The sequence below is a fragment of the Cervus elaphus genome, chromosome 25 (genome assembly GCF_910594005.1).
Source record: "Cervus elaphus chromosome 25, mCerEla1.1, whole genome shotgun sequence".
Classification (NCBI taxonomy): Eukaryota; Metazoa; Chordata; class Mammalia; order Artiodactyla; family Cervidae; genus Cervus; species Cervus elaphus.
The window spans coordinates 51,566,307-51,638,395 of record NC_057839.1 but is presented as its reverse complement, the minus strand read 5'-3'; the positions used below and the strand labels follow the sequence as shown (position 1 = coordinate 51,638,395).

Genomic DNA, 72,089 nt, shown 5'->3' with positions numbered 1-72,089 from the left:
TGTTAGAATATTCCTGACCCAGATTAGTTTTTATCCTTCATAAAAAACATAACACTTTTAAAACTAGTCACACTCAATATAGTATTACAAATAATTGATCAGTCAGGTGAAGTAGTAATGAAACTAATTTTCTGAAACTAATAATTCATAAATTTCTCAGAATATTTTGTCTTTTCAATTAACCAAAAGATGATTCTAAAAATATATTTCAAGTAATGGAAGAATTAGCAGGGAAAACTTCATCACACAAATAATGTAGAGACAATCATTCACTTGTAAGTATAAAGATTATGGATTCCTGAGTCAAGATACTTAATTTAGAAACTTAGCTCATATCTTCCAATATATGACTGATTTTATACAAATTAATTATCTTCTTTGTATTCAAGTTTCCATATTAATAAAATGGAGAAAATAATAATGCTACATCATGTAGATGGTGACTGGTGCTTGATTAGAATTCAATAATTGTATATATTATTAATATTTAAAACATAACATTTTCTTGTATGAAAACATTTTTACTTTATTCTTTATAATAATTTTGTTCTCTTTCAATTTGCTTGGACTACCATAACAAAGTATCAGAAACTAGGTGGCTTAAAAAATAAAACTTTATTTCTCAGAGTTCTGGAGACTGGAAAATCCAAGATCTAGGTGCCAGTATGGTTGTTTCTAGTACAAGCTCTCTTTTTGACTTATTGATCCTCTGCCTTCTCTGTGTTCTTACATTGCAGGGAATTAGAGCTAGTGATCTGGTGCTCACTCCTCTTACATGGACACCAGTTCTGTTGAATTAGATCTACAACCGCAAGACCTCAACTAAATTTAACCATGTCATAAGGCTTTCTCTTTGGCATAGTCAATAAAGCAGAAATAGATGTTTTTCTGGAACTCTTGCTTTTTCAATGATCCAGCGGATATTGGCAATTTGATCTCTGGTTCCTCTGCCTTTTCTAAAACCAGTTTGAACATCTGGAAGTTCACGGTTCACGTATTGCTGAAGTCTGGCTTGGAGAATTTTGAGCATTGCTTTACTAGCGTGTGAGATGAGTGCAATTCTGCGGTAGTTTGAGCATTCTTTGGGATTGCCTTTCTTTGGGATTGGAATGAAAACTGACCTTTTCCAGTCCTGTGGCCACTGCTGAGTTTTCCAAATTTGCTGGCATATTGAGTGCAGCACTTTCACAGCATCATCTTTCAGGATTTGAAATAGCTCAACTGGAATTCCGTCACCTCCACTAGCTTTGTTCGTAGTTATGCTTCCTGAGGCCCACTTGACTTCACATTCCAGGATGTTTGGCTTTAGGTGAGTGATCACACCATCATGATTATCTGGGTCATGATGATCTTTTTTGTACAGTTCTTCTGTGTATTCTTCCCACCTCTTCTTAATATCTTCTGTCTCTGTTAGGTCCATACCATTTCTGTCCTTTATCGAACGCAGGTTGTAGCCATGAACTTAAAAGATGCTTACTCTTTGGAAGGAAAGTTATGACCAGCCTAGACAGCATATTAAAAAGCAGAGACATTACTTTGCCAACAAAGGTTCATGTGGTCAAGGCTATGGTTTTTCCAGTGGTCACGTATGGATGTGAGAGTTGGACTATAAAGAAAGCTGAGCACCGAAGAATTGATGCTTTTGAACTGTGGTGTTGGAGAAGACTCTTGAGAGTCCCTTGGACTGCAAGGAGATCCAACCAGTCCATCCTAAAGGAGATCAGGCCTGGGTGTTCATTGGAAGGACTGATGCTGAAGCTGAAACTCCCAATTCTTTGGCCACCTCATGCAAAGAGTTGACTCATTGGAAAAGACCCTGAGGCTGGGAGGGTTTGGGGGCAGGAGGAGAAAGGGACAACAGAGGATGAGATGGCTGGATGGCATCACCGACTTGATGGACATAAGTTTGAGTAAACTCTGGGAGTTGGTGATGGACAGGGAGGCCTGGTGTGATGTGATTCATGGGGTCGCAAAGAGTCGGCCACGACTGAGCGACTGAACTGAGCTGAAATTAACTGAAGGCTTTATCTTTAAAGACTGTCCCATGGATGGTTAGGGCTCCAACAAATGAATTTGGGGCAGACACAATTTAGTCCATATCAAGTTTTCACTAAATTTTCCATTACTGATATTATTTTCTATTATAACTATAATATTTATTCATCAACTACTTTTGAACTAACATACTCTCAAAATTCTTTCCTGGGCAATTCCTGAATTCATATTTCTATAGAAGGTCTTACTTAATATTGCCTTTATTTATTTACTTTCACTTTTATTGGAGTACACTGGATTTACAATGGTGCATTAGTTTCAGGTGTACGGCAAAGTGAAACAGTTATGCACATGTATATATCCACTCTGTTTTAGATTCTTTTCCAATACAGGTTATTACAGAGTATGGAGTAGAGCTCCCTGTACTATACAGTAGGTTCTTGTTGATTATCTATTTCCTATATAGTGTGTGCATGCTAAGTCACCTTAGTTGTATCTGACTCTGTGCAACCCTATGGACTGTAGCCTGCCAGCCTCCTCTGTCCTTAAAATTCTCCAGGCAAAAATACTGGAGTGGGTGGCCGTGCTCTCCTGCAGGGATCTTCCTGACCCAGGGATCAAACCTGGGTCTCTTATGTCTCCTATATTAGCAGATGGGTTCTTTACCACTAATGCCACCTAGGAAGTGCCCCCCATCACCACTTTATATATGTATATTTACACACACACACACACATATATATATATATACATATATATATATATATACACACATACATATATACATATACACATGTGTTTATATATATATATATATAGTGTGTGTGTGTTTATATTTATATTATATATTGCCTTTTAAATGTCTTCATTCTTCTAAATTGAAAGTGAGCCAATCTCCTTTCTTTTTTTTAAATATAGTTTGGTTTGTGTACCTCACGATCTGTTAATTGACATTTTTGTAAGCTTATTTGTAACTCTGAATTCTTAAACATTTGTGAATTGTCAGTAATTCATTTCATTGTAATTTGAATTGGTTTTTACAAAGGTTATTTTCCCTGTCACTGTAGTACAGAAATAGAGGATAAATTTTGACAAAGGCTGATGCAAGTTGATAATTTGGTTTCCATGTAACTCTTCACCTAAAATCTGAAATTATATGATAGAAATAGTGCTATAACAGCTGACCTCTAATTATCTATGAATTAGCTAAATATATTATAATATGTCACTAATCTTATTTTCTTATACTCCATTTTTATGTGAATTTGATTATTTCTAAAATTTGATTACTTCTAAACACTGAAACTTTAGAAGTTTTAAACTTTAAATTTAAATTTTAAAATTGGAAGGACTGATGGTGAAGCTGAAATTCCAATACTTCGGCCACTTGATGTGAAGAACTGACTCATTGGAAAAGACCCTGAATCTGGGAAAGGTTGAAGACAGGAGGACAAGTGGATGATGGAGGATGAGATGGTCGGATGGCATCATCGACTCGATGGACATGAGTTTGAGCAAGCTCTGGGAGTTGGTGATAGACAGGAAAGCCTGGCATCCTGCAGTCCATGGGGTTGCAAAGAGCCAGATATGATTCAGTGACTGAACTGAAAGCTGAAATTGAATTAGCTCATTTTATCCACTTGCCCAGAACTTCTGGTCTCCTAGAAGCACACCTTCCTTCAAGTGTCCCTGGGCTTTAGTAAGTCATATACATTATGCTTAAATATAACAATTCCTCATCCAGTGATCTCTTTAGCTCCTTCTCCACCATCATACTCCATAGTACTGTTTTGTAAAGTAGAACTCTGACATCCTCAAGGGTACATAACAAAATCTAGTACGGTGCTTTAGAGATTGAGTAGGAAAATTCACATATGTCTGTTGGTAAGTTCTGTTACCTTGTTGCCTAAACAAGCACCCAAGGAGCCAGACACCAGGTACAGCTGACTGCCAGCAACTTCACTCTGCCCCACTGATTACAGTCTGATGCTCTTCCCAGCTCATTATTTTGGGCTTGAGGAAATTCATCTGAGTTATCTTAGAGGAGATCCCTTGTTCTCTACCAAGGTCTTTTCATAATCTTTCCTAGTTTTTTTCACGTGTGCCCAAGTACACCTGAAACCTGGAAGGTGGATTTCATTTCATAGAGACATAAGTATAGGGTATACAAACACAGTGTAACAAACATTTATTTGTACAAATGTTTGTAACAAACACAGTGGTTGAATTGTTCAGAGGTCAAGTTTATAACATGGGATCTTTTCTTGAGGGACTTATTGTATCCACCATTTACACGCAGTGCCTGCCGTTTATTACAATACCAAAAGGTAAATTCTGAAATTTTCTTTCATCCTTCACAAAATTGTATAACATATCCATGATATTTGTCTCATTTTAAAATGGGAAGCTTTTTTCTGTCAATATACGAGTCAGAAAAACAAAAGTGAAAATACTAGGATTAGCGGGACAAATGCCTTTCAAAGGAATGCCAGTAATAAAAATATGTTTTTTAACCTCAAAAGTGAAAAATTTACCTAATTACAAGGTGATTCACAAAAAGATAAAGTAATACCAGAAGATGAAGAACAAGGAGAAAGCAGATTGTCAGAAAAGCTTAAGAGGTGAAATGGGGTTACGGATATAAAGCCTTCATAATAAAAATATTAACTACCTTTTATTTACTGCCTAAAATGTACCAGGCACGCTGTCAGGCTGTGAATCCAGTATTTCCCGTGTTTATGAATAGACTTTGTTTATTATTATGAATAGACTTTGTTACTTTCCTTTTATTGATAAACTGGCTGAGGCAATGAAAAATCAGATGATGGCCCAAGGCTAGGCAGAACTCCACTCAGATGAATGATTCCTTTTGCCAATGCCAATTTCCTATCCATGCTCTGTGGTGCCATACATGTGAGAGTAGGAGATAGAGAAATTCATAATGCATCACATAGCAACCCAAATGGTACAAGAGGGATGAAGGGATGCAGAAACCATATTTGGGTGTTGAGTACAGTTCAGTTGCTCAGTCGTGTCTGACTCTTTGCGACCCCATGAACCGCAGCACGCCAGGTCTCCCTGTCGATCACCAACTCCTGGAGTCTACCCAAACTCATATCTATTGAGTCAGTGATGCCATCCAACCATCTCATCCTCTGTCATTCCCTTCTTCTCCTACCCTCAATCTTTCCCAGCATCAGGATCTTTTCAAATGAATCAGCTCTTCACATCAGGTGGCCAAAGCATTGGAGTTTCAGCTTCAGCATCAGTCCTTCCAATGAACACCCAGGACTGATCTCTTTAGGATGGACTGGTTGGATCTCCTTGCAGTCCAAGGGACTCTCAAGAGTCTCCTCCAACACCACAGTTCAAAAGCATCAATTCTTCTGCACTCAGTTTTCTTTATAGTCCAACTCTCACATCCATACATGACTACTGGAGAAACTATAGCCTTGACTAGATGGAAATTTGTTGACAAAATAATGTCTCTGCTTTTTAAAATGCTGTCTAGGTTGATCATAACTTTCCTTGCAAGGAGTAAGTGTCTTTTAATTTCATGGCTGCAATCACCATCTGCAGTGATTTTGGAGCTCCCAAAAAATAATGTCAGCCACTATTTCCACTGTTTCCCCATCTATTTGCATGAAGTGATGTGACTGGATGCCATGATCTTTGTTTTCTGAATGTTGAGCTTCAAGCCAACTTTTTCACTCTCTTCTTTCACTTTCATCAAGTGAAAGAGATTGAGTTTTTTAGTTCCTCTTCACTTTCTGCCACAATGGTGGTGTCATCTGCATATCTGAGGTTATTGATATTTCTCTTGGCAATCTTGATTCCAACTTGTATTTTTTCCAGCCCAGCATTTTTCATGATGTACTCTGCATATAAGTTAAATAAGCAGGGTGACAATATACAGCCCAACATACTCCTTTTCTTATTTGGAACCAGTCTGTTGTTCCATGTCCAGTTCTAACTGTTGCTTCCTGACCTGCATACAGGTTTCTCAAGAGGCAGATCAGGTGGTCTGGTATTCCCATCTCTTTGAGAATTTTCCACAGTTATTGTGATCCACACAGTCAAAAGTTTTGACATAGTCAATAAAGCAGAAATAGACGTTTTTCTGGAACTCTCTTGCTTTTTCGATGATCCAGCGGATGTTGGCAATCTGTTCTCTGGTTCCTCTGCCTTTTCTAAAAACATCTGAAATTTCACGGTTCACGTATTGCTGAAGTCTGGCTTGGAGAATTTTGAGCATTGCTTTACTAGCGTGTGAGATGAGTGCAATTGTGCGGTAATTTGAGCATTCTTTGGCATCGCCTTTCTTTGGATTTGGAATGAAAACTGACCTTTTCCAGTCCTGTGGCCACTGCTGAGTTTTCCAAATTTGCTGGCATATTGAGTGCAGCACTTTCACAGCATCATCTTTCAGGATTTGAAATAGCTCAACTGGAATTCCATCACATCCACTAACTTTGTTGGTAGGGATGCTTCCTGAGGCCCACTTGACTTCACATTCCAGGATGTCTGTCTCTAGGTGAATGATCACATCATTGTGATTATCTGGGTCATGAAGATCTTTTTTGTACAGTTCTTCAGTGTATTCTTGCCACTTCTTCTTAATATCTTCTGCTCCTGTTAGGTCCATATCATTTCTGCCTTTACTGAGCCCATCTTTGAATGAATCTTGACATCTCTAATTTTCTTGAAATTAGATTGAATTTCTTGAAATTTGGGTGTTACCACGATGATTACCATTTAGCTTTATAAAAAATAACGATAGCAAAAATAAGAAATTCCATATATCATTTAAGTAGCTTAGTGTTTTTCTGCATAATGTGATACTATCTTGCTGAAAGAAACAACTTTTTATAAGAAAGCTAGACTTGTCTGAAAAAAATTATAAAAATGAATGAAATGGTGTCATTTTTTCCCAACATGAATGGAGTTAGAGATTATCATAGTAAGTGCAGTAAGTCAGGTAAAGGCAAATGTCATATAATATCACTCATAAGTGCAAGTTAAAAAATGACGAAAATGAATTTACTTACAAAACAGAAACAGACTCACAGACAGAAAACAAAATTGTTACTAAAAGGGAAATGTGTGGAGAGGAATATATTAGGAATTTGGGAGTAACATATAAACACTCTTATATATAAAATAGATAACCATAAGGACCTAGGGTATAGCACAGGGAATTATATTCAAAATTTTGTAATAACCTATATGGGAAAAGAATCTGAAAGATGGTTGTATTTGGGCTTCCCTGGTGGTGCAGACGGTAGAGTCTGCATGCAATACAGAAGACCTAGGTTTGATCCCTGGGTCAGGAAGACCTCCTAGAGAAGGGAATGGCTACCCACTCCAGTATTCTTGCCTGGAGAATTTCATGAATAGTGGAGCCTAGCGGGCTCTTGTCCATGGGGTAACAAAGAGTCAGACACGACTGACAGATTAACACTTTCACTTTGTTGTTTACCTGAAGCTAACACACAATACTGCAAATCAACTATTCTTCAATGAAAAAATAAATTTAAAAAGCACAATATAACAATGCCAAAATATAACGTATATGCATCTCATGAATTGACGATAGTACAGGCTTGCTACAGTCACTTAGGAAACATTTGTTGGCGTGAGCTAGTGAAAGTAAAGAGGAATATACTAAAATCTAGATACCCACTCTGAGTCAACCTCAAAACTCACCAGAAACATGCACAAAAATGTCTAAAGCAGTGCTGTTTTGATATATAAGTGAATGTATACATACAGCACACACAGACCATATGTCCTTTATTTTCATTTAGCTTATTTTAGTGCACACATATGTATCTATATGACACAGATATAAGATAACATGTCTAAATCAAATTATAAAAGAGTGCTCTTAATATGACTCCAGTCATATGATGGTTAAGACCAGAGAAAATTAAATAGCCTATTGTTTAGTGATATGGTTACCTATCTGATACAGTTAAAAAGATTTGCTAAAAATGATTAGTAAAACATTCAGAATTGGTGATTACCACTGAGAGGAGATCAAAAAGCAGTCTTTGTGAGGAGGAGCACAATGCCCCTCAAAGGATTGGTTTATTTCCTAAGTTTGGTGCTGGGTCTATTCCTGCTCCTTTTATTATGTTTTAAGTTACATACAACATGTCTAGTCTTGAACGCATATTTTGTGATGGTGTTATATAAGCAATAAAGCAGTGCTTGGAAATATTAGCAATTTTTAGACCGAATACTTAGAGAATCGTCACAGTCCCTTTTAAAGTGGTAACGACTCCCCAGTTCCTTACTCCTTTAGGAATGTTCTGCACATAAAATCATATGTCCACTTTTGCGAGAGAATGATTAGAAAGATAACATAATTGCCACAGTCATTTAGAAGTTGGAGGAGAAGAAACACTCTGCTCATTAAGCACTGTACTATGTTTACCAGAGAGGTTGAAATCTGTTAACCTCTTTCATTTTGTGCCCTCCGTTCATGAGTGATAACAACCATGAGATGATCTGGGGTAATGAAGCATCACTCTGCACGCTGCCCATCATTGAGTCACTTTGCAAGTGAGTTATGAGGAAACTAGTTTTCTGATATTACCCTATCTGGATGACAGCCTTTCTACTCTGTGGTGAGAGTCTTTTATGGAAACACATGAGAAGAGACAACTGCTAATGTTTACACTACATGTGTATTGTTATTACTGCTATTGTGTTTGGACCTCCATATTTAATACCATAAAAGTCTTTCTATAGCAGATAATTCCTATTATAAGATGAGTTCCTCAAAATAGAAGGAGAGGGACTTAACCTGTTTGTATCATCAAGTGGTTCCATAGGCAAAATGTTTTTAGACAGTGATGAAGGATGACTTTGAAAGTCTCTCTCATTCTAAGCGAGAGACTAGCTCACTTCTTTCCTATCTTAAGTATTATATTCTCAGCCTTCTCTAACAAAACTCTGTTTATCATTACCAACTGTCTCTCTCCACTGAAACCCTACAATTTTATACCCTGCTCTGCTTATTTTTTCCCCTATTTAAAATTCCAGATGGCTCTGTGATACAAGGTTCCTTTTTGGGTCAAAGAAAATGTTCTAAAATTGATTGTGGTTATTGTGGATGCACAACTTTGTGAACTTACTAAAGTCCACTGAATTGTATGCTTGTAAATGGTACTTGAGCAAGCTCCAGGGATTGGTGATGGACAGGGAAGCCTGGCATGCTGCTGTCCATGGGGTCGTAAAGAGTTGGACACTACTGAGCGACTGAACTGAACTGAAATTGTACTGAAATTGGACGTGTTTCAATGGACACTTTTAAGTGAATTGTATGGTATGTTGATTATATCTTAAAATTGTTTTTAAAAAGATTATAAAGGAGAAAATTTCTCCAAAGTCTAAGTTCTGAGGATCGTAGAGGGTGTTCTCTGACACTGGTGCATTAGCGTCTTAGTCTATTTAGTATTCGATAACAAAAATGCCATTGACTAGATGGCTTAAGCAACAGTTATTTCTCACAGTTCTGAAGATTGAGAAGTCCAAGATCAAAGCACCGGCACATCTGGCACCTGATGAAGGACACTGTTCCAGGGTCCCCCCTTGTACCCTCACATGAAGGAAGGAATGAGTGGTAGGAAGCCCTCTAGTGTCTTTTCTTTATAAGACCACTAACCCCGACCCCTCCAAACTCATGACTTATTTACCTCATATAGGCTTCACTCCAAATGCTATCACATTAGGCATTGGGGTTTCAACCGATACATTTTGCTGGGATATAAGCATTTAGGTCCATAGCAATTAAATTCTAAAAACTAATAAACAAGAAGACAACAAGGATGAAGGTACAATGCAGTGCAAATATTGCAGGTGATTAAAATCTAGGCTCTGAATTTCTACTGGATACTTACAGGATGAAATTCAAATATATGAAAACAAGGAAATTGACAGAATAAAATATGATATACAGTCAAAGTAATGAACACAGGATGTAACCTATATTAATAGACAAGATAGTAATAATGTAACACTTCAGTGAGGACTTTGAGTGCATGAATAAATTCATCATGTAAACAATCTGCTGCACTGCATTTAAGGAATGATAATAATAATCATAACATAAAACAACAGAGCATAATAGTAATCAATGCCAGTCTTTTTCAGAGTTAAAATCCTACAGATGATATCTGCAATATAACCAGTGAGAAATTTAAATCTTCCTGATGATTACCTACAAATTTCTGTATGTGAGAATACTGAAACAGGTTATCTCCTGATAGAGGATGCTGAATGGCTGTATGCCCCCCCAAAAATAAGAGTAGAACCAAATAGTAGATGGAAATTTTGTAGGGAACACTCAACATGTTGCAATGTATTCACTTCCTGAAAACCCACAAATATTCAGAAAATAGGGCTTAATTGTAGATATTATAAAAAGTGCTGTATTTTAGTCAGATTGGTAGAATTTTCCCATATTCTATAAATAATAAATAGCATTTGCATAATCATCATCATTCTCTTTGCTAGAACGACACGTGCCTCTTTTCATCTCTGTACATATTCATTATTTGGGTCACCTTGACCAGGCCCATGGCTTTAAATAACTTCTAAATGTAGTCTCTACTTAATAGCATCAGCCTTGAGCTCTTCATTACGTTCAAGATTTGTATATGTTCACTAGCTTTTTAGCATCTTCACTTGGGTGAACAATAGGAATCTATCAACTGAGTTCTCAATTATATCCTCTTTCAAACAACCCTGCTTTTCTTTTCTTAGGCACCCCTAGTGAAATCATCATTTTCATTGTGACTTTGAATAAAAAGTAAAACCCAGAATTCACTGTTCATTTTTATTTTTCTCACAAACACCACAACAGTTCTATAAGCAGTACTATTAGCTTGACCTTTATAACATATTCTGAATTTCATCTCAGTTCCACTATTGACCCTTTTGTCATCCACTGTCTTCTCTCACTTGGGATATAGTAATACTTTCCTAACATACCCACGTGGGGTGTGTGTGTGTGTGTGTGTTAGTTGTGCCTGACTCTACAACCGCATGAACTGTAGCAAACCAGGCTCCTCTCTGCATGGGATTCTCCAGGCAAGAATACTAGAGTGAGTAGCCATTCCCTTCTCCAGGGGAATTTCCTGATCTAAGGGATCAAACCCAGTTGTCCTGGCAGGCAGACTCTATGATCTGAGCCACCTGGGAAGCCCCCAGCATACCTGCAAGGCAGCCCATTACCACCAATGTCCCCAAAGCAGCCAGAGTCAGAAAACTGTTTAAAATGATAATCAGAGTCTGTCAGAATGCTGTTTCTGATCTTACAGCAGCTTTCCATAACATCTTCTCGATAAAATCCACAGTTCATACCACGGTCCACATGTAACGGTGATCAGGTTAACTCTTACCTACCCAAGCTTTTGGGTTATTCTCACTGCACTCCATTCTGACCTTGCTTTTCTTTCAGCACACTGAATTTATTTTCACCATACTGCCATTATGTACTAAATACATGCATGTTGTTATTTTAGTCACTCAGGTATGTCCAACTCTTTTGTGACCCCATGGACTGTAGCCCACCAGGATCCAGTGTCCATGGGATTCTCCAGGCAAGAATACTGGAGTGGTTACCATTTCCTTCTTCAGGGGATCTTCCCAACCCAGGGAAAGAACGCACATCTGCTTGGCAGATGGATTCTTTACCACTGAGCCACGTGGAGAGGCCAAATACATATATACATGAATACGAAAATCTCTTCTGGATAATTTCATCCATTCTCATGATTTGAAATATCACCGATGTATTATTTCTAAACTTTTATTTCCATTGGATGCCTCTCTTTTAAACTCCAGATTACAATATTCAATTTCTTAATAAATATGAAATAATTTTTGCATTTTTACTAAGGAATTATATTAAAATTCTATACCATGGGTTATGTAATCATCATGATCTGTCATTTGCTTCTAACTATGCTTACTATCCCTACAGGAGGGCATGGCAATCCACTCCAGTATTCTTGCCTGGAAAATCCCATGGACAGAGAAGCCTGGCAGGCTACAGTCCGTGGGGTTGCAGAGTTGGACACAACTGAGGTGACTTAGCGCACGTGCTAACTAGTATCATCCCTTATTTCACAACTCCTTCCTTCAGCTACATAGAAATCCTTGATGATGCTTTGCATATGAGAACCAGAATCTTAAATAAGTCTAACAATAGGTGTGTCTCTTGTGCATGGCTTAATTCAACTTAATTACATTTATAGAAAATATTTGAATCACCAAAACACACGGGGGTGCTTTTGAAATTTCTCAGTGTCACTGTGAGGGAAGAGGAGAAATCAAGCATGTGCTAGTGTGGACCACCACCAGATTTCAACTGAAACAAGTCTAGTGTATTCTTGTTGTATATATTGGAGCTTAGCGTTAAGTCCTCTGCTGATATAAACATGTATATGTGTGTATATGTGAGCTTTTCTCATAATCCATAGCTCATCTATATTATGTGCTTTTTGTATTAAGGTATTTGTATTTAGAGACTTTTTTGAATTATAATAATTGTATTTTCTCAGTGTAATTTAGATATAAAAGTTGGATATTTCTATAACTTCTTGCTATTTGGAAATACTGAATTTAACTTGGATATTTATTTTTAAAAGTGTATTCAATGTAAGTCAACTTTTTGAAAAATGTGCAAAAATATTTGTGAATGGGCAATTCACAAAAGAAAATTTCCAAATGGCAAATAAGCATATGAAAATGTTTCCAGCATCACTGAATCATCAGGAAAGTGCATATCAAAAACACAAAAAGATATCGCTACATGACAAGAGTAGCTGATACTAAAATTAAAATAATAGTTAATATTAATATTAGGAAATAACTGGAACTCACATACATTGTTAATAGGAGTGTAAAGTGATTAAAAAAATCACTTAAAAAATGTTTGATGGTGTATATCTCAAAACTAACCTAAGCCTACCCAATGACCCAGTAATTCTATTCCTAGTATAAAATCAAGGAGAAATCAGTACATATGTGCTCAAACAGCACATATATAAAAAATTCATAGAATTTTTATTTACAATTGACTAAACTGAAAATGACCAAAATGTCCAATAACTTTAGACTTTAGTATGTATATTTTTTTATATAATTAAACAACTAATTACTACATACCAGAAAAACAAGCTAGTTTGGGCTATCATTTTCTTTTCCAGGGGATTTTCCTGACCCAGGGATTGAAGTCAGTTCCCTTGCATTGCAGAAAGATTCTTTACCATCTGAGCTATAGGGAAGTCCCCATTTCTAGATGGAACAGCATATTTGCTAATAAAACATTTCTAGATGAAATCATTAAGTAAAAGTGCCAAAGAGAAATGCCATTATTTCATTTACATGAATTAAAAAGAAAAAACCTGGAAAAAAAAAAACAGTCAGAATAATGATTATATTGGGTAGAGGTATGTGTGCAAAAATTGACTGGAAATCATCACGTGGTGTGCTTCAAAGTGTTAGCAACCCTATACAATAACCAAGAGACTGATTTCTTGAGTTTATGCCTATGTAGCAATCATCAAAATTTCCATGAGGATGTGTGTGCTTTATTGTATTTAGGGACACCTTAATAATAGTAAACATTCATGGACACACTCTTTTAAGACAGATAAATCATTGGTATCATTGATTCTTCCTGTGTCACACAATTTTACACTATTTACTACTGAAATCCTTGGGGCTTTCAGTTAATTACCAAAGGTACATAATTTTTTATTACTCTGTTATTCAAAGTATTATGATTTAGCTGGTTCATACTTTAAAACTAATTTGATATGGAAATATTTCTCTGGAAACAATTATTACCAACAGAAGAATTATATTTCTAAATATATCTCATAACACCTTATAACAAAATCTCCCAAAGTATAAGCTCAAATTTATTCAAGATAAAGCAAATTTAAAATGAGGAAGAAATAAAATAATAAATTGAGTATAGAGGGTAATCATATTTGATAAAAGAGCAAGAAACACAATGTCCAATATTCTCTTAACTTGTCCCACATGTACGATGATTTTTGGATCAACAAGAAAATGATACTGATTAAATAAAATTTTGAAGATCGTTTGTCAGTTACATATTAGAAAAACAGCGAAAGCTCATAAAGTCGCAGAAACTGAAAGAGTACCCGGTTTCTTTAAAGAACATAAAATCTCATGGTCTGAAAACAAAAAACACACAATGTTAATCTATCTTGACTGATTTAATTTCTATAATAAAGTTGTCAAGAAGGTAACTGGCTGAACATGAGAATGGGGAGGAAGGAAATGGAAATTTCAGATGAATAAAGAAGGTGTGATAGAGCTGTTCAGAGAGGAGATGACATGAAAATACTGGATAATCGCTGCGCACGTTATATGCACAGCTGAAATTTATAAAATTGCATTAGACATATAAAGAGACACAGTTTATAGGTAGTCATTCATTTACAGCTACATGGATACTTTAATACATAAGAGGACTAATTTATGATTAGTATTTGATGTGCCTGCCAAAAAAGCTAACCTTAACTTCAGCTGCCATAATCAGAAATAGTTATTCAGAATACAAAAAGCAAAAAAGCAACATATTTCACTCAGGTCGTTACCATTCTTGGGTTTCAGAACATGCACCCAAGTTAATACAATAGGTGCTCTAAGGATGGGAGCAATGGAGAAATCATTTTAGATTCAAAAGTAATAGAGTTAGGACGTGCTACTTTCCCATAAGTCCATATGTGAATACGCTTTCAAAGAATAAAGTATTCTGAGTTGAGAAGCACAATAGAGATCATTTAGTGAAAATTTCCACTCAAAACAGAGAACTGTGACTCAAGAAAAAATACTACTAGATTAGGAAAGATAATCTCAACTGGTCTGCAATTTATGCCTCAAGTAAGGAAATGAACCATCTCTTAAGTCTTCCTTGTAATCTGCCACAATGGGTTGTCTGTTATGCGTTCCAATAAACAAATAAATAGAAAAAAACTCCTGAATCACTGTATAACATCCCTAAATCTAGTGTTTTGTCGCTGTTGTTTATTCCATATTTAAAATTAGAATGACGTAAAATGCTTTAGGTACCTTGTAGATCTGTGGGAATATTGTTGATGGCAAAGTGAAAGTGAAAGTTGCTCAGTCCTGTCCAACTCTTTGCGACTCCATGAACTATACAGTCCATGGAATTCTCTAGTCCAAAATATTGGAGTGGGTAGCCTTTTGCTTCTCCAGGGGATCTTCCCAATCCAGGGATTGAACCCAGGTCTCCCTCATTGCAGGCAGCTTCTTTACCAGCTACACCACAAGGGAAGCCCAAAGGCTGATGGTAAAACATTTGTATAAATATTGTTTTGAATGATAAAATCACACTATTGCACTCTGCAATCTTTCACTTCACTGGTAGAAGATTTAGGCTCTTTCCCCTAAGATTGTAATAATATTTGGAGGCCATGTGAATGAATATTTTTTGTATCATAGCTGAGCAAATAAAATTTTATAGTTACTAAAAAGAATTGGAAACAGGAAATTTCCAGAATCTACTGTTTAGATTACAAATCCCTTTCTAATTTGCTTTCCATGAGTGTTTTTTCATATATTAAATCTAATTTTCTTTTCCTTTCTTTTTTAAGGTATAAAACTATATTATTTTGTCTCCATAATGAATTCTGAGGTCTGATAAGTTTCTTTACTACTCTTCAGACCTGAATCAGGCTTAAAAAAAGGTTAGACATGTAAACGACATAAGCACAATAATAATTGATATTCTAGATCTCTTTTATAGGAGACTCCTTAAGGAAGTATGTTCATATTTCATGATTGCTTGCTTACCTGTAGCTTAAGGAAGAGTAAGGGAACACTTGATGAATATAATTATTTATTACCATTGTCTTTAGATTTATGTCCCTGAGTCATGTTCTCTGAACCATTGAGATAGAGTAAAAATACCTTGTCTATAAACTTATTTTACATGTGTAATTTTAGTTTAGATTTTAATACAAAAATTTGCTGCATATTCTCTTGTGTAGTATGTGCATGGGAAGTTGATATACTATTGGTATCTGTTTAAATTCAATGGAATTTACAATTCTGACTAAAAGAGAGCAGGATAAGAAATCAGCTATAATAAAACAAGTGTTCTTATTCTGGAAGAAATAAAGCAATCCTCACCAATGTATCATTCTAGTTTATGCTTGTCTTGGAGGCAATGCAAAGGCAGCAAATAGGATAATCCCAGCTGGTCATAGTCTCTACCAAAGAAGACATCCTCCAATAGAAGAAAAAAATCATTATGTCTCAGGAGTTCTATTGAATCTTTATTGCTCAACCCCTTAATAAAACTCCTTTTTTGCTCTGTCAAGATCTGCTGAATGAGGCAGAGTCAAAGACAAACCAAAAAAAGTCTTGCAATGTAGCAAAAGTGAGAACTGCTTTTTTCCATAAATTAGGCACATTTCACTAGAAGAAACTCTCTTCCATGATACTATTATTTCCTCTGAGGCAAAGACTTATATTTTTCAGAGTTCAATAGTTCAAGTATTTCTATTAATAAACTCTTCAATTTGAGTAATAGGTGAATTTATCAAGCTTCTTTAATACTCAGTGGGGTAATTTTCACATTAGGTCCTGAAGTTTTCATCAGTGGGAATGAAAATGGGATGGTGGATTTAAATAAATATACAAATCTGTATTTCATTGTGAAATAGATTTTTTTCCATATGCTGAATGGAACATACCTCAGTGACATTTTAATTGTATAATAATTAATTGCTCACCATAATCTAACCTAGTGTAAATGTAAAAAAGCAAAAAAATGAAAACAAATGGGTTCATAATTTTATTTTTTCATGCTTCCAAAGAAAAGATAATGGATTAAACTTGATTTATTTCTCCAACACATTGAAAAAGATGGGGATCTTTGGGACGAATTTTATAATCACTGCCATTAGAACTGGATAAACAAAGCAAACACATATTTATGTGCAAATATATACATATATTGGGCTTCTCTGATGCTCAGTGGGTAAAGAACCAGCCTGGAATGCAGGAGACACAGGAGACGCAGGTTTGATCCCTGGGTCAGGAAGATCCCCTGGAAGAGGAAATGGCAACCCACTCCAATACTCTCATCTGAAAAATCTCATGGACAAATGAGCCTGGTGGGCTACAGTCCACAGGTTCACAAAGAGTCAGACAGGACTGAGTGACTAAAGCATATACATATATACGTACACTTATAAACAAGAATACATGCAAAATGTATTTAGGAAAGATGCTCTATTCCAGGTTTCTCTAACTGCAAAGCTTGGTTTAGGCCAACCATTCATTGCTATGCACTGGCAGTTAAATTATGAGGCAGGATGTATAATATATAACAGGATGAGAATTCACACTCCTCATTACATTAAAACATCAACCTGGTTTCTTATTTGGAGATTGATACGCGACTGCCAGTAAGTATCACTTTCAATTCTCTCACATCAGTGGACTATGTTAGAAATTAAACACATTTGCTACAACAGATATTAACTGATTTTGTCTGAGCACCATGTACCAAGACACTATGTGTTCTAATGTAATATTTGGATTGGGAAAATTAGGCTACAGATTGGAAACAAAATTCAACAAAAATATAGTCAATTTGTTTGCTAACTCAAAAGAGAAAGGAAAGGGAATTTTTCTCCTTCAGGATCCAATATTACTTTCCAAATTAATTCACTGTTTCATTAATTGCCTTACTTTTGGAAAAAAAACATATTTTGTGCCTCATTTACCCATGGATTTAAGCACAATGTTTCCACCTATCTTTTTTTAAACATAGGGTTTTAAATAATACCACTGGTTGGCAGTGGCCAGCCATTTAGAAGTTAAATATGATTTTTGATGCAATAATAAACTTTTAAAATGCATTGATTATGTTCCAGAAGAAAAAGAAGCCAAACATATAAGTAAACAAACAAACAACCAAAAAACAAGTTCCAAGTTTACATAACTTTACATTAAGGAATTGAAAAGTTTGAATTGGGCAATTTTCTAGTTTCTTTGCAACTACACATCTGTGTAGACCTTGCTTTAGAATTGAATTTGTTTCCTAGTAGAGCCTGGTACTTTTTTAATGTGCGATTAGAAGTGAAGAAACCTTTGTCCAAATAGAAAGCAAGTGAGATGGTGTGAACAATGTGAAAACTGGATTGTTTCAGAGCTACAACTTCACAGCTTAATCTAATTCTAGACAAAGAATTAGCTGAAGCCTAGTGAGGATCCTGTATTGGAATCAGCTTCTTTCTGTTGTCTGTTTATGATCCATGTTGAACTCTAGAACTTCACCAGCAGTGTCCGTCCCTCTCTTGAAAGCACTCCTTTTGTTTTCCTTACAGGCTTCCCCAGGGATTATTCTATTTAGTGCTATTCCAATGTAGCTTTATTAGAAAATTCCCAAATAAACAATCTTTCTGAGTGCAGATAATATGTCTTTAGGAAAGACTGTAACTCATTGCCAAACATGCAATAGTGAGTTTTTTTTTTTTTTAACCTCTGCTCAATATTCTATAAACATCTAATTGGAAAGCAAATTTCAAAAATATTAGATACATGATGTGTAATTGAATCACTTTGTTGTATACCTGAAACTAATACAACATTCTTAATCAACTACGAAAAGTGCAAGTGAAGTCACTCAGCTGTGTCCGATTCTTTACGACCCCATGGACTGTAGCCTACCACACTTCTCTGTCCATGGGATTTTCCAGGCAAGGGTACTGGAGTGGGTTGCCATTTTCAACTATATCTCAGTATAAAATGAAAAATTTAAAAAAAAAAGTAACCCACACTATATTATTCTCAGTAACTGATGACTCAAGCATCTAATCAAACTTCATAAGGCAATAAATAAATAAATTAACAAATAAAAAATATTAGTTAAGACAGATTTTGCATTTGAATATGCCCTAGTCATAGATTTTAAATCTTAAAATAATTTTAGAAATCATGAACCCTATTTCTTATTTTATAGATAAAGAAACCAAAATATAGAATTTGACCACTTGGGCATTTAGTGTAAAAATACTAGCCAGAAATTTAGGTTCCAAGATTCTCTGAGCAGACTTATTTTCACAATGTTCATCTATCTTGACTGATTTAACTTCTATAATAAAGTTGTCAAGAAGGTAACTGGCTGAACATGAGAATGGGGAGGAAGGAAATGGAAATTTCAAATGAACAAAGAAGGTGTGATAGAGCTGTTCAGAGAGGAGATGACATGAGAACTGGATGTCATGGATGGAGATGACTGGTAACTGCTGGGCAGTGTTATATGTGCAGCTGAAATTTATAAAATTGCATTAGTGAATTCATCAGTTTACATAAGTTAGACAGGAGCATTTAAAAAAATTGTATTTAGCAAGAATTGTTCATTCACAGTTAACAAGAGAATAAACTATAATACTACTTTTTTCTTTTCACACTTTTTTTTTTTACACCTGTTTCTTTAATCTGTAGCTGCTGCTGTTGTTGTTTAGTCACTAAGCTGTGTCCAACTCTTTTTGAGACCCTATGGATTGTAGCAGCCAGGCTCCTCTGCCCATGGGATTCTCCAGGCAAGAATACTGGAGTGGGCTGCCATTTCCTCCTCCAGGGCATCTTCTCAACCTAGTGATCAAACCTGCATCTCTTGTATTGGCAGGTGGATTCTTTACCACGGAGCCATCTGGGAAGCCCTTGATCCTGAAAATGGATGATAAAAAAGCAGGAAAGAATTGCCTATGTTACTCACTTCTCTGGTTTAAGGAGTGATAAACTATCTTCAAAATTTTCAAATTTACTTTTAAAGGCTCTGAACCATGTCTTACCATCATCATGTAGAAGGAAATGATCATTTAGGTTCAAGGGACACCAGAGTCTTAGGGGATTAAGATATTTGATACTAAGGTTTAATTGAAGGAAGGATAAATTCAGGGAGATGAAGTGGTGTGGCTGGTTCTCTGGAAAATGGGATGGGAAAGAAACACATACATAGAGGGAGACTGAGGAATGGAATGTATTTTTGTAGGAATGAAAGATATGACAAGGAGACAGATGAAATAAAAGGGAAGGCAGAGATTAGGGCATTAGCATGAGACCTATCGAAGAAACAATGGCATGATGTATTTTGACCAATACTGTGTTAAAAAGTAAACCAAACTGTCAGGGGAAAATAAATAACATCAGTCAATCTACACTAACACTCCATTTGTATAGCAATGGCTTAAATCCGGGATATAGACAGGTTGTTTTAATGCTGCTAATTAGTAGTATACCTTAAAAAAATGAGTTTTGATGACATTTGCTATCAGTTAATCCCTAAAGATGCAGTTCTGGCACAAGATTCCATATCTTTTCACTTGAGAAGTGTTTGTGAAAAATTGCTGGACAAAAAAAGGAAAAACAACCTTGATGGCTGCCAATATTTGTATAATTATAACTAGATATCAGTCATTCTTCTACAAGAGTGAAAACACTCTGATTTGAAAACTCTTTGAAGTCAAGGAAAGCATCAACAATAAAAAACAAATTGATTTTTGCTCTAAAATTTACCTATTATGATCTCTTCTCTCATTAATAAACAAGATGGAATTTACAATTATATTAACAATCTTAAAAATGTATTTACACACCTGGACTCAGGCTTTTACTCTGTGAACCTTTCCAGAGAAATTCTAACTAGAGAAATAAGGTTTTATAAGAAAATATGCTCATTTCAACTTTATAATAATATAAAACTGCAGATGACCCACAGGAAAAATGATAAATTATTGCACATCATAACTAAACTATGAAAACCAGTTAAATAAAAGATAGGAAGAGAAAGAAACTCATATTTCCCAGAGGGTCATACATATACCCAGTACCTTTCATGCAATCATTCCATCTCATGCACAAAAATCTCCCATACTGTTCCCATACTGTTCCCAAGGGGAGCATGAGTTTCCACATTTTAACAATGAGACAGCCAGTTCTCATAGTGTTTGAAGACTAAGTCATCTGACCAGTAGTGATGATACATTTATGTGTGACCACCTATCACACACTGTATTTTTTCTGTAGAAATGAATAATTTTTATCAGAAATTTATATATCCTTTACATTGCCATTGGCCACTGTGAAGACTAGTAAATAATCCACATTCTCTAAAGCAAATTACCTTTTACATTTGCTGATTAAGACCATTCAGTAAAATGATAGTTCATCACCTACTTTAATGTAATAAAATCTCTACAGGCTTCTTTTAACTCTAGCGTGCAATTCTGTTGAAATCCTAATTTTGTCTGCACAGATTTCTTGGTCCTGTTTAATGAGTCATGCTGTTTTTTAAAAACAATTGCTTTTAACTCAGTACAGAATTTGATATTATACCATTAAACAAATTACAATCATATATGCCCAAATATTTTGGATATTGTTTGTGGAAGCCAGGTTGAAAGAAGATTAAAAAAAAAATCTGGTAATTATGTAGGAAAAAGGCAAGGGGTGGTGGGAGAGTGAGATGCAGAGAAAGAGACTAGTTTCAGTCTCAACAGTGATGATAGGAGAATTAGAAATAACACAAGTATGCATTGGGCCAGACCTATCAAGATGTTATTAAAAGAGAATTGTTATTTGTCATTATTTAAAATTTTTGACTTTTAAGAATTATTCTTTTAGCAAATTTTCAGGATGAAAAGTTTAATCTATCTCATTCATTTCTCAAGTAGTTTTTTAGCTATTTAGAATCTTGCAAATAACATGATTACATATAGAATGACAAACTAATTGAGCAATTACTCATTAAGGTCATATCAATGTTTTATAACTTGATACATATTTTCCCCCTAAGGATATATTTTTTTTCATATAGCATTGTGAACTTGGGCAAGTTCACATAAATGATCTGGCCTTCAGTGCCTTCATTTTTGAAGAAAGAAGGTTGAACTATAGTATATAAATTTCTGTCTAGTACACTAATCAACATATAGTAACATAATACTAAAAAGTATTGCAGTATTGGGTTGGCCAAAAAGTTTCTTCTGTCTATCTTTCCTCTTTTTACAAAAAATCCTGAATGAACTTTGTGGCCAACCCAATATAATACAATTATTTAACAGATTCTCCTACTTAAACAGTAAATTGTGAGTTTTGAATCCATCTAAATAAACCTCTAACACACAGATGATGACCCCAGCATTTGCTTCTAAATATTGATATCTATTAACAATTGCCTTTTATCTATAGAGATATTGTATTTTTCTTAACAATATTGGTAACAACAGTAATTGGGTGTTTACTACACCCAATAATACTTCATATACTCTTTCTTCTTAACCTTGACCAACTGTGTAACATTTCTGTCTCTATTCCATTTATAAGAAAAAGGAGAAGGGGATGACAGAGGATGAGATGGTTAGATAGCGTCACCAACTCAATGGACATGAGTTTGGGTAAACTCCGGGAGTTGGTGATGGACAGGGAGGCCTGGCATGCTGCAGTTCATGCGGCTGCAAAGAGTTGGACATGACTGAGTGACTGAACTGAACTGAAGCAATAAGCAGGTAAACAATTTCTCTAAGCTTATATAAGCAGGTTACAAACATTGTAGTTCAAATGAATGTTTTAGCCACTGTGCTCTGAGTTTAGGAGGAATATCTTAGATTTTGTAAAATAGATTTAATTTCAACATAGCTAAATGTTCATATGATATGGCACTATTACTCACAGAAGAGTTTTTCGGAGCTCACAATCAGATTTCTGGAAATACCATGGCTTGCTTACCATCATCATCATCTACTCATCTATAGCTCCTGGCCACGTAATCAGCCCATATAAAGGTCGTTTTGCTCAGTATACTGATTATATATACCATTTTAATTAAATTTCTCTTAGGAAAAACAAGTTTTCTGGCTGAACATTTTGATTCCCATACTTAGAAAGATGGAAGAGAAGCAGTTGGGATAAAAACTGGAGAACAGGCATAGATCCAGAGGAATGGTACACCAATCAGAGAATGAAAGTCAAAGTATTTTTTGTACAGAGAGAAAAACCCAGTAAGCTTTGCTGTTTCTGTTTGACATGTCTCTTTTTTCTCCTAATAAAATTATCAGGAGATAAATTAAGAATGCTCAGCCCTGCTTTTGACGTGAGTGGGCTTGTGTCTGATATATGTGAAGCTGAGCTATCTTTAAGGTTAAGGACAGGGGTCAACTCTGCTCCGTGTAGGTACTGTGCTTAGTCGCTCAGCTGTGTCTGACTCCGTGGGGCCCCATGGACTGCAGCCCACCCGGCTCCTCTGTCCATGGGGATTTTCCAGGCGAGAATACTGGAATGGGTTGCCATGCCCTCCTCTAGGGGATCTTCCCGACCCAGGCCTCCTGCATTGCAGGTGGATACTTCACTGTTTGAGTGTATATGGATAGCTGATTCACTTTGTTGTATAGCAGAAACTAACAAAGCATTTTAAAGCAATTATACACCAATAAAAATTAATTTAAAAAATAGAGAGACAGGGATCAAGGATGTGGTGGGCCATGCTGATACCTAGATTATGAAATGAATTCAGAGAATTTGATCCCTGGGTCAGGAAGATCCCTTGGAGAAGAACATGCCAATGCATTCCAGTATTCCTGCCTGGAGAATTCCATGGACAAAGGAGCCTGATGGGCTACAGTACATAGGGTCGCAAAGAGTTGGACACGACTGAAACAACTTAGCATTCATGGATGCAGAGAAATTCAGCCTTGGTTTAGATGAAATGTGACCTAAGGAGATTAGGAAGAAATGCTTTTAGACACTGACTTTACATTACTTAAAAATGGAACAGTTTACTTCAATATAGATCACAAATTTTATAAGTGAGAAACAATTGTTTAAAGCATAGTTCAAAATAATTCTTTAAATCACAGCAGGATCCTCTATGACCCACCTCCCAGAATATTGGAAATAAATGCAAAAATTAAAAAATGGGACCCAATTAAACTTAAAAGCTTTTACACAACAAAGGAAACTATAAGCAAGGTGAAAAGACAGCCTTCAGAATGGGAGAAAATAATAGCAAATGAAGAAACAGACAAAGAATTAATCTCAAAACTATACAAGCAACTCCTGCAACTCAATTCCAGAAAAATAAATGACCCAATCAAAAAATGGGCCAAAGAACTAAACAGACATTTCTCCAAAGAAGACATACAGATGGCTAACAAACACATGAAAAGATGCTCAACATCATTCATTATCAGAGAAATGTAAATCAAAACCACAACGAGGTACCATTACACGCCAATCAGGATGGCTGCTATCCAAAAGTCTACAAGCAATAAATGCTGGAGAGGGTGTGGAGAAAAGGGAACCCTCTTACACTGTTGGTGGGAATGCAAACTAGTACAGCCACTATGGAGAACAGTGTGGAGATTTCTTAAAAAACTGGAAATAGAACTGCCATATGACCCAGCAATCCCACTTCTGGGCATACACACTGAGGAAACCAGATCTGAAAGAGACACGTGCACCCCAATGTTCATCACAGCACAGTTTATAATAGCCAGGACATGGAAGCAACCTAGATGCCCATCAGCAGACGAATGGATAAGGAATCTGTGGTACATATACACCATGGAATATTACTCAGCCATTAAAAAGAATTCATTTGAATCAGTCCTAATGAGATGGATGAAACTGGAGCCCATTATACATAGTGAAGTAAGCCAGAAAGATAAAGACCAATACAGTATACTAACACATATATATGGAATTTAGAAAGGTGGTAACAATAACCTTATATGCCAAACAGCAAAAGAGACACAGATGTATAGAACAGTCTTTTGGACTCTGTGGGAGAGGGCGAGGGTGGGGTGATTTGGGAGAATGGCATTGAAACATGTCTATCCTATGTGAAATGGATCGCCAGTCCAGGTTGGATGCATGAGACAGGGTGCTCAGGGCTGGTGCACTGGGATGACCCAGAGGGATGGGATGGGGAGGGAGGTGGGAGGGGGGCTCAGGATGGGGAACACATGTACACCCATGGCTGATTCATGTCAATGTATGGCAAAACCACTACAATATTGTAAAGTAATTAGTCTCCAATCAAAATAAATAAATTTACATTAAAAAAAGAGAATATATTGGTAGTTTCAGGTGTAGAGCAAAGTGATTCAGTTATATATATATATATATATATATATATATATATATATATATGTTTATTTTCTCAAATTTTTTTAAAAAATTAAAATTGCTATTTGAAAAAAAAAACTGATTAATCTGATATCTACACTATTAAATGATTAGCTCAATATCCCAAGGTTACTTAAAAAACTATGCATCTTAAATATGTTTAGCTATTATAAATGTTATGCTAAATTGTAGAAAGGAAAGTCTGAAACTTTCAATAGAATGTTCTGACAGATGAGAAGTTTCAGCTCATGGTCTATGATCTATTTAAAAAGACGCAATTCATGGCAATAACAAAAAATTAACAAACTAAAGAAATGTCAGCTGCGCATTAGTTGTTGAGATTGAGGCAGTCTGAAAACGTTTATGGCCTATCTTACAAATAATGCTTTGGGGTTTTCTTGGTTTTTAATTTAAAATGTTCTGTTGACACAGACAGTGATGTCTCAAAGGAGATGTTTCTCTTTCATGCTTTGGACCCCACCTAATCCTGTCTTCTCAGCAACATTATACTATGGGTCATTGCCTCTTTTTCACACATTTTCCACTTCTTCCTTTTACTGAATCGTTTGTGCCAGTATTTCAAATGTGGTCTTCCTCACCTCATTGAAAAGCTCCTTAAACACATATCACCTTTTCAGATAAACATGACTTCCTACCCTTGAAACAAAAACATCACTTAGGGGAAGTCTGCACTAACAGGATTTTATCAGTTGGATAAACTCCTCTCACTTTAAAATAACTTCATACCAGTGTAACCAGTTTTCTCATGGTGCTTAATAACACCATACCCTTGTTTTTTGCTTTCCTCACTCATCTTTCTGTTCTTTCTGGTAACTGTTGATTATTTGAACCCTCTCGTTTTTTACAAATTATTTCTCTTTAACCCAATACGTCTTATTTTCATTTGATCTTTTAGAAAGTCCTTTCTCAGTCTTTTTTCTTTCTCCTTTCAATCAGTCACGTAATGCTGAGGTTAGCTGGCATCATCTTTAAGCCATTTCTCTTCTGGCGTGTACACTATTTAGGCGACCTCATCTTCACTAATTGACTCAATTTTAAACCTCCTGGCCAGATGTCTTCTGACTCATCCTTCCACATCTCTACACAGATGCCTGAAACAGACCTCAAAACAACATTTCAAGGACTAAATTCAGAGGAAATCTCCCAAACCTGACATTTTTTTTTAATATATCTTATCTCAGAAAAATGGATCTAATAATACAAATGCAATTTAACGGGCCATGCACTTGGCACAAGTTCTGAACAACTTCCTGTCAGTCAACACTCATGTTTAACCTGTAATCAACTTCAGTCAATTTAATTATAGCAATGTTGGCTTTGTATACCTTTCTGCTCCTGTCCTTGACTTGCCTGAACCGTTTTTTTTTTTTTTTTTTTAATCTAGACAACTGCAAGAGTCTTTTAATTGGTTCTTTTAAAAATGATCCTTATTTACCTTCTATGTGTTCATCAATGTGTGACATTTTTATCAAAAGAAATTTGGTCATATAAACAATCTAAAACTTAATGGCAAATGAAATTAATAATTAATGCATATTATAGTTATACACCCATACAAAGCAAGTAAGTAATTTTTATTAAAGTCATAAAATGAATGGTTTCCTATAGTTCTTTGAGGTAAACAACAAAATGCTTAGCATGGTCTATAAGACCCTGCACATTCTGTCATTTTCTCTGACTCCAACCACCTCTGACTTCAGCTAATTATCCATTCTGTGCACTGGCCACACCACACCTCCTCCCCCTCATTCCATTATTCCAGAAGTTTGTACACATAGGCCCTTCTATGCAGAAGATAAAACAGATAATTCAGAATTAAATAATATGCACTTTTCTCTTTTGTACAAAACTTCAAGAAAGATTTCATATCTCTCTAAAGAAAAGAATTCTACTTCTTAATCTTGGCATTTTCCTTAGGAATGAACTTTCTTTAGTTAGGGGCTTCAGCTACGTTAACTCAGGCTTTCTTTCATGAATTCTCAGTGAATTATCACCTCCATTCCCTAATCCAATTTCTTCATTCTAGTCTTTGAGTGTATGTGTGAATTGAAAATATAGAGTAAGGTATATTGGGAATGTATTTAAGACTGTCAGTTAACTTACACAATGAGATTAAGATGAGCTGCTTTTATTGGCAATAGTTTTCACCACCCATTGTTAGGAGTCCATGGGGTCACAAAGGGTCAGATGTGACTGAGGGAATGAACAACAACTAAAGTTAGGAGTGAACAGCTTAACAGGGACATGTTGCAGCCACATTGGGCTCTGGGCTTCTTTGGTTGATCCCATGTAACATGCAGTTGAGGGGGTTCAGAATTCTCTATCCTGATGTATATTACTTGTGGTTTCTGGTTTAAAGGTCTAAGTGATACTGCATAATTGGGTGATTATGAACTTTCTTAGCTGGACAAGTGCAGGGGTGTCCAGAATAAACTGATTTTTACCATGGCCTCCACTGTAGTGGTTAAAAAGTTTCATCAAATTTTAAGAATCTATTTACTTATTTGCTCTGAAGATTTAAAGTGTACTCTAAGGATAAATAAATGCATTCCATGTGTGACGTGCATATTGACAATAATCACTGCCAGTGATTCACTTCATTTGCCTTTGCTTCTTTTCCCATTCAAATGAACCTTTAGATTCTATCAAGAACTTAGCAACAAATGCACTCAGTGTCACAGTGATTATTTTAATCTGTGTATTACTAGAAAAGAAAGAACATTTAAGGAAAAAACACTTTAATTTCTCAAATCATTAATGGTTTTAAAGATCCATAATTGTTCAACAGATATGAAACACTATTTTTTTCAACAAATGCTTTTTCAATAAAAATTGAACATTTTCCATTTTGTTCTTCATTTAGATAGTACTATTTAATCTTTCTAATTTATTTTATTATCAGCTTATAGTTTTTTATTATAGAAAAAGTACATCTTTGCATCTTTTCTTGCTAACTTTACTCTTATAACTAGAGGTACTTTTTTTTATCCTCACTGAAAGCATTGTTTTTCTCAATATTCCCCTTTGTTTCCATTTTGGAACCTCTGTTGATTTTTATATCTCTCTTCCTTCTCTTGCTCTCTCTCCTCTTTTCTTCAGTCTCTCCTCCTGCCTTCCCTCCCTATCTTTCTCTTGTTCATTTTGATTTTGTATTTATATTTTTAGGTACCTCAACATTTTTTAATAATGCTAGCCTTTAGTTTACCGTCAAGCACCAGGATTCATTACTGCCAGAGGTCTTCAAATGTGTTATCATAACACTTGCTCTTTTCCTCTGTCTGATGAAAATAAAATTACATTTCACCCTTTAGTCATGTTTCATTAAGAATTCATTCTCAAACGCAGCATACTAATATAGTTTCTTCTCAAACATCCCTGTGGATTGGTCAAAATACAGTTGTTTTTGTAGTCTGTAGGACAGAGCTTCAACCTGGGAACTAGTGCTAAATGAACTTAGAAATATTGGCTTTATCTCTCTAAACTGAGGGAAACACTTATAGTGTTTAGACATGCTTTAGTTCAGATTTATTTAAGTAGTTTAGATATATTTAAATGGTTATATATGCAAATTAATAATTAGAGACATTTAGGTTAGAACTATACAAGGAGGATACGGATATGAACATAGAAGATCTGAGAGAATCAGAATATATGTATTCATGGCAGCCATAACTAGTTGACCACCCAATGTATATCCTACCCTTGGTCAGACAGTAAAGAATCTGCCTCCAACGCAGGAGACACAGGTTCAGTCTCTGGGTTGGGAAGATCCCCTGGAGAAGGGAATGGCTAGCACTCCAGTATTCTTGCCTGGAGAATTCCACAAACAGAGGAGCCTGTTGGGCTACAGTCCATCTGGCGCAGAGTTGGACATGAGAGAGCAACTTAACACTTCACACTTTCCTTACTTTCCTCCTCCTTACTAAGCAATTTTAAGGCAGCAATATACCAAAACCTATATTCTCTTGTCTTTTTTCAACTAGAAGTGACCATGTGACCGATGTCTGACCAGTGATATGTAAACAGGAGTCCCAGGGTCTTCTGATGTCCAGTTAGGTTTTTTTCTAAATAACACAAACTCATTCTGCAGAAATATTTTGCCCTCAGTTTTATCACTAGCAGATTTATTGCAATATATGAACTAGTATCATGGAATCAATTATAAGGGTAAAAACATGGTGGACATTACTGGTTCTTCATTTCAATTCTTAACTTGGAACCAAAATTAGATCACCATAGTCTTCCACACATATTTCTCTCTCTTCTTCTTCCTCATCCCCCCTCCCCTTCTTTCTCTTCCTCCTCCTCTTTCTTCCTTTAACAGATTAATTAATGTCAATTAATTTGATATTTAAGATATATAAATATTTAAGAAATACAAAGTGATGAGTTGGACATACGCAACACACCTGACACCATCGCCATGATGGTAGTCATAAACGTATCTGACAACTCACAAAGTTTGCTTGTGTCTCTTTTTTTCCATTTTTGTTGTTGTTTTTTTGTAGGTGGTGAGAACTCTTAACATTAAGATTTACCCTCTTAATGCATTTTGAAATATACAATGTGACATTGCTAACTGCAAGCGCTATGCTGTATAGTAGATCTCCAGAACTTCTTCAACTAGCATAACTGAAAATTACACCAAATGAATAAAATTGCTGCAATTCTCTCACCCCCCCAGCCCCTGAAAACCACTACTGTATTCTCTTCTGTGAGTCTGCCTACTTTAGATACCTCATATAAGTGAAATTATACAGCATTTGTCCTTCTGTGACTAGCTTATTTTACTAAGCGTTAAGTGTCCATGAGGAATTAGAGAAATTAGAATTCTGTACCTTGTTGGTGGGATGTGAAATAGTGTGGTATCTATGGGAAACTGTATGGAATTGCCTAAAAAATTAAAAATAGAACCACTAGATGATACAAAAATCTTGGCTGATTCATGTCAATGTATGACCAAACCCACTGCAATGTTGTGAAGTAATTAGCCTCCAACTAATAAAAATAAAAGAAAAAAAAAATCTCACACTGGGTATAAATACAAAAGAACTGAAATCAGGATCTCAAAGAGATAACTGTACTCTCATGTACACTGCAGCGTTATTCATCGCTGCCAAGAATGGAAACAACCCAAGTTTCCATCAACAGAGGAATGAATACAGAAAATGTGGTTTGTATATATACACGAAACTGAGTATTATTCAGTCTTTAAAAAGAAGGGCATCGTGCCACTGTGACAACATGGGTAAACCAGATCACTCACATCATCAAAACTTATTCTCTAGCGTGTAAACCACTGTAATTTGAGTCTCATATTATGATCAGCTGAACCTATTCCTGATATACAGCAATATTTTTATGGCATGGAAAGAGGTCAGAATTATCAAGCAGTGGAGGAGAGTATACATTATATATTTGCTTGGATCACCTCTCCAATTCTTCCATACATTCTCTACACTATTAATTAAGCCATTTATTGGACTTTTAGTATGCTGGCCAACAATAATGTTTGTGTCAGGAGTTAAGCAAAAGATAAAATGCAAGACTTTTGTTCAAAGCCAAATATACACTGGTGGGTAGCATTGCAAGGGAAACCATGCAGACTTCTCTGAGGTCCCATACTTTGAGCAGGATGCAGACTTAACAGCAATTTAATATGTATTTTTCCATAATACAATTTTGTAATTACATTTAAGTAAACAGAAGTAAGAATAATAATAAAAAAAATTAAAAGTGTCACCGTTTTGCCTCCTAGAAATATCCATTTCTCTCTTTAGGATTATAAATTCTTTCTAGCTTACTTGCATGTATGTCTATATAATATGATAGGCTTTTTAAAATACCAATGATAATTAATGATTAAAAATATTTCATCATATTGATATATACCATGGGGGTTATAAAACTACCTTATTTTTAGAAATTGTGGTACTTTATAAGACATTCCTGTGATAAACATTACTGAGTTCATAAATTTTTTTCTTGATATAAATTCCAATTAGGCCACACATCTTTTTAAGGTTTTGATATATCTTTAAAATAAATTGCAGACTTTTAAAATTTTAATTTGCACTTTCCTCAGAAATGTGGGAGTTTATTTTTTTCCATTTCTCATTGCAATACTCTAAATAGCATTCAAAGCTAAAAATCAAAGCTGTGAATCAAGCAGAATTTTTACTTTGACTTGTAATGGGTTTACTTTTTTTTCCTTTAAAAAATTCTTTCTTCAGCTACCTTCCATGGAAGGAAGTAACTCATTATATTCCTGTTAATATCAATATGTTAATCTAGCTCTCTTTTAGTTTAGTTATGGTTGCTATTATACCAAAAATGCATTGAAAATATGTAATGACAGAACCATAGTAGAAATGTACTGTTTTTTTTCCTCACAAATTTCTCAACACCAAATTTATTTTAGATATCCAATATACTGGAAGTATTAGAGAAGATAGAGCAGGCTTCTTCAATCTCAGTCCTATTGTTGTTTTGAATCGTTATGTTTGTTTTAAGGGCTGTTTAGAATTGTAGAATGTTTAGCAGTAACTCTGACCTCTCTGACCTCTAAGATTCAGATAAAAGTGGATCATGCCCTAGTGTAACCAAAATTATCTTCAGACTTTGCCATATATCCCTGAGTGGGCACAATCTCCTTGAGTTGAGATGTGTTAGAATGGAGGAAGTGGTTTATGAGCTCAGCTTGAAAATAATGTTTAACATTCCTATATTCCACTGGATAAAATCCAGCCATGATGCAACATCAATGGAAAGGTTGGGAAAGGTAAGCTGAGTCAAGAAAACAGAGGAAATGTGTTTGGTCCATAACAATCTCTGTGATTACTGCCATGCTGTGCAAACTCAGTCATTTCCGACTCTGTGCAACCCCATGGACCAAGCCTACTAGGCTCCACCATCTATGGGATTCTCCAGGCAAGAATCCTGGAGTGCATTGCCATTTCCTCCACCAGGGTATCTTCCCAACCCAGAGATCAAACCCCAGCCTCCTGTATCTCCTGCATTGCGGGTGGATTACTTACTACTGAGTCATCAGGGACGCCCCTGTGATTATTACACAATGCTTTTACCTTCTTCATTTTTTTTTTCTTTTTGGGGTTCATGTTGGTATTTCTTACAGAAAAAATATCCTGTAATTTGTATCTATCTTGCCATAATTACTTCCTTTATGCCCTTCATACATTTATCCTCAGGCTTCCCAGGTGGCTCAATGGCAAAGAATCTGCCTGCTAATGCAGGAGACATGAGTTAAATCCCTAGGTCAGAGAAAGAAATGGCAACACACTCCATTATTCTTGCCTGGGCAATCACATGGACAGAGCAGTCCATGAGGTCACAAAGAGTCAGACATGACTTTGTGACTAAACATCCAAACACAGGTTTCTCCTATTGTGCATCCTCTGTATTTTACCACCTTCACTGAAGAATTTATATTTATATAGGTAGAAGATTCATCTCTTTCTTCTTCAACAAATGAAAACAGACAACTGAATACTGATTTTTTTTTTCTAATTTTGGCCCTTGTTTACATATTATCATAACCACAGATTTTCTGTAGTTAACAAAGGTGGATAAATCTCAATCATGTGTTAGAGGACAGACAACTTAGATTGGGAATGACTGGTCAATATCTGGTTGAAATTTGTGGAACCCAAATTTTGCCATGTTACTTTACTACTTACTAAATACAATTCTAATCATGTGAATAAGGTCTAAATATATTTCTCCAGTTCCTAGGTATTCCAACATGTTGCATTATATTCCATTGTGGTTGCTGTTGGTCAGTCCCTCAGTCATGTCCAAATCTTATTGATCCCATGAACGGCAGCATGCCAGGTTTTCCTGTCCTTCATTATCTCCTGGAATTTGCTCATACTCATGTCCATTGAGTTGGTGATGCCATTCAACCTTCTTAGCCTCTGTTGCCCCCTTCTCCTGCCTTCAATCTTTCTCAGCACCATGGTCTTTTCCAATGAATTGGTTCTTCCCATCAAGTGGCCAAAGGATTGGAGCTTCAACTTCAGCATCAGTCCTTTCAATGAATATATAGGGTGTATTTCCTATAGGTTTGACTGATTTGATCCCCTTGCTGTCCGAGGGACTCTCAGGTGTCTTTTCCATTGCCACAATTTGAAGGCATTAATCCTGCAGCGCTGAGCCTTCTTCACAGTCCAACTCTCGCATCTGCTCATGACTATTGCAAAAACCACAGCCTTGACTATATGGACCTTTGTCAGCAAAGTGACGTCTCTGCTTTTTAATATGCTGTCTAGATACATGATGCTGCTTCTGAGCACTAAAGCCAACTCTTAACCCTAATTTCTCTCCAGGATAGCGGCAATCTTCATCTTTCTTAGCAAACATTGCTTCATTTTCCGCTGCAGACTGATATAATCCTTATTGTTAGCCAAGCTTCCCCTTTTCGTAATCTCCTTATTCAAGAAGTCATTTACCAATACTCCCGTTGTCATTGTGCTACCTCCAGCTTTTCTGAAATCATAAGTATACTCAACACATATAATTTGATTTTATACTGCCAGTTGTATAATTCCTTTTCAACAAGATTTCATAGTGTCTCTGAAACAGATAAACTTGATTATTTCTTTTTACACAAACACAGTCATATATTGTTTCCACATGCCTATAATAATTTTAAGTAGAATAACAACTTTTGGCAAAATAAAAGTTCTTCCTAGAATAATTAATGAATATAAGTGATTTGCACTTAATTCTTTTATGGTAGGTTTGTGAAGGACTGCAGCCTGAAAAAGGCTACCCTTGGTTAATATGTATCCTGTGCTACTGCCTATTTGATTAATGCTAACTTTGTAGCTTTTTATTTCTTCATTGAGTAATGATAAATTTTGTATCCAGGAGCAACTTTAACACAGATTTCATACTAATGTACTTTTAATGAAATTGATTTTACTGCAAAAAATAGGCCTTGCAGAGTCTTTGCTAGGGAGCTTACTCCTAACTATAAGGGATATAAGGGAAAATGAGATGTGTAGAGTACTTGGGTATCTAATTCACTGAAGTTCAACTAATGTCCCCAAACCTTAAATGAGTGTACTTATTAATGGTGCCTTTAAAAAGTACTTATGCAAATGAGCATGAACTTAGTCTCCTGAGTGCTTGTATCACTTCTCTCTCAATGAATCTGATCACTCACTTATAAAGACTACTTTGAAAATTAGTGGTATTAAGGAAAAGCAGTATTGTATACTCTATGACTGATAACAAAATGATCAAATATTCCACACTGCTGCTGCTGCTGCTTAGCCATCTCAGTCATGTCCGGTCTGAATGTTTGTAACCAACCCCGTGGACTGTAGCCAATCAGGCTCCTCTGTCCTTGGGATTCTCCAGGCAAGAATACCGCAGTGGGTTACAATGCCCCCCTTCAGGGGATCTTCCTGACCTAGGGATCGAACCCACATTGCCAGTGTTTCCTGCATTGACAGTAATGTTTTTTTACCAGTAGTACCTCATGGGAAGACCCTCAAATACTCTATGGTCATCTCTAAGCAACAGACAAGTGATTATGAAAATTTATATAAAATACAGAAAAATGTAACATCCTTTAGGCCAGAAATCTCCTTATCCAATGATGTGAGGTCTGTGTGAACAGGGCTATGCAGCAGAGAATTTTTTGCAGAAGTTATTTTAGAGATACTAACAAAGATAAAAATTTTATGTGATTTCATCAATATAAAGAGGCAAGCAACTGAATACTCTTAAGAGTTCATTCCCTTGTAATCAGATAATATTAATGCTAAAATTTAAGCACTCAAGTTTATATGCTTTGGGACATGGAGATGAAATTTTTATAATTTTTCTGAATTTTGTATTGCATAACTTTATTAAGAAAGCAGCAAAATATCATAATCTTTCTAAAAATATATTTAGAGGTAACACTATTTTAATAAATTAATTTACACAAATTTTGAATTGGTAGTTTTTTGTTGTTTTGTTGTAACATCTCATCTGCATCAAAGCAAAGTCAGACACAGATATAGAGAACAAACATCTGGGCACCAGGCGGGGGGAGGTGGTATATATTGGGAGGTTGATATTGATATATATACTCTACTATGTATAAAAGGGATACATGAGAACTCTTTGTAGAAGACAGGGGAAAAAAGAAGGTACAATATGTTTGTAGGACATATATTAAGTTAACTTTAAAAATACGTTCCAATATATAGTAGGTGCAGACAGATACTATTTGATAGTACTTACAAAATGTACCTAGAATAGTCAAATTCATAGAGTCAGAAAGTATATTGGTAGATGCCAGGGATTGGGTCAGAGGGTAGGGGAGTGGGGAGAGGGAATAGGGAGCTAGTATTTAATGGGGTCAGAATTCCAGTTTAGAAAGGTGAAAAATGCAAGGAGATAGACGGTGGTGACGGTTGCACAACAAAGTGAATATACTGAGTGTCACTGAATTGTACAGTTAAATATGGTTAAAACAGGATGTTTCATGTTATGTGACTTTTTCAACAACAACAAAAACATTAAAAATATAACATGGGATAAATTAGGGAATATAAAATTTTGAGTAAATCTTAGGTAAAGATCAAATCCTAAAAGATGATGCTGTGAAAGTGCTGCACTCAATATGCCAGCAAATTAGGAAAACTCACCAGCGGCCACAGGACTGGAAAAGGTCAGTTTTCACTCAAATCCCAAAGAAGGGCAATGCCAAAGAATGCTCAAACTACTGCACAATTGCTCTTATTTCACAGGCTAGAAGAGTAATGCTCAAAATCCTTCAAGCTAGGCTTCAACAGTGAGTTAACTGAGAACTCCCAGATACACAAGCTTGCTTTAGAAGAGGTATAGGATTAAATAGAGAACATTCATTGGACCACAGAAAAAGCAAGGGAATTCCAGAAAAACATCTGTTTGTTCTTCATTGACTATGTTAAAGCGTTTGACTGTGTGGATCCCAACAAACAGCGGAAAATTCTTCAAGAGACGGGAATACCAGATCACCTTACCTACCTCCTGAGAAACCTGTATGCAGGTCAAGAAGCAAGAATTAGAACTGGACAAGGAACATCTGACTGGTTCAAAATTGGGAAAGAAGTTCCTCCAGGCTGTATATTGTCACCTTGCTTATTTAAATTATACGCAGAGTATAACGTGCAAGATGCCAGGCTGGATGAAGCACAAGCTTGAAGCAAGATTGCTGGGAGAAATATCAATAACCTCAAATATGCCGATGACATCACCATAATGGCAGAAAGCAAAGAGGAACTAAATTGCCTCATGATAATGGTGAAAGAGGAGAGTGAAAAGCCTGGCTAAAAACAACATTCAAAAAACTAAGATCATAGCATCTGGTTCCATCACTTCATGGCAAATAGATGGGGACAAAATGGAAACAGTGACAGACTTTATTTTCTTGGGCTCCAAAATCACTGCAGACGGTGACTGCAGCCATGAAATTAAAGGACACTTGCTCCTTGGAAGAAAAGCTTTGACACACCTAGACAGCATATTAAAAAGCATAGAAATCACTTTGCTGACAGATGTCCTTATGGTCAAAGCACTGATTTTTCCAGTAATCATGTATGGATGTAAGAGTTGGGCCATAAAGAAGGTTAGAAAGTGAAAGTGAAAGTCACTCAGTCGTGCCTGACTCTTTGTGACCCCATAGACTACACAGTCCATGGAATTCTCCAGGCCAGAATACTTGAGTGGGTAGCCTTTCTTTTCTCCAGGGGATATTCCCAACTCAGCAATCAAACCCAGGTCTCCCACATTGCAGGCATATTCTTTATCAACTGAGCCGTAAGGGAAGACCAGCAATACTGGAGTTGGTGGCCTATCCCATCTCCAGGAGATCTTCCCGACCCAGGAATCGAACCAGGGTCTCTTGCATTGCGGGTGGATTCTTTGCCAATTTAAGAATCAGGGGAGCCATTGAAAAATGGTTGAGTGCCAAAGAATTGATGCTTTTGAACTGTGGTGTTGGAGAAGACTCTTGAGAGTCCCTTGGACTGCAAGGAGATCCGACCAGTCAATCCGAAGGGAAATCAGTCCTGAATATTCATTGGAAGGACTGATGCTGCAGCTGAAACTCCAATACTTTGGCCACCTGATGTGAAGAGCCAATTCACTGGAAAATACCATGATGCTGGGAAAGACTGAAGAAACGAGGAGAGGGGAACGACTGGGGATGCGATGGTTGGATGGAATCACCAATTCAATGGACAGGCATGTGAGCAAACTCTGGGAGGTAGTGAAGGACAGGGAAGCCTGGCATATTGCAGTGCAAAGGGTTGCAAAGAGCTGGACACAACTAAGCAACTGAACAATAACAACTATATCCATTTGGTTACCATTGAATCCCAAGCACAGCTCCTCATATGATCTTATGACTCAGAATACACTTACTGAAAAAAAAAAAAAAAAGAATACACTTACTGAATAAAGAATATTTTATTCAATGACAATTTTGGCCAGACAGAAACCATTTTTAATTCAAAGCTTTCAACAAGTGCATGAGGTTTTACTGTATTCTCAAACATTCTCCTAAGTAGCCAGAAACATAAAGAAGAAATTAAAGGCTGTCTTCAAATTTAAACCGTGTTCTAGATTCTAGATGATAAGCAAACCACATAAACATCCACAGTGTGCGTAAGTCCTCTAATAGTTGTGTATATCTTATGGGGTATATCTTATGAGGGTACAATGCTAGATTTAATATCTTTATATGGGAAAAGAAAAGGGCTTCCCCAGTAGCTCAGACATTAAAGGATCTGCCTGCAAGGCAGGAGACCCAGGTTCAATCCCTGGGTTGGGAAGATCCCCAGATCCACTGGGGTGGCTACCCACCCCACTCCAGTATTCTTGTATGGAGAATTCCGTGAATAGAGGAGCCTGCTGGGCTACAGTCCATGGGCTCACACAGAGTAAGATATGACTTCTATAGATCATAAGTCAATGAGTCATAAGACATGAATTGATGATATGTTAACACATTAGTTCTATCCTCTGATATTATTCAAAACATGTCCATTCTAGGTGGTATTGAAAGAAAGGACTCAAATTAAACCAGAAAATATAATTTGCGGTCACCTTAAAATCTTTGCTTTTTTGTTGTTCAGTCTCTAAGTCATGTCCGACTCTTTGGGACCCCACAGACCATGGTGTGCCAGGTCTTTCACCATCTTCTGGAGTTTGCTCAAATTCATGTCCACTGAGTTAGTGATGTTAACCATTTCATCCTCTGCCGGCCCCTTCTCCTTTTATTACTGTTATTACTTAGCAATAATAGGAGACTATATAAGAGTAAAAATGAAAAAAAAAATATTTTCCTAGTATTTGAACTTATATAGAGCTAGCTATTTTCAAACAAAGAATGAAAGGACAATAATAAATGTAAAAAAAAATGTAGCCATATATTTTCAGTGGGCTTCCCTCATAGCTCAGTTGGTAAAGAATCTGCCTACAATGCAGGAGACCCTGGTTGGATTCCCGGGTCAGGCAGATCCGCTGGAGAGGGATAGCCTACCCACTCCAGTATTCCTGGGCTTCCCTTGTGGCTCAGCTGGTAAAGAATCCGCCTGTGATACGGGAGACCTGGGTTTGATCCCTGGGTTGGGAAGATCCCCTGGAGAAGGGAAAGGCTACTCATTCCAGTATTCTGGCCTAGGTCACAAAGAGTCAGACATGACAGCGTGACTTTCACTTTCATCTTCATATATTTTCAGTAGTTACAGATTCCAAATGTTAAGAGGTAGTTCTTTCAGGGTAGCATCAATTGGAATGACTCTCTTTATCTCTTATTTGATTAGTTATCACATGAAGTACATGTGAGCTATGAGTTTTAGAGATCTGTATTCCTAGATGTAACTACATTAAATGAATCCATTATTTTATATTACACAGACATTTTCCATTAAATTAAGAAATCAATATATCTCCATTAAACTTCCAAGTTTATGGAAGTATATTTGAGGTTATCCATAGGGCAAGCAGACAAGACATATTCACAGTAATCACCAGCTCTGTTGCAATGAAAATCCATAAAAAATCCAATCTACAGCTTTTTAGAATGTCTGCCTCTAGAAATAGTAAAGGCATATGACAATGATTCATTTCCATTTGAATATAATGATCTCATCATTCTTATAATAGAAAACTATCAGGTTCAGTGATTAGAAGAAATTCTGTTTACTGGTAAATAAAATCAGTGAATCAGAATTGACGTGTATATACATTCCTACCAGAATGAAATCTCACATTCACGAAATTCAAGATAAAAAGAATTAGGAATTCTGAATACAAGAAAAATATCTCCTTCTCCTCGCATAAAGATATTACTACCGGTACGTTTTTGATGATCTACCCTCTTAACATATATGATTTAAAATGTGAGGAACTATTTCTGTTAATTAAACTATTGACATTTAAAACTATATTTTTTGGCAGTTCTATTTCCAGTTTTTTAAGGAATCTCCACACTGTTTTCCATAGTGGCTGTACTAGTTTGCATTCCCACCAACAGTGTAAGAGGGTTCCCTTTTCTCCACACCCTCTCCAGCATTTATTGCTTGTAGTCTTTTGGATAGCAGCCATCCTGACTGGCGTGTAATGGTACCTCATTGTGGTTTTGATTTGCATTTCTCTAATAATGAGTGATGTTGAGCACCTTTTCATGTGTTTGTTAGCCATCTGTATGTCTTCTTTGGAGAAATGTCTGTTTAGTTCTTTGGCCCATTTTTTGATTGGGTCATTTATTTTTCTGGAATTGAGCTTCAGGAGTTGCTTGTATATTTTTGAGATTAATCCTTTGTCTGTTGCCATATGACCCAGCAATCCCACTTTTGGGCATACACACTGAGGAAACCAGATCTGAAAGAGACACGTGCACCCCAATGTTCATTGCAGCACTGTTTATAATAGCCAGGACATGGAAGCAACCTAGATGCCCATCAGCAGATGAATGGATAAGGAAGCTGTGGTACATATACACCATGGAATATTACTCAGCTGTCAAAAAGAATTCATTTGAATCAGTCCTAATGAGATGGATGAAACTGGAGCCCATTATACAGAGTGAAGTAAGCCAGAAAGATAAAGAACATTACAGCATACTAACACATATATATGGAATTTAGAAAGATGGTAATGATAACCCTATATGCAAAACAGAAAAAGAGACACAGAAATACAGAACAGACTTTTTGAACTCTGTGGGAGAATGTGAGGGTGGGATGTTTCAAAAGAACAGCATGTATACTATCTATGGTGAAACAGATCACCAGCCCAGGTGGGATGCATGAGACAAGTGCTCGGGCCTGGTGCACTGGGAAGACCCAGAGGAGTCGGGTGAAGAGGGAGGTGGGAGGGGGGATCGGGATGGGGAATAAGTGTAAATCTATGGCTGATTCATATCAATGTATGACAAAACCCACTGAAATGTTGTGAAGTAATTAGCCTCCAACTAATAAAAAAATTAAAAAAAAAAATAAATAAAATAAAACTATATTTTTTTCCTCTGAATTTAACTTGTAAAGTTCTGTTACATGCCAGACCGTGGGTCTGTATGGATTCCAAGCAATCACTGCCTCATTTACCCCCGCTTGTTATTTATTGAACATGAGCTAGAAGGCAAGCTCCTTGAAGAGCAGATAGTAAACAGGTAACAGCATTATCAAATGAGAAGGTCTTCCTCAGGATTACATAAACTATACGTAACCTCTTGGGAGTGGTGAAAGAATCAAATGTGTAGCAGCTGGCTTAGACTCCAGTGTTGGGCAGACATAAATGTTCCTTCTCATTTACCAACTGCGTGGTCTCCATAACTAATTTAATCTTTCTCTGTTTTCTTCACTCTAAAGTGGAAATAGTAATAGTAAATATCTCACATGACTGTAGTAATGTAACAAATAAAATACATTAGTACCACCTAACACACAGACTCAATGAGTGCTAAGGACACCTTGTCGCCATTATGATTGTTGTTACAATTACTGTTGATCATTTTCTTTGACATTACTACTATTATTAATTTTGTAATATTTAGTAATAATAATAATAGTAATTGTTATTATTTAGTAATAATAATAGAAATACGCTACCATCTCCTGTTCTGATTTTTACAAAAATAGCAGGTAGCGGTCAGGTCAAGTATTATTGACTGATTGCTTTTAGTAACTAAGTCGTGGACTGTACCCACCAGGCTTCTCTATCCATGAGATTTCCCAGACAAGAATACTGGAGCGTGTTGCCATTTTCTTCCACACAAGTGTTGCTACTCCATGTAAAACATGAAGGAACAAGTTCAGAGCACTTTGATGGCTTTTCTGAAAACACAAAGCTGGAAAAGGCAAATTCTAGAATTAAATCCAGTTGTATATATTTACTGCCCTTTCAACAACTGAATCATGTAATAAGATGATTCTATGATGATCATTTTTCAGGATATGTGGATTACTACACTGGCTGATTCTATCATTCCTGGACAGTCACTTAGAACATTTTGGAGTGAAATAAAACATATTACTTACTCTTCATCTACATTCTTATTCAAATCTCTCTCTTTCTCATATATATTTTAGAATATACCCTTCACTGACCCTCACCCCCTGTAATGTTGAAAAGCTTCACCTCAATACCACATCACTGTACATTTATTATATACCAAATATTGTATATGTTTCCCAATTCATAAGCATCTTAATTCTCATCTATGAGAAGCATAACTGCATTCATTAAATTTTTTTAAATGTATTTAAAAATTCTGAAATTGTTATTTTATTACACAGCTATAAATATATGCTTATGGGCTGTGCACTCAAGTAGAAGGTGTGTGAGAAATCCACAAATTTTAATTAATCACTGCATGACTAACCTACTTGAATTATTTCTAAATACACATCCTATAAAATTATACTATAACAGAGGAGTGCTTTTAAGTATATATTTTATTCTACTCTGTATTACAACTGCAATAACTGTTAAGCAAGATGACTAAGCCCTTATTTATTTATGTAAAAAGAACACATAATATATTACATATATATAGTACCCTGTAGATTTTCTGTTTTATTACTGAATGCCACATTTTAATGAGAATGAAGCTCTAAAGTTCATTTTTAATTGTGTTTTATATCCTTTTAACCTAAGAAAAAAATCCGATCATGTAAAATCACTTTGATAAGTTGCATGCCTGACTCATACTTTTTCAGATAATTAGTGGAGATCATTGTATGCTGGGTGAAATAGGGGCTGTGAAATCATGATCTGTCACATCATTTTAGTTCTAATAAACTTAGGGAGTCATTTTTGAGGTATGCTACATATTTAGCTATTCAAGGGGTAATTTGTGTTTCAGAGCTAAAGACTGACTTCAACTTTTTAAACTGTCTAAAGGGTTCTGCATATTCCTTCTTCTAAAGATATCATAAGTCATACAGTTCATTTTCTAAAAATGTTGCTAAATATAATAAACTTTGAAATGCTGAAATTGTTTCAGATTTTGAGAAATAGCTTCTTATACTGTTTCCAATCTAAATTATAGGCAGACTTAAGGGATTTTGCTTGCTTTTATAAATTTTGTATATATTTTTAACATGAAATTCAGTATAGAAATGGTGCAAGGCTTAATTTTAATCATTTTCGTTTATTTTGCCTTCTGTATTGACAATATGACATGAAATCTATCAAACAGCAGAACAAAATAAAAAAGTTCCAAATACAAACACACACACACGCACACACACACATACACAGCATGGCTACGTAAATCAAACTACAGTTTCTACAGTGTTAAGAAAATATGAATCTCTTTATTCAGTAATGGAATCTCCTTGAATTCCTTAAATCAATAGTTCATTGAACCCGGAGGAAAACTTTCAAGCACTGGCACATATACAATCTGGTTTATGAAGTGTGCCAGAAGTTGTTCAATATGAGAAATGAGTCCAGCTATTAAAAGAAAAATGAGCTTATGATACAAACTCTTCAAGCACAAGGCATTTTCAAACATCAAGACTTCAGAATATCCCTGCTCTTACATCAGTATTTGTGAACATCCATTCCACAGACACTTAATATTTTGGAAGAAATGACGAGTTTTGTAAAACCTAAGAGTACCAAAGAAGAGGACAACAGAGGATGAAATGGTTGGTTGGCATCACTGACTCAATGGACATGAGTTTGAGTAAGTTCTGGGAGTTGGTGATGGACAGGGAGGCCTGACGTGCTGCAGTCCATGGGGTCACAAAGAGTCAGACATGACTGAGCGACTGAACTGAGAAAGTACTATAAATAAAATTTACTTCATTTAAAGTTAAGCAAGTAATATTTGGTCTTTTTACACTTCACTCCAAAAAGTAGACAGATATCAACATACAGTATAAAAGTTCCTAATATGACACTTTTTACATAAAAGAGTTTCTATTGAAAATTTTAAGTGAAGATGTGCAGACTTCACAAAACATGTATTATGCTAAAACCTTATTAAAACCTTCCTAAACCATTTATTTACAGGTCTAACTTCACAGAAACATTCTATTTTCTGTTTAAAGTAGTTTAAAGTAGAATTAGTAACAATTTCTCCTCTAAAACTCTAACTTTTCTATACTTTTGAAGATGGTTGCTAGAATATTAATTTGGATGCAAAACATGGGTCACTGTGTATAGGCAACTAAAGAGTGAATTTTTCCTATACTTCTACTGAGGGGTAACTTCCACCCCTCAGAAAAAAAAAATAATAAAAAAATTAAGATGTTAACTAGTGAACTCACAATGTCACTATTAACTAAAACAAAAATATTCACAACCATAGCAAATATTATCCAGTGAGATGATCTGTAAACATGATCTATATAAATGTAACTGAGAAACTCACTCTTTTTTTCCCTACAGTTTTCAAACTGTAATGAATTTTTTATTATCTTTCTTTTAATTCCATGTGGGTTTATTCTGGCTGATAACATGATCTATTGTTCTCTGAGCCACGGTGAGATTGCCATTTCTTAAATAGACAGCACTTATTGGAAATTAAACCTCTACTAATGTATTATAATTATTACTTGAGGGTAATTTGCAGCTCCAGCAGGGAGTCACAGCCAATGTGAAGGTAACGTTTCTTCCAGGGAGCTGTTAATATTTCTTCTATGCTGAAATCCCACATAATGGATCTTGCCTATGGCTGATGAATGATTTCAGAGCTGGAACAGTGATTTGTAGCTAAATCAGTCCTCACTGGAGGAGATTCAGGGTAATTTCAGTCAATACTGTTAAATAAGTGTAAACAGTAACTTCAGTTAGCACACATGTAATCCAGTAGGCAAGAAAAGGAGAAGCAATAAAAGAAGTAAATAATGGTGATCCTGCTGCCCGTGCATTTCATTTACACTTAGAACAGATACGGGCAAGTAACACACTGCAGTGTCATCAAGCCCATGAAATTGCTTCACTGCAACACATTTTTCTGCATTGAAAAAGCAATTTCCCAAACAAGTAAAAGCAAATTGAGCTAAGTGCCTAAAATAAATCAGGATCCTTCCCTCCATTCTTTAGTTGATATCACCTTCCTCGCTGAAAAAGAAATTGGATAGATAACTTGGAATGAAACTTGTGCAAGACAGATTTAAAGTAAGGAAAAAGTTTCATTTAGGAAAATGCCATGAGAGCATGCATATTCTAGCATGATGCATGGTGCCCAAGCTCTAGGGATTCCATCTTCACCCCAAATGATGCAGCACAATCCAGCTAGTCACTGGACAGTCTGACATCCCTTTGCCCTATAGCCTACATGAGGATTGGATAAGAACAGGACTCTCTAGTCACTCAACTTAATCCTTCTCTGCTAACATAAAGCCAACATCAGTAAAAAGGGAATGATATAACTGCAGTTAATGACAACATTAAGGACTTTAATGTGCGTCTTCCAATGTTTATTTCACTAATAGTCCTGCTTCCCACTGTTCGTGTTCTAAATGGAAGATTTGCAAACATTCTGATAGGGGTTGTTTGCCTCAGGTCCCTGACTTTTGACTAGCAAAATTATTTAAGAAGAACTTAATGTAAATAACACTCAGGGAGAGGAGAAATTCTAGTGAGTTAAAGCTGAGGATCCAACAAGTGTCTACTGAACTGCACAGGGAACTCTGCTCAATGTTATGTAGCAGCCTGGCTGGGAGGGGAGTTTTGAGGAGAATGGGTACATGTATATATATAAGGCTGAATTCCTTTGCTGTCCACCAGAAACTACCATGCCATTGTTATTGGCTACACTCAGATACAGAATAAAAAGCTAAAAAAAAAAAAAAAAGTTAAAAAAATAGCTGAATTTCTAGATATACACTTATTTGAGCAATGCTATTACAGTGTTCATGTCAGTGAGGAATGCTGATGGCTCTACTTAGCTGTATATTTCCAGGTAAAACATAATATCAGTACATAGACCACAACAACTTCATTCAGTTTCCAAGAACGTGGATGAACCCAGATTTACTAAATATCTAGAAGAAACATTTGCACGGGTAACATGTCATTTCCTTTCTGTACCGCTAGTGAAGGAATGCACAGAAAAGGGCTAAAATAATTGGCATTAGGTTTCTAGGAGTTGTGTCTGAGCCTGCATTCCATTTAGACTTTTACATACACTACAGAGCTCATAGACACAGCTCTGTGTCTAAGTACACATATCCCTTCGATGAGAATCAATACCAAATTACATCTTCATCTTTAATCAAACAACACCAGTGTTTCTCAGTTAATAATGCTAAACAAGGTACATGAGTATTTTTTTTTTTCTGATGGGATCAAAAAGTCAAGTGCAGAAAGAATTTTGCAAAGGGGTAAGTTTCTTCCTTTGATAATAAAAGTAGGCTTTTTGTGGACCCTTTAAAAATACATTTTATCTTGTTATTTGAAGTCAACATCTTGGATTCATATTCTATTGGTTATTTTAAATGCAGCCTTAATAAATAAAATTCACATAAAATAATTCACCCATTTATAATGTACAGTTATTTGGATTTAATACATTCACAGTTTGTGAAATTTTCACCATAATACCATTAAATAACATTTTCATCCCCCAAAATGAAACCCTCTACTGATTAACAATCACTCCTTATCCCTACACCCGATCCTGTTATGTGTTGTTTAGTTGCTACATCCTGTCTGACTCTTGGTGACCCTATGGACTGTAGCCCACCAGAGTCCTGTCCATGGGATTTCCCAGGCAAGAATAATGAAGCAGTTGCCACTTCTTTCTCCAGGGGATCTTCCGAGCCCAGGGATCAAATCCCCATATCCTGCATTGGCAGTTGGACTTTTACCACTGAGCCACTAAGAAAGTCTTCCGTCAGTTTCTAGGAAATTCCTAATTTATTCTGGTTCTATATATTTGGCAATTCTCTGTAAGTCATAATAGAATCAAACAATACATGGCCATTTAGTATATTTTCAAGGTTCACCTTTGTGTTGTTTCTCAATCACCGTCATACCCAACTCTTTATGACCCCATGGATTGCAGCACACCAGGATTCCCTGTCCTTCACTATCACCTAGAGTTTGCTCAGACTCATGACCATCAAGTCTAAGATGCTATTGAGCCATCTCATCACCTGTTGCCCCCTTCTCCTTTTCCCTTCAACCTTTCCATCTAGTCAAAGGTCCATCTAGTCAAAGCTATAGTTTTTCCAGTAGTCATGTATGGATGGGAGAGTTGGACTATAAAGAGAGCTGAGCACCCAGGAATAGATGCTTTTGAACTGTCATGTTGGAAAAGACTCTTGAGAGTCCCTTGGACTGCAAGGAGATCCAACCAGTCAATCCTAAGGGAAATCAGTCCTGAATATTCATTGGAAGGACTGATGCTGAAGCTGAAACTCCAATACTTTGGCCCCCTGATGCAAAGAACTGACTCTGGAAAAGACCCTGATGCTGGGAAAGATTGAAGGTGGGAGGAGAAGGGGATGATAGAAGATGAGTTGGTTGGATGACATCACTGACTTGATGGACATGAGTTTGAGTAAACTCTGGGAGTTGGTGATGGACAAGGAAGCCTGGTGTGCTGCAGTCAATGGGGTCCCAAAGAGTTGGACACGACTGAGCAACTGAGCTGAACTGAACTGAACGATCGTTAACTAGTTTGTGTGTGGACATATGTTTTCATTTCTCTTAAGTATACACCAGGAGTAGAATTGCTGGGTCATGTGAAAACGCTAACATTTTAAGGAACTATGAAACTGTTTTGAAAGCAACTACACTATTTTGCATTCCCATCATCAGTCTACAAGGGTTTCAGGTTTTTCAAAGCATTACAACACTTGTTATTATAGCTATCCTAGAGGGAGAGAAGTGTTATGTTACTCCATTATGGTTTTGATTTGAATTTCCTTAATGACTGTTGATATTGAACATTTTTCATGTGTTTATTGAGTGCTTGCATATTCTTTGGATTCCATGCCCATTTTTAAATTGAGTTGTCTCTTTATTATTGAGTCATAGGAATTAGTTTTATATTCTGCATACAATTCTCATATATTTGTCTTGAAGATATTTTTCCCTTACTGTGAGTTATCTTTCACTTCATTGATAGTGTCCTTTGATGCACAAGTATTTTAAGCTCTTATGTCATTCAATTTATTTAATTTTCTTTCTGTTGTTTCTTCTTTTGGTATTATGTCTAGGAAGTCTTTACCTAACCCAAAGTAATGAAGATTTATTTCTATGTTTTAAGAGTTTTATCATACATAATTCTTAGATTTTCATCTATGATTCACTTTGAGTTGATTTTTGTGTGTTTTGGGGAGAGGCCCAACTTTATGTATTCTATACGGATATTCAGTTATTCTAGCATCATCTGTTGACAAACATAGTTATTTTTTCACATTGAAAAAATAAATTTCACTTGTCTATTCTAAACCTAGTGTCTTCATTAGTAGGATGGGGTGACTGATAAAAGCTTTTAATTCATTAAGGTAGCTTTAGGATTGAATTCAATAATACATATGAAATTTCTAATATAATATTTAATGCATAGTACAATACCTGCATTTTGGCTTGTAATAGGTCTTCATAGCATACCCTTACCTATTTTTCCCCCTGAGTTAGGTCTCCTGACTATGTCACCTGGTGCTTGGGGAAGAATTCTATTCTTAAAATGTCCTGTTTTCCTTATCCTTGAGTGAAGAATAAAAGAGAAATAAGAAAGTTCTTCCCTGTAGCTCAAACGGTAAAGAATCTTCCTGCAGTCTACGGCCATACCACCCTGAACGCGCCCGATCCCGTCTGATCTTGGAAGCTAAGCAGGGTCAGGCCTGGTTAGTATTTGGATGGGGAAGAATCTTCCTGCAACACAGGAGACCGAGGTTTGATCCCTGTGTCAGGAAGATCCTCTGGAGAAGGGTATGGCAATGTACTCCGTTATTCTTGCCTGGAGAATCCCATGGACAGAGGATCCTGGCGGGCTACAATCTGTGGGATTGCAAAGAGTCAGACATGACTAACACTACTACTACTAAGAAAGAAAGTGGGAAAGTTGTCCACATGTGACTCTCTCTCAGCATCTCCTTAAGGACTGTCTCATAAGACAAACCACCCTGAGAAATAGAGAATGATTGAAAACACGCTACTCTTTAATGGAATTATACTGTTTTCATGTTCATACAGTTACAGACCCTACCATTTGTTGGCATCACTTGTTTGTTGACTGAAGGCTACTAACACAAGTGTCCCCTACTGCGGTATAATGAGAAAGATACTTGATCTTTATCCTCATTGCTAGCACAGGGGTCCTAAAACCTTTGAAATTTTCTGAGTGATAAGGGTGAAAGGAGCATCTTTTGTTTTAATGAGGCAATTTTTGTGGCCCCTCAATAGCTTCAGGATAAGGGCAGGGTTCAGAGTTCTTAAGGTGTATGTGCTAGAGGAGTGGTACCCCTGGAGGGCATGGAAGTTCTAAACCATCTCACCATATGATACTCTATTCATCTTTTCCATTTGGCTGTTCCTGTATTGTATGTTTCTAAATAAATTGGAAACAGTAACAGAGCATTTTCCTGAGTTCTATGAGATATTTTAGCAAATTATCAAATTTGAGGGTGGACTCCTGGGAATCCCTGATTTATAGCTGTTCAATCAGAAGTATGTGTGAGTTAATCAAAGGTAAAAGTGACCTTTGCAATTTGCTAGCTATGATACCTTGAGAGAATTTTGTTTGCCCATCTTGTTGCATGAGGTTAACAATTACTCTCAGTAATTCCCTGAGAATTAAATGAGATAGTATATGTGGAAGAGCTGGCAAGATATGAAGCACTAGACAAATGTTATTTACTTTTAAGTTAACTTGAATTTGAGAAAGAAAAGACAATTCAGAACAATATTTTTAGAAATATAAAAATAATGATTATTTAAGAGATTTAAAATAGTCTAATAATCTCTATAGGTATAATTATATAAAAGAATATATGTCATATTATTGCTTGCATATGTAAATTATTGCCACAGATTTTCAAATAAAAAATAATGGTGAATTACCTGAACTTGGAACTCATTTTCTCTTTACTAGGATTTCAGATTCCACAGATTTTTGGATCCATTGACCAACTATTAGTGAACCCAACTATAATGGAATGTTTCTATGATATTCTTTTCTCAATAACCAATGATACCATCTGCCAACATGAGTATTTTTCTCATCACTGAAAACCAGATGAGTGTGTAATTATCCCACTGAAATGGAATTTCTCAAGAAAAGGAAATGGAAGAAACATTTTCTTGTTGCACTGGATGAAAAGAGTGCTAAATATGTTGAGATGTTTTATAACTTTATATAAAACCATAGCACATCAACATAAATAAACATCATCAATGGAGGCATAACACTCTGTGTTATTAATTACTGAAATCTCATATTTTAAGTCTCTTGACACTCAGGTTAGAACTAAACGATGACTGAGAATCTCACCCAGCATTAATTAGCAAGAAGGTGTTTTGAATGATAATAAAACTGTCAATTAACATTTATTTACTTTTGAAACAGGTGTTAAATGATTGATTTCAAAGTGCGATAATAAAGTTTGCTTTGTAACTAGAGCTGTGAAAAATATTCAGTCTAAACTAAAAGAAGCTAAAAAAGAGCACATTTTCTAGATGTAAGTAAACAATAACTCCCTAAATAATTATATTGGCACCATGGATAATCTCTAATATTCCAGTATGTATCACTAATACATATCTTTCTTTCAGCATATTCAGCAATAGTCCAAAAGAATTTGAAAAATGTCCTGATTTCAAACTTTCAGAACTACAGAGACAAGGCATATAAGGTAACAAGAGAATAAGGATAAGGAATAAGGAATGGATAAGGAATATCTAGAAGGTGAATAAGGAATGGTGTGAGGGGATATGATGTGTTTAGGTGGTATCCATTTTTGGTCCTCAGCTAACAGTAGAAATGTTTGTGCCATACTACAGTTAATGTACTAAGAAAATTCTTGTTCTTAGAATCCTTACAAATATGGCATATGTGGAACAGGCACATAGTATTGAGAGCAAATCTTTGAGGTACTTTTCCAACATTATAATGAAATGGTTACAAAGCCAAAATAAAAATGATTAAAATTGGAAAATAATTTCCTGAAATTAAGTAGAAACACATAACAGAAATATACCCACATTTTGGCTTCAAAAGTGTTTTTTCTTATGAATTGCAAGAGCTAACAAACAAATAAAGATTGGGAAGATACACAAGGTTCAAACTGGACAGGGATGTGTCAATAATTCTACTTAGATTCAAAATGTTCAGCTTTATTCAAACAATATTTAATAACAATTAAACAAACTCTACATAGATTACCTGCATAGTTAAGTTGAAAAGGATAAGGTCTGGAGACATGAATCAAGGTAGAAACACAACATATGCTTGATTCTTAAAATCACACAAACTATGGGCAAAGTCATGGTTACAAATAAGTATAATAAAATGAATTTTATTAAATTCTCATCTGTACTGGGCTTAGCTGCTCAGTGGTGTCCGATTCTTTTTGACACCGTGGACTGTAGCCTGCCAGGCTCCTCTGTTCATGGGGATTCTCCAGGCAAGAACACTGGAGTGGGTTGCCATGCCTTCCTCCAAGGGATCTTCCCAACCCAGGGATCAAACCCAGGTCTCCTGCATTGTAGGCGGATTCTTTACCATCTGACCCACCATGGAAGCCCAAGAATACTGGAGTGGGTAGCTTTTCCCTTCTGCAGGGGATCTTTCTGACCCTGGAATCAAACCAGGGCCTCCTGTATTGCAATTGGATTCTTTATCATCTGAGCCATCAGGGAAGTCCAAATTATCTTATGTGATGATTAATTTTATATGTCAACTTCACTTGCTGATGAGATAGATATCCAGTTAAACATTATTTCTGGATGTGTCTGTGAGAGTGTTTCCAGAAGAGATTAGCATTGGAGCAGGTAGGCTAAGTAAACAGATGGACTCTCCATGATATGGCATCATTGAAATCATATGGAAAGATATGGGCATCATTCAATCACTGAAGGCTTGAACAGAATACAAAACAGAGGAAGGAAGAACTCACACTTTCTCTCTGATGCTGGACAGCCTCACTGATGCAATGAACATGAACCTGGGCAATCTCCAGGAGATGGTGAGGGACGGATAGGCCTGGGGTGCTGCAGTCCATGGAGTTGCAAAGAGTAGGACATGACTGGGCAGCTGAACGGCAAGAGCAGTCTAATAGCTAGGGTTTCCCCGGGTGGTGCTAGTGGTAAAGAACCCACCTGCCAGTGCAGGAGACCTATGAGACACAGGTTCAATCCCTGGGCCAGGGAGATCTGCTGGAGGAGGGAATGGCAACCCACTGCAGTATTCTTGCCTGGAGAATCCCATGGACAGAGGGGCCTGGTGGGCTACAGTCCATGGGGTCACAAAGAGTAGGACAGGACAGAAGCTTGAGTTGCAACATCAGTCTCCTGCTCTCAGAAAGGAACTTGCACCTTTGGATCTTAGCCCTTTGGACTCAGACTGGAACTATACCTACCAGCCTTTGCGGGTCTCCTGTTTACAAATGGGAGATGGTGGGCCTTCTCAGCCTCCACAGTCAGGTGAGGCAATTCCCCAAATCTCTCTTTCTCTAACTTGTAGATACATAGGCAGACAGCAAAGATAAAACTGTATAGTCAGAAATGGATATATGTAGAGACTTGTAGCGAAGAAGGGAATGGGAACCCACTCCAGTACTCTTGCCTAGGGAATTTCATGGACAGAGGAGGAAACTGGCGAGCTATGGTCCATGGGGTCACAAAGAGCTGGACACAACTGAGCAATTAGCACACACAGACTTGTAGGTCTATTTCTCTGGAGAACTACAACCATACATATTTTGTTACCAAGAGTCAGGTATTACTATTTCCTGACCCAGGAATCGAACCAAGGTCACCTTCATTGCAGGCAGATTCTCTACCAACTGAACAATCAGGGAAGTCCTACTATAACAAATACACACCCAAAAATGTGGAAGTAGTCTTGGACCTGAGTATTGGGTACAGACTGGAAAAGTTTTGAGGTATATGCTATAAAAAGCCGAAGTTGCCACAGAGGAATTCTAAAAAGTTAATCTGATAGACACTCAGAAAGTAAAGAGGAGAACTTTTTTTTTTTTTTTTTTAAGAGGAGAACTTTTATATTAATGCATACAAATATTATATACATAATATGTATATGAATTTCTATGCATATATATGCATCCATACGCATATGGTGTGCTGTGCCTAGCCGCTTAGTCATGTCCAACTCTTTGCAACCCCACTGACTGTAGCCTGCCAGTCTCCTCTGTCCATGGAGTTCTCCAGACCAGAATTCTGGAATGGGTTGCCATGCCCTCCACCAGGGGATCTTCCCAACCCTGGGATTGGACCTAGATCCCCTGCATTGCAGGAGAATTCTTTACCATCTGAGCCATCTGGGTAGCCCTTATATGCATATAAATCATACAAAATGACACGTGTTTTACCTAAGAGGATGTCATACAAAACAAAGAAAGTGAAGTCACTCAGCCGTGTCCGACTCTGCAACCCCACGGACTGTAGCCTACCAGGCTCCTCCGTCCATGGGATTCTCCAGGCAAGAATGCTGGAGTGGGTTGCCATTTCCTTCTCCAATACAAAATAAAGAACAAGCTTTACATTATATAACTTATCAATCCAAATGTATTTGTTGATGTTATGTAGTACATGCAAGTATCCTAAGTTGCTTCAGTCATGCTAGATTCTGCAGTCCTATGGACTGTAACACACCAGTCTCTGTCTGTGGGATTCTCCAGGCAAGAATACTGGAGTGGGACGCCATGCCCTCCTCCAGGGAATATTGCCAACCCAGGGATCGAACACTTGTATCCCACAACTCCTGCATCACAGGCAGATTCTTTACCACTGAGCCACCAGGGAAGCCAGTTATTACATACATATGTATATGCACACAAATTTTGTATATGTGCTTTGTTACAAAACACATTTTTAGACTATTAATTTGATGGTAGTATAGTAGTCTGCTGTTTCATGAGTTACTTGTCTATCTCACTATTTTTTTTTTTCAGGTTTGATATCTTTATTCAGGGGGTGATTCAACTACAGAATGAAGTATTTTTAGCATTATGAAATCCAAAGTTTTAAAATCTTATTTCCTTGCAATTCTGTTTATTACAATTTTATAATCCTGAAGAGATTCTCTTATCTGAAGTTTTTCATGCATTCGGGTATTTTGCATGATGTCTGATGTGATCAGCAATAAAGGTTGCAATAAAGTAGTAGCTATGATCATAACCCTCTTGTAATCTGAAAACAACAGGGATTTTCTTTTCTGTACAGGCAGCTATGAAGTTATCAGGAAGTAACTGTCCATCTGAAAGGAACTCATCATCTTTCCCTTGATCAATTAGTATATCCAGCTGAGAACCTGGATAGGACTTCACAAGATAGGTAGCATCATAAGCCTCCTATTTAATTTGATCTATTCCCAAATACCCAATAAAAGCTTTTTTGCCCCAATGACAGAGCACTGGGTTGCAAAGTGGAGCAAATGCTGACACAGATTTGTATTTTCCAGGATTCTTCAAAGCACAAATCAGAGCTGCTCCGTGGCCTCCCCTTGAGTGGCCAAAAACAGACATCTTTTGGGGGTCCACTGGAAAATTGTCATTTACGAGTTGGGGAAGCTCCTTCCTTAGGTAAGAGTACATTCTATAATTAGTTTTCCAAAGATCTTCAGTATCATTGACAGAAAACCCAGCATCAGTGCCAAAGCCCCAGCTGTCTTCTTCTCCTTTAATATTGCAGCCACGAGGGCTGGTATCTGGAGCAATGACAAGGCCATGTTCTGAAGTAGCTTGATGATAACCAGATTTTGATATAAAATTTTGTTCTGTGCAAGTTAAACCAGACAGCCATCATAGCACAGGGCATTTTCCAGTTTCTGCCTTTGGTGATAAATAGACAGCAAATTTCATTTTGCACTTCAATTCAACACTGTCATGTTCAAAAACTTTCTGCAGTCCGCCAAAGCACTTGCTGCCGGAAACCTGTTTTGATGCCATTCTTCTTCTGTCCAATTACTACTTGCTTTTTGGTCTGTACCAAAGGGTAGATGATCCTCCAGTGGCGGCGGGAAGAGCAGCTGCCTATCTCACTGTTTTAAAATGCTTAGTTACATGTGTTCCCCACCCCGATTAAAAAAAAAGATGCTTAGTTATTTCACCAGTATGAAATTAGGATGAATTGTAAAATTAAAATAATTTTGGACAAATAAGATTATTAAAACTTTCACAAAAAGTGACAAAATGCTTTAGAAAATGTTGCATCTTTTTTGTCTCCATCAATAATTTTCTCCTTAGAAAATTCTTCAACATTCCAAAACCTAATAAGAATTTAGATACAATTGATTATGTTATTTATATGGCCTCATTTCTATATTAGATTTTAATCACTCTGAAGTTAATTTGATATGTTAACAGAGTGATTATTAGACTACTTCTCCAATTAATTCAAAACTATTAATTGCTCAACACATTTACAACATATTCTATTTCTTTAGCTGGCACATTTATTATGCAATCATTCACTCGGTACTCTAGAATTTGTTTATTACATTTTTTTTTCACAAGAGCATTTCTATTTCAGCACTTGTTCATTTAGATTACTGAAGAATTCTAATGCATTTTCAAATATACTTCTTTGGAAATTATTTTATGTTTGTAGTTATCTTATACCTCATATACCCTCACCCAATGCTCCTATTATTAATATCTTTCATTAACATTAGCTATTATAATAAATCTTTTAATTATTTATAACACAGCATTCTTGTTCTTTGTTTTCTTCTTGAAAGCTTTGTTTATTTATTTAAATAAACAATGGCAATAATTTTTATTAACAATTTTATTGAAATCGCTTGGAATTTAGAGATCAAATCTACAATGATTGAAATCTGGATAAGATACTTTAAGCAAATCTAAAAATTTAGTATCCATATACTCAAATTTTTAATTGATTTCAGGAAGGTGTTTTTCTTATATATTTTTTATATTTCTTGATAAAGATTTTACCCCTTATTTTCTCAGTGAGAACATTATTAATTTGATTTGTCCATTTATAATTGGCCATTTTAATATCATTAATTCTTCCAACCCATGAACACAGTATATACGTCCATTTGTTTGTGTCATCTTCAATTTCATTCACCATGTCTTATAGTTGTCTGAATATAGGCCTTTTACCTCTCTGTTTAGATTTATTCTTGGGTATTTTTTAAATTTCGGTACAATTGTAAAAGAGATTGATTTCTTAATTTACCTTTCTGATAGTTTGTTGTTAGTACGTAGAAACATTGTACCCTTCGACTTTACTGAATTCATGCATAAATTCTAATGTGATTTCAGTGATTTCTCTAGAACTTTCTATAAACAGCATTGCCATCTACAAATAGTGACAATTTTACTTCTTCTGTCCCATTTTTCCTTTATTTATTTTTATTTTCTCTTGTAGCTGAACTATACTATAATATCATTGTTGTCTGAAAATATGCTTAATTTCAATTTTCTCAAATTCACGGGTATTTGTTTTTGTTCTTGCATGTGTTCTCCCAGGGATAATGTTCCATGTACTTGAAAACTGTATTCTGCTGCTTTCGGTTGGAATGGTTACACACACACACACACACACACACACACACACACACACACACACAGACATACACAGAGTATATCTAGTCTAGTCTAATGTGTCCTTTAAGGTCAATGTTTTCATATTGATTTTCTATATGGATGATCTACATGGATGGGCTTCCCTTGTAGCTCAGTTGGGAAAGAATCTGCCTGCAATGCAGGAGACCTGGGTTCGATTCCTGGGTCAGGAAGACCCCCTGGAGAAGGAAATGACAACCCACTCCAGTATTTTTGCCTGGAAAATCTCATGAACAGAGGAGCCTGTGGGCTACAGTCCATGGGGTCGCAACAGTCCACGGGGTCGCAAGAGCAGACACGACTTAGCAACTAAACCACCACCATGGACGATCCATTCCTTGATATAAGTGATATGGTGAATCCTCCTTCTATTATTTTGTTACTGTCAGCTTCTCCATTTACATGTGTTAATAACCACTTTCTGTATTTAGGTGCTCCTATGTTGAGTGTATATATATTACAGTTATATATATCTTCTTGTTAGATCAACCAGTTTTTTACTATGTACTATTCCTTGTCTCTTGTTAGAGCTTTGTTTTAAAATCTACTTTGTCTGATGTAAGTATTGCTACTCCCGCCATTTTTCCTTTTTCCATTTTTATTAAATAACTTTTTTCCATTACTTCACTTTAGTGTGTGTATCTTTAGATCTGAAGATCATCTCTTGTAGAGAGCAAATATATGGGTCTTGTTTTTAACCATTCAGTCACTATATGTTTTGATTGGGGCATTGAGACTGTTCTAATTTAAAGTGATTATTGCTAGTATTGCTACTTAATCGCTTTCCGGTTATTCTTATTTTTTTCTTTTTTGTTCCTTCTTTTCCTCTCTTCCTTGTGATTTGATGACTTTCTGTAGAGTTTATTTGAATCACGATTTCTATTTGTGTGTGTACATGTATGTATTTATTGTAGGTTTTTAGTTTGTGTTGCTATGTTTTTCACAAAAACATACATGTTCACATATATTTATATGTATAGCATATTTACAAAAGTTATATGCTAAAATATAAAAATATATATGTTACAAAAATGTATATGTGTGTGTGCTAATCACTCAGTCATGCCTGACTCTTTGTGATGCCATGGACCATAGTCCACCAGGCTCCTCTGGCCATGGAATTCTCCAGGCAAAATACTGGAGTGCATAGCTATTCCCTTCTCCAGGGGATCTTCCCAACCCAGGGATCGAATCCAGGTGTCCTGTATTACAGGTCTCCTGTATATATATATATATCTGTATATATATATATTTGATCTATGTTCAAAGACATTCTAAAAACCCTGTATTTTTACTCACCCTCTCCTAATGTTTAATGTTTTGAAATCATACTTTCCACATTTTATTTTTGAGTGTTCTTTAACTAATTGTGGATATAGGTAAGTTTAATGTTTTGCCTTTTAATCATCCTACTAGCTTTGTAAATGTTTGATTTACTAACCTTACTGTATATTTGATTTTACCAATGAGAATTTTGCTTTTTTTTTTTTTTTTCATATTACTAGTTCTGGTCTTTCATTTTCCACATGGAGCAATCCCATAAACATTGCATGTGCAGCCTGCTTAGTGGTGCTAAACTCTCAGCTGTTGGTTATTTGTAACACATTTTCTCTCTCCTTCAATTCTGAATGACGACCTTGCCAGGTAAAGAATTTGTGGATGTAGGTTTTTTCTTTCATTTCTTTGAAAATATCATGTGACTCCCTTCCTGCCGGTAAACTTTCACCTGTAAAATCAGTTGATAATCTTATGGGAGTTCCCTTGTAAGTAACTAGTTCTTTTCTCCTGCTGCTTTTAAGATTCTCTCCTTAGCTCTAATCTTTGCCATTCTAATTATAACCGGTTTTGGTATGCACCTTTTTGGGTTCACTGTGTTTGGGACTCTCTGTTCTTCCCAGACCTGGGTGTTTGTTTCTTCCCTCAGAATATGGAGGTTTTTAACTATTATCTCTTCAAATACATTTTCTGCCCCTTTTTCTCTCTCTCATCTCCTTTTGAGACCCCCATTATGGAAATATTAGTATGATGCTATCCCAGAGGCCTCATAAACTGTCCTCATTGTTTAAATTTTTCTGTTCCACTTGGGTGATTCCCATTACTCTGCCTTCCAGTTTGCTAATTCTGTTTCTTTGCATCATCCAATCTACTGTTGATTCCCCATAGTGTATTTTGTTCAGCTATTGTATTCTTTAGCTATATTTGACACTTTTTATATTTTATAACTCTTTGTTTCACTATGTTCACCCACTCTTCTCCCAAATTCATTGAGCATTTAATGGCCAGTATCATGAACTCTGCATCAGGTAGATTGTTTCTCTTCACTTGGTTCTTTATCTGAGGTTTTGTCTTGTTCCTCCATTTGGAACATATTCTCTCTCTTCATTTTCCCTAATTCTCTGGACTTATTTCTCTTTATCAGGTAGGTTGGTTCAGTTCAGCTCAGTCATGTCTGACTCTTTGCAACCCCATGAACTGCAGCACAACAGGCCTCCCTGTCTATCGCCAACACACGGGGTTTACTCAAACTCATGTCCATTGAGCCGGTGATGCCATCCAACCATCTCATCCTCTGTCGTCCCCTTCTCCTCTGGCCTTCAATCTTTTCCAGCATCAGGGACTTTTCTAGTGAGTCATTTTTTGACATCAGGTGACCAAAGTCTTAGTTTCAGCTTCAGCAGCAGCCCTTCCAATGAATATTCAGGACTGATTTCCTTTAGGATGGACTGGTTGGGTCTCCTTGCTATCCAAGGGACTCTCCAACATCACAGTTTAAAAGCATCAATTCTTTGGCACTTAGCTTTCTTTATAGTCCAACTTTACATCCATACACAACTACTGGAAAAAACATAGCTTTGACTAGACATAACTTTGTTGGCAAGATAATGTCTCTGCTTTTTAATATGCTGTCTAGGTTGGTCATAACTTTTCTTCCAAGGAACAAGCATCTTTTAATTTCATGGCTGCAGTCACCATCTAAAGTGATTTTTGAGCCCCTCCCTAAATAAATAAATAAAGTCTGTCACTGCTTCTACTGTTTTTCCATCTATTTGCCATGAAATGATGGGACCAGATGCCATGATCTTAGTTTTCTGAATGTTGAGCTTTAAGCCAACTTTTTCACTCTCCTCTTTCACACTCATAGCAAACTCCCTCTTCCAACAACACAAGAGAAGACTCTACACATGGACATCACCAGGTGGTCAACACCAAAATCAGATTGATTATATTTTTTGCAGCCAAAGATGGAGAAGCTCTGTACAGTCAGCAAAAACAAGACTGGGAGGTAACTGTGGCTCAGACTATGAACTCCTTATTGCCAAATTCATACTTAACTTGAAGAAAGCAGGGAAAACCACTAGACCATTCAGGTATGACCTAAATAAAATCCCTTACAACTATACAGTGGAATGACAAAAATAGAGTACCTGAAGAACTATGGATGGAGGTAGGTTGGTTATGGCTCCCCAAATCTTGGAGAAGTGGTCTTATGTAGGAGATTTCCTGTGGGGCACAGAAGCACACTTCCCACTGGTCATCACATATTAAGGGCCTTTCTACTGTGGTGGGTCTGGGAGGGAGAGCTGGCCATGGGTGCAGTTGGCTACTAGTCCTGCCTTGTGTAATGGGTCCTAGCCCACTGGTGAAAAGTACTAAATCCCTCCATGGGTTACTATATGGACTGGGGAGTACCAGGGTTGATATTGGTCCCCTGGTTGGGGAGTAAGCCTCTGGGGCTCATATGCTAGAAAGAGGACTCTAAAATTGTACATGCCATCATTTGAATGAGATTTCAAAATTGGCAGCCACTAGCAAATGTCCTCAGAGGAAATCACTGTTGCTTCAAGCCTTTATGGGAATTTCTGCAAAATCATCAAGTGGGTCTGTCCCAGGCTTTGTTTAAAATATCTTCTCTGCATTGGAATTCAGGTGAAAGTGAGTTCAGGGTGATCCAATTCCATCATGTTGGCCACACCCTGGCAGTTGATTTTTAAGCAATATAAATTTATCTGCAAATAATACATGTTTTAACTCCCATCACAAAATTAACTGCAGTGCTAAACATTAAAAAAGTACACATTTTCCACTTAATTTTACTTTTGCTCCCTTTGCATCAAAGGGAAATAGCATACTGATTTTATATCACAACATAAATTCTCTATTCTTGTCAGTAATAGATATCAGATTCTATCAGATACTTTTAGCACTTATTTTTTGTAGTAAGTATTTTCCCTATTCATTCCTTTTTATAGGCTAATACACTTATTCAAAATCTTCATTTTTCTATTTACATGTATCAGGATATATATAAATACATATTTTCTATTTACATTATTGCTGTTGTTAAATTGCTCAGTCATGTCTGACTCTGTGAACTCATGGACTGCAGCATGCCTGGCTTCCCTGTCCTTCACCGTCTCCCAGAGCTTGCTCAAACCCATATCCGTGGAATTGGTGATGCCATCCAACCACACTGTCCTCTGCCATCACCTTCTCCTCCTGCCTTCTATCTTTCCCAACATCAGGGTCTTTTCTAATGAGTCAGCTTTTCATATCTGGTGGCCAAAGTATTGGAGTTTAAGCTGCAGCATCAGTCCTTCCAATGAATATTCAGGACTGATTTCCTTTAGAATTGACTGGTATGATTCCTTGCACACCAAAGGACTCTCAAGAAACTTCCCCAACGCAACAGTTCAAAAGCATCAATTCTTCTGTGCTCAGCCTTCTTCATGGTCAAGCTCTCATATCCGTACATGACTACTGGAAAAACCATAGCTTTGACTAGATGGGTCTTTGTCAGTAAAATAATGTCTCTGTTTTTTGATTGGCTATGTTTGTTATAGCTTTTCTCCCAAGGAGCAAGTTTCTTTTAATTTCTTGGCTCCAGTCACCATCTGCAATAATTCTGGAGCCTCCCCCCACCCCCCAAAAAAAATCTGTCACAGTTTCCATTGTTTCCCCATCTATTTGCCATGAAGTAATGGGACAAGATGCCATGATCTTAGTTTTTTGAATGTTGAGTTTTAATCCAGGTTTCTCACTCCACTTTCACCTTCACCAAGAGTCTCTTTAGTTCCTCTTCGCTTTCTGCCATAAGGGTGGTATTATATGCATACATGAGGTTACTGATATTTCTCCTGGAAATCTTGATTCCAGCTTGTGCTTCATTCAGTCCAGCATTTTGCATGATGTACTCTGCATATAAGCAGGGTGATAATATACAACGTTGATGTACTGCTTTCCCAATTTTGAACCATCCTGTTGTTCCATATTCGGTTCTAACTATTGCTTCTTGACGTGCATACAGGTTTCTCAGGAGGCAGGTAAGGTGGTCTGATATTCCCATCTCTTTAAGAATTTTCCACAGTTTTTTGTGGTCCACACAGTCAAAGGCTTTAGCATACCTAATGAAGCAGATGATTTTCTGGCATCCCCTTGCTTTTCTATGATCCAACAAGCATCAACAATTGGATCTCTGATTTTTCTGCCTTTTCTCAATCCAGCTTGAACATCTGGAAGTTCTTGGTTCATGTACTGTTGAGGCCTAGCTTGGAAAATTTTGAGCATCACTTTGCTAGCCATGGAATGAATGCAATTGTGCGGTAGTTTGAACTCTGGCATTGCCCTTCTTTGGGATTGAAATGAAAACTGACCTTTCCAGTCCTGTGGCCACTACTGAGTTTTCCAAATTTACTGGCATACTGAGTCCAGCACTTTAACAGCATCATCTTTTAGGATTTGAAATAGCTTGCTGGAATTCCATCACCTCCATTATATAATCATAATTTTTAAAAATGATATGTTTCTTAAAAGAAAATAAGCTTTAAGAAAATGATTTAGGCTTCCACCAGGAGTACTTTTGTATTACTCCTCCTGGCATACTAAAGTAAGGTGAAAAGACAGCCCTCAGATTGGGAGAAAATAATAGCAAATGAAGAAACAGACAAAGGATTAATCTCAAAAATATACAAGCAACTCCTGCAGCTCAATTCCAGAAAAATAAATGACCCAATCAAAAAATGGGCTAAAGAACTAAACAGACATTTCACTTCACATTTAAACAGTATTTGCTCTTAATGTTTTAAAAACATCTCTGCATGTAGTGTTTTATTTAATATTCTTCATGATTTTGCAAATTTAAAACACCATGCACTCCCTTGCTGTTCTAACAATTAAACTATCTGGAAGATTACACAGAACCCTGGGTAATCTGGCACCTAAACCAAGTGCATATCTTTCTAAGAAAGTAACATCTTAAAAATAATTTCTATTTTATAACAGACTAAAATGATTTTAGTCTTTTAGTTTTTTCATTACACCAGGGATACTAATCCTTCGTCCAGGGTTAGATCCATATTGCAGTTCACCATGGGGATAGGTTCAGTCCATAATTATAAAAACTGTCATCTGATGACATAACATGCTACCATAATATTTTTTAAGAGAAAATAGCAATGCAAATTCTATTAAATTATAGAGAATGGATGATTTCATTGACAGTATAAAGGACTTGATACAGAGATGTTGCAGGCTAAGTTCAAAGCTAGACCCTGCTTATAGAAAATGAGACATAAGGAGACCCCGAAGAGCTCACATTTTCATCCACTGAACAACTCAGTTTCAAGCAACTCCCAATTGCTTTGACAAAAAATACTGGTGTTAAGGATGGAATTATGTCCCTCTACCCAAGCTCATATGCTGAAGCACTGACCCCCACTGTGACTGTAAATGGAGATGTCTTTAAAGAGATCATCTGACTATAAAGGGGAGGCTCTAATTCAACAGCACCAGTATCCTTAGACAAAGAGGGAGAGGTCATGGGAGAACATGGAAAGAGGCCACCTTTCACAAGCTAGGAAGAGAGGCCTCACTGGAAACAAACCCTGATAATGCTTAATCCTGGACTTCCGGCCTTCAGAACTGTAACAAAATGAATTGTTTAAGCCAAAGAGTCTGTGGCATTTTGTTATAGTAGTGAGAGCAGACAAATGCAGTTGAACTCATTTTATGTTTTAGAAACTATCACAGAGCTCACACTCTCTTAATAGCCACATAGGTTAAAGCACTATACAAGAAAACTTAGCTTTTTTTAATTTACATAATCCTAGTGTTCTTGCCTGGAGAATTCCAGGGACGGCGGAGCCTGGTGGGCTGCCGTCTATGGGGTTGCACAGAGTCGGACACGTCTGAAGCGACTTAGCAGCAGCAGCAGCACACTCTCTTAGATCACCTCCCTAGAGTCTGAAAATACATTGTGATATTCATATCGAAAAAATCATAAGCATGCCTTTTTCATGGCTGACTGAAAGGATGAAACTGCCTAAATGTGTCAATCACAGGAATTGTAATCCATGCCATTCCCACCTACAAAGCATTTTTATTGAAAAGCATTATGTTGAGAGGCGTGCTGTCACCAGATACACAGATGTGTAGCGTGTATGTGAAAGTGAATTAGACAATTATTTAGTATTTATCCTTGAATTAGTAATTCAAGGATAAATACTAAATAATTTGTGCACACATGCTTTACGATGTGAGAAATGAGTTTTATCCATTTGCAGTTTGATGTAGCTCCTATCTTGAGAATATTTTTTAAAAAATGACATAAACAGCAAGAGAGAAACAGAATAATGTCCTGTGATTCCCTGATAGTAGTAGCCGTGATACCTGTATTTCTTTTATTTGATGTGCATTGCATTTCTTGTTAAGACATAGTAAGTTGTGCATTCTGTGAACCAAAATGCATGAGGGTGTACTGATCTGAGAAATAATATGGTATGTTGCCTCTGAAGCAGTGATGCGAACAAGAAAGAAATAAAAGGCTGCGACTGCTTACACATTTCTGCTCATGTGTATAAAAAACTAAAAGAATAATAAAAGGAGAATTTGAGCTTATTTATATATCTGGTGCTTTTTTTTTTCTATGACACAAAAGAATTCTTATTTTTTAGATTCTGTTACTCATTACTCTATTAGTCATTGGGATGCTGGGAAATATTGAAGGCAAAAGGAGAAGAGGGTGGAAGAGGATGAGGTGGTTGGATGGCATTACTGACTCAATGGACATGAACTTGAGCAAACTCCAGGATATAGTGGAGGACAGGGAAGCCTGGTGTGCTACAGTCCATGTGGTCACAAAGAGTCAGACATGACTTAGAGACTGAACTACTATTACTTATTGGTAATTCAGTAATTGAAAATTCATCTTTAAAACTGTGGTTATCTTTGTACATAAGTTCAGTTTAAAACAAATGTTGAGACATGATACCAATAAGCATGCACTAATACAATTCATTAGAAAGTGGAATTTAGTGTGAAAGAGTTCCCCCTAGGTTCTAAGATTTTCTGATCCATTAAAATATTGACAAGGCTTTGCTATACAAAAGCCCTAAAGTACATGTGAATTATAGTATAAAAGGAAAAAACAAAACAAACAAAAAACAACAACAAAAAAAAAAAAACAGCCAAACAGGAGGTCAGTGGCTCTGGTGAAGATATGGTGAATACTGAGCAGGACTGGATGGAAGCGTAGATGGTTCAGTGCTTAAGATCTGGTTGGACAAGGATACCACAGATGCTTTGCCAAAGATATACAAATATGATCAATCACACAAGAATAAGTGCATGTCAGTCAAATTCAGAAGTATAAATGCAGATATAAGGCAGAAGGTATTATAAGAGATACAGATAATTTTCGACAGAATTTTTTCTTTCCTATAGATATACATCAGCCCTTCATATCCCTGCATTTCCTCTCCCATGGATTCAACCAACCATGGATCAAAAACATTAGAAAAAAGTTTCTAGACACCTTCAAAAAACAAAAATGGATTTACTGTACTCTAGCAACTATTTACATAACAGTTGCATTGCATTCACACCTGTTTACATAGCATTAAGATTGTTGTTTTCCAGTTGCTCAGTCATGTCTGACTCTTTACAAGTCCATGAACTACAGCATGCCAGGCTTCCCTGTCCTTCACTATCTCTCAGAGTTTGCTCAAACACATGTTCATTGAGTCAGTGATGCCATCCAACGATCTCACCCTCTGTCTGCCCATTCTCTCTCCTGCACTCAAGCTTACCCAGCATCAGTTGTTTTCCAATGAGTCAGCTCTTCCCATCAGGCGGCCAAAGTATTGGCACTTCAGCCTTAGCATCCGTCCTTCCAATGAAATATTCAGGATTGATTTCCTTTAGGAGAAGAAGAAGACTCTTGAGAATCCCTTGGACTGATAGGACATCAAACCAGTCAATCCTAAAGGAAATCAATCCTGATGCAAAGAACTGATATGAACCTGGGCAATCTCTGGGAGATAGTGAAGGATAGGGAAGCCAGGTGTGTTACAGTCCATGGGTTCTCAAAGATTGGGGCACAGCCTGGGCCCTCCTTCTTAGTTTTTTGTTTTTTTTTTTTTTTTACCCAGTTGAAAAGAATGATATTATGGATCAATAAATTCTTTCTTTTCTCTTTCTCTCTCTCTTCCCCTTTTCCCATTCCTCTGCCTCTCCCTCTCTCTTACTCTCCTTCTCTCTCACTGATTTTCCCTAAAACTTAGCTTTGTTAAACAAACTATTTTATGCAATAAGAAATCCTTTCTTGCTTTTCCTTTTCCTTGATTCAGCCCAACTTGCTAAAGAACAGAGATGAATTTCACTGTCTCTCCTCTCTATATTTCACTTCCCTGTTCAAAAATTTTCAGTAGTTTTCTGTTTGTTAAAGAATAACAGTCCACATCTCTGCCATTTAAAACCATATATCTATGCACACTCCAATCCTTACTAACATTTCCAACTTTCCTCTCCACAGTTTGTATAAAAACACCCTCTTACAGTCAAAGGGATTTTCTGCTACAAACCCATAGACACTATGTTATCTTTCTGTGTGTCTTCAGATAACCTTTCCTCAAACTTATACACCATATTGGCCTTTTCTAGCTAAACTCCCAGCTGAAATGTCATCTCTTCCTTTCAGAGCAGCATAGCCTTGCAAATCTCTTTTTTCTAAATGTAATTTGTACACCCTACACCATCTGTCTGACATTATTTCATGATAAATGTCCTTCACCTAAGTTTGTTGGCTCCTTATTAATAGAAATCTATTTTTAAAATGGTATTTTACAATACTTAGCAACTTTTTTTTTCTCCAAAAAGTATAGGTATTCGACATTAATTGTCAACAGAGTAAATGTCCAAGTGAAAAGTTTAGTCAGGTCCCTGTAACTGTGAAACAAGATGTCAAAGAAGTGATAACCACAAAATGATAGTCCATAACTAAAGAAAACATGACAAAATATTTTTAAAGTATGCTCAGCATTCTATGAACCTTACCTTTATGCTTCTATCCCCCAACAGAGTCAATTTGGTGTCATTGCAATATGTAAGTCAGCCAGAATAAACATATGGCAGATAAATGACAAACAGGATCATAGAAAAGCCAACTGCACTTAAATAGCATATAATTTTACTAGGAAATATTGTTGCTGGTTTTCTATCTCAAATGTCCTCTTGAGTCACCAGTTAGTGGTTGTTCACAAAGAAAATAAAGTTAGTGCACTATGTACATCTGCTGTTTCTATTTAAACTCACAGACAAATAGTTCAGGTTAATATAGCAGACACATTCTGGGGTGGCTGCCCAGTGTAAAACCACCTGTATTCTTTGAGAGCTAGCCTTTCACACAAAATGGTCATCTAACGGGTTTTCTTTTCTTTTCTTTTTTTTTAATTTGTGTCATGTGCTCTCCACATCACTGACTTAGGTTTTAATTTATGACATTTGAATTCTCTCCACCAGGGACCTCCCTAATGGGCCAGTGGTTAAGACTTCACCTTCCAATGCAGGGGATGCAGGTTTGACCCTTTGCAGGGAGCTAAGATCTCAAGTAGCTCACAGTCAAAAACATTAAGAAACATAGAACAAAAGTAATATTGTAACAAATTAAAGACTTTAAAAAATGTCCCACATCAAAGAAATCTTTAAAAATTCTCTTCACAAAAATCTGATAACCCTTTTCAGAGACAGATTCTAAAAGTTATCACAACTGAGGATTTCTAAACTTGGAATCTTTCTATGTCCATCTTCTCACATGTACACAGAGGCAGTGAAAGAGAAATCAGTAGAAAGAGAAGCTGCTAAGAAATAGTGCTACAAGTGGTATGCAAAGAAATGGGGGAGCAATATCTAGCTAAAGGGTGCTACTGACCTGAAGATCTTAAAATAGCCCTGGAAGTTTGTAATAAAATCTATTTGTTTAATCCAGTTCAAGTGACTTTCTGTTATTTGCAATACAATGTCCTTTCAGGCAAGCCCAAACTATTTAAAAATACTCTCAAGGGAAATTACATGAAATGTTAGGGTTATGTCACTTAAGTCCCGATGCTACAGCAAGAAATTCACAAGCAAGAAGCTGTGATGGAGTAAACTTTACTTTAAAGCTTGATTTTGTGCCACTGAGTATCATTACATATGGCAGCTTACAAATGCCTTGTAGAGTGTTTATAACTTATAGTAATAACATAATGTTAATAACTAATAATAATAGGGAATTCAGAACTACCTAAGGTGATAAAAGTGGCTATATTTAGTTTTCAGGAAAAAATTACATATAATATTTTACAATTATTGATAAGGCCATCCACATCATTTATGTTCTTTAGAGTACTACGTACCAAAGAAATTTTAAGGCAGATTTTGAATCTATATTATCAAATGAGTTGTATATACTCCAGTTTTCATCTTTTGGAGAGTTCAATTTTCTGATGCAGCCAATATAAATTAGCTTTATTTTGCCTCACAAATTACAGACTGGATTCATAAAGTGTCACTTTCCCTATATCATGTATAAATAACATATTGTTAGATATGAAGATAAGTCTTCTCCTTGGCTTATACAAAAAAAACTAATTGAATGAATTATTAATCTTCTTTGTATACGATATGGATCTGGCTACCTTTATATTTGTGAATGTGAATATACACATAGTGATATACATCAGTTCTTTTAGTTCTCTGATGTAGTAACTTTTATTTCCTCAAAATATAGAAGAAGGAATTGAGATGCAGAAAGTTTAAATATACTTGCTCAGGGCGACAAAGCTAATGAATGTTTGAGCAGCAAAGATATTAACAAGCTCAGTAAAACACATTCACTGCTTTTCCATCACAAAATCATATCACCTAGCTTTCAGCTTCAGACTCTATGGGAAATTGTTAGCAATATAAACTCTAGATTCCATCTCACAAACTGAAAAAAAAGCAACCTTTTTGGAAATTAAAAAAAAAAGGTTGAATTAAACTCATACAAACACACATACATTTCCCAATTTATGAAACACAAAGTGGGAATTATTTAAAGATTATCAATTTCAAAGTATTTGGGGGATGAAAAAAGAGAAAGCATACATGGCACAGCTGAAAAAATAAGGCTATGTATGCCACCAAGGGAGATGATAATTACTTTTTCCTTTTAATATGCACAAAGGGATAAAGAGTTATAATAAAATGGAAAGAAAAACCCATATTACCACATTGTTTGGTATTTAATCATTACTTTTATGTGTTTGTTAATAAGACTAAAAATGATGAAAATCCTTCAGCATCACTTTTTGCTCTATCTTAATGCCATACTTTATCAAAATGCTATAATAGGTGAATGGGAAGATATTTCCATACATTATGGTTTACTTGCATTTTTCCTTGAATAATTGTCATAAAACTGACATGACATATATTCAGTTCAGTTCAATTCAGTCACTCAATCATGTCCAACTCTTTGTGACCCTTTGGACGGCAGCACGCCAAACCTCCCCGTCCATCACCGACTCACAGAGTTTACTCAAATACATATCCATTGAGTTGGTGATGCCATCCAACTATGTCATCCTCTGTTGTCCCCTTCTCCTTCTGCCATCAATCTTTCCCAGCATCAGTTCAGTTCTGTTTCTCAGTCATGTCCAATTCTTTGCGACCCCATGGACTTCAGGACACCAAGTCTCCCCGACCATCACCAATTCCCAGAGTTTACTCAAACTCATGGCCATTGAGTTGGTGATGCCATACAATGATCTCATCCTCTGTCATCCCCTTCTCCTGCCGTCAATCTTTCCCAGCATCAGGGTCTTTTCCAATGAGTCAGTTCTTCATATCAGGTGGCCAAAGTATTGGAGTTTCAGCTTTCACATCAGTCCTTTCAATGAACACCCAGGACTGATTTCCTTCAGGATGGACTGGTTGGATCTCCTTGCTGTCCAAGGGACTCTCAAGAGTCTTCTCCAACACCACAGTTCAAAAACATCAATTTTTTGGCACTCAGCAATCTTTATAGTCCAAATCTTAAATCCATACATGACTACTGAAAAAAATCATAGCTTTGACTAGGCAGGCCTTTGTTGGCAAAGAAATGTCCTTTTTAATATGCTGTCTAGGTTGGTCACAACTTTTATTCTGAGGAGCAAGTGTTTTTTTTAATTTCATAGCTGGAGTCACCATCTGCACTGATTTTGGAGCCCAAGAAAATAAAGTCTGTCACTCTTTCTACAGTTTCCCCATCTATTTGCCATAAAGTGATGGGACTGGATACCATGATCTTAGTTTTCTAAATGCTGAGTTTTAAGCCAACTTTTTCACTCTCTTCTTTCACTTTCATCAAGAGGCTCTTTAGTTCTTCTTTGCTTTCTGCCATAAGGGTGGTGTCATCTGCATATCTGAGGTTATTGATATTGCTCCTCGCAATATAGATTCCAGCTTGTTCTTCATCCAGGTCAGCATTTCTCCTGATGCACTATGCATATAAATTAAATAAGCAGGTGACAACATAAAGTCTTGACATAGTCCTTTCCCAATTTGGAACCAGTCTGTTGTAGCATGTCCAGTTCTAACTGTTGCTTCTTAACCAGCTTACAGCTTTCTTAGGAGGTAGGTCAGGTGGTCTTGTATTCCCATCTCTTTCAGAATTTTCCAGTTTGTTGTGACCCACACAGTCAAAGGCTTTGGCATAGTCAATAAAGCAGAAATAGATGTTTTTCTGGGACTCTCTTGCTTTTACAATGATCCAACAGATGGCAATTTAATCTCTGGTTCCTCTGTCTTTTCTTAAACCAGCTTGAACATCTGGAAGTTCATGGTTCACATATTGTTGAAGGCTAGCTTGGATAACTTTGAGCATTACTTTACTAGTGTGTAAGATGAGTGCAACTGTGGGGTAGTTTCAACATTCTTTGGGATTGCCTTTCTTTGGGATTGGAATGAAAACTGACCTTTTCCAGTCCTGTGGCCACTGCTGAGTTTTCCAAATTTGCTGACATATTGAGTGCAGCACTTTCACAGCATCATCTTTTAGGTTTTGAAATAGCTCAACTAAATTCCATCACCTCCACTGGCTTTGTTTGTAGTTATGCTTCCTGAGGCCCACTTGACTTCACATTCCAGGATGTCTGGCTCTAGGTGAGTGATCACACCATTGTGATTATCTGGGTTATGAAGATCTTTTTTGTACAGTTCCTCTGTGTATTCTTGCCCTCTCTTCTTAATATCTTCTGCTTCTGTTAGGCCCATATCACTTCTGTCATTTATTGTGCCCATCTTTGCACAAAATGTTCCCTTGGTATCTCTAAGTTTTTTGAAGAGGTCTCTAGTCTTTCCCATTCTATTGCTTTCTTCTGTTTCTTTGCATTGATCACTGAGGAAGGCTTTCTGATCTCACCTTGCTATTGTTTGAAACTCTGCATTTAAATGGGTATAACTTTCCTCTTCTCCTTTGCCTTTAATGTCTCTTCTTTTTGTAGCTATTTGTAAGGCCCCCTCAGACAACCATTTTGCCTTTTTGCATTTCTTTTCCTTGGGTATGGTCTTGATCACTGCCTCCTGTACGATGTCAGGAACCTCCATCCATAGTTCTTCAGGCACTCTGTCTATCAGATCTAATCCCTTGAATCTATTTGTCACTTCCATGGCATAATCATAAGGGTTTTCATTTAGGTCATACCTGAGTGGTTTAGTTGTATATATTATTTACATCATTTAATTTTGGAGAGACTTCAGATAGATGAAAAAATGTTTATTACATAATTTTTATCTCAGAGAATTAAATGAACCTGGGGAATTAAGAAGCACTTTTGAGTTAAAGTGTAGTTGACTCTGACTGGTTAGTTCTAAAGTGTTAATTAAATTTGTAGATTTTCACTAGCATGTACAGACACCTATGCCATTTGATTTCTACATATTTTTTATCTTTTAAAATATTTACATCTGATGTGTTTTTAAATTTTTCTATTATCATGTGGTTGAAGTTATTATTACTCCCTTGGTTATCTTTAATAAAAATAACATGCATGTTTATACTTTTCAATAATTCATTTTCCTTGGTTCATATTCCAAGTTGAATTTTAAATTCTGTCTTTTCACTTTAAGTTCTTTTATACATTAGAAAATGCTATATTTAACACCATATAATGTTTAAGTTATTTAATGCATAGTAATTTGGTTAATCCTTCATTCATTTGTGATTGTGTGCTTCTGACTCTCTGTAACCCTAATGGACGGTAGCCCACCAGGCTTCTCTATTCATGGGATTTTTCAGGCAAGAATACTGGAGTGGGTTGCCATGCCCTTCTC

The 72,089-nt window shown here is 36.4% G+C and overlaps 1 pseudogene; it reads right to left on the bottom strand.

The window, feature by feature from the left end:
* Nucleotides 1-53,840: 53,840 nt before the first annotated feature.
* On the bottom strand, nt 53,841-54,911 carry LOC122683744 (annotated as a pseudogene).
* Nucleotides 54,912-72,089: the final 17,178 nt, after the last annotated feature.